Source organism: Phasianus colchicus, chromosome 19, assembly GCF_987193195.1.
Source record: "Phasianus colchicus chromosome 19, bPhaCol1.hap1.1, whole genome shotgun sequence".
Taxonomy (NCBI): domain Eukaryota; kingdom Metazoa; phylum Chordata; class Aves; order Galliformes; family Phasianidae; genus Phasianus; species Phasianus colchicus.
The window spans coordinates 10419184-10478666 of record NC_143454.1 but is presented as its reverse complement, the minus strand read 5'-3'; the positions used below and the strand labels follow the sequence as shown (position 1 = coordinate 10478666).

The 59483-nt window shown below is 52.6% G+C and overlaps 1 protein-coding gene across 11 annotated transcripts; it reads left to right on the top strand.

Annotated features, from left to right (window-relative positions):
• The first annotated feature begins 3684 nt into the window (after positions 1 to 3684).
• KCNT1 (potassium sodium-activated channel subfamily T member 1) lies at positions 3685 to 59006 on the top strand. Of its 11 annotated transcripts, none has more exons than XR_016458995.1 (33): positions 3685 to 3845; positions 14486 to 14665; positions 39013 to 39054; positions 41980 to 42059; positions 42636 to 42735; positions 43631 to 43687; positions 44127 to 44175; positions 44331 to 44390; positions 44698 to 44772; positions 44964 to 45047; positions 45258 to 45352; positions 45785 to 45965; positions 46107 to 46271; positions 46483 to 46619; positions 46783 to 46846; positions 46927 to 47035; positions 47278 to 47386; positions 47982 to 48131; positions 48227 to 48465; positions 49275 to 49491; positions 49604 to 49709; positions 49787 to 49959; positions 50121 to 50192; positions 50487 to 50621; positions 50903 to 51014; positions 51575 to 51676; positions 51748 to 51831; positions 52193 to 52321; positions 52546 to 52566; positions 53137 to 53440; positions 54704 to 56390; positions 56742 to 56826; positions 56941 to 56989. XR_016458995.1 is itself a non-coding variant. In XM_090121636.1 (33 exons), exons 1-33 carry the CDS (start codon positions 3700 to 3702, stop codon positions 57059 to 57061), a joined length of 3840 nt encoding a protein of 1279 aa, XP_089977762.1. In that variant the 5' UTR covers positions 3685 to 3699; the 3' UTR covers positions 57062 to 59006. The 11 variants fall into 11 exon arrangements, 10 of the variants coding, with proteins under 10 accessions (XP_089977762.1, XP_089977763.1, XP_089977761.1 ...); XM_090121636.1 differs by having other exon boundaries at positions 49281 to 49491; positions 54704 to 54766; positions 56941 to 59006; XM_090121637.1 differs by having other exon boundaries at positions 53161 to 53440; positions 54704 to 54766; positions 56941 to 59006.
• The last annotated feature ends 477 nt before the right edge of the window (positions 59007 to 59483 follow it).

The following is a 59483-nucleotide window of genomic DNA, read 5'->3' as shown; positions in this document are numbered from 1 at the left end:
TGCTGGAACACACCTGACAGCCTCGTGTTGTGCCCACACCCCACACCTGGGCACCCACCTGCATGGCCGTGGGCAGCAGCTCCCAGAGCAGCGTTCCTTCCCTTGGGCAGCAGCACCTATCTGGGGCTGCAGGGTTGGGTTACCTCTCCATACCCACGCACAGCTTCACCTCTCCTGCTGTGGGAAGGAAAGATGATCCCGAGGCTGATTGTGTTGCAGCTGCACCAAACACAAAGCCAAGTTCTAGCCTTTCCCTCTATTCTTTGTTGACACTCAGGAGGGGTTTGTGTGATGTCTGTGGGGTTTTGGGGGAATGACAGAGTGCAGCTGCACTGGAGGCACTTTAGTGAAATGCTGTTGTGTCACAGAGCTGTGCTATCTCTGCCCACCCATCACTTACAGTTGTGAAGGGCTGCAAGTGTTGGTGCTTTGGTGGTGGTGGCACCCAGGGGTCGTCCCCACAACACCCCCAGTGAGTAGTGTGAGGGCATGGGGGAAAAGAGTCCCACCTTCTCCTTGGGCAGCTTTTGTAATGGTGGCAGGAGGAGTGCCCCACTGTGAGCATTGGGATCACCCAGATCTCCTTTCTATGCTGCCCCCTGGGCTCCAGCTTTGGCCAGAGCAGGGTTGGGTCCCCACAGTCCTCACAGAGCTGTGCTTTGAAGCTTGCCAAGCTGTCTGCATGGGTAGTGTCACTGAAGTGTGTTCTCCAGAATAAAAAGCTGATGAGGAAATATTTTTCATGTATAATAATACAGCACTACAGCCCCAGATACCCATTCTGAGAAAAAAAAATTCCTCCTTTGAAGATGCTCTGTCTCCAGCTAAACTATTTAATAAGCAAATAAACACTGGTATTTGAAACCGCTTCCATTACAAATATTGGCTTTCCCAATTGTGCGTTTTTAAAACAATAATAAGCCCCACATGTGCATCAGCCTGCTGCAATTACACGCAGCATGATGCCTGCAGTGCTGGAGCCCTTCCTTCTGCTCAGCACCTTCCTTCTGCTCAGCACTGTGGTGGCAGGGCTTGATTCAAACAGCCACGTGTACACCTAAAATATATGCAGATTTCTGTTTTCCAACCAAAGCTGCTCCTTATGGCTCAACTGATGAGTTTTATCTGTGTTCAGGAGAAACCTCACTCCTCATGAGGTTCAATAGCCTCCAGAAAAGAGAATTCCATGTCCTTGAAGAGCTGAGCTCAGGTCTGGGCACCTCCCTGTGTGCAGAGAGCACCAGGGTCTGCACAGGGGCTCCTCTGGGTCTTAATAACAGCATCGGTGGTGATAAATAGAGGAAGACAATAGTTTTGGTCTTAGTCACCTAATAGCAATGTTTTTGCTGACAGTTATGATTCAGCTCCTGCAAGCAGTTCTTCATCCTGAATTCTCCGCAAAGCTGGGGAGGTGATGGGGGAGATGGTTTTATAGAGCTTAATAGTGCTTATTTCATTTGGGTTTTGATATTTAATGTTCCTCAGGATGTTAAATGAAGGTAGAAAACTTACAAACAAGCCAGCAAACCGGAGAGCTGACAAATAGCTCAGCCCCTCTGCGCCCCGGTAAGGGCATCTTTTTCCTATTTCATGGCTCACTTGACTCAGTTGACTACACTGAAAATGTGTTCTGTAGCCAAGCTCCCAGCATTCATTCTTTCTTTGCATACATCAGGCTTGGAATTACAGAGCTCTATCTTTCTCTATGTGTGTGTTTGATTATTGCTTCTTGAGTTCAATGACAGCTTTGACAACCATCTCCCGCTGTGTTTCTCGATACAGACAGCTCAAACCCTCTGTGTGTTCTCTCAGCACTACATTCAGCATCAGAAACACAGAACTAAATATCGGCTGAATGGAGAGAGCATTAATGGTTGCAAAACATCGAGCTGGAGAGCTCAGGCACAACCACGGTCCTTGCTCGGCTCCAGAGCATGGAGGTGTGCTGGACTTCGCTCCTTTGTTCCTCCCCAAATGACTCTCTCTCTCTCTGCCTCTGACTCATCCACGCCATCGCCTCCCACAGATGTATTTATTGCTCCTCCAGACACAAAGATCCAGAGCTGCCCCTCACCCTGGGCTGTGCCCCCTGTGCTCCCACAGTGAGACTGCACAAGCTCCACGATGATTCAAGGTTGCATTAAACTGCAGCTGCTGGGAAAGATGCACGGGGCATTGCTGGCTGGAGCCGGAATGGCTCTCCAAAGAGAAGTGAACATTCCTATAAACGTTAGCAAAGCACTGGAGAAGGGGAAGAGCAGCATCTCTGGGCAGTGCCAGAGCTGGGAGAGAGGGCACTCAGCTCTCATGGGGAGAAAATGCAGGATGGAAGACCTGCTGTGGGCTGGGACAGGGCAGGGAGCATGGGGGGGAGCAGCCGGCATTGCTTTGGCACAGACACTGTGTGGGACGTCGTGCCAGCTGTCATTGAGATGTCCACAAGACGTGGGGCAACCTTCAGGCTGAAGGCAATGAGTGCCCACCTGGTGCCATTGGCTCTCCAGCCCGATTTGCTCTATTTAACCCTATCTGTGCAGTGCAGCCGCACGTTCCCAGCTCAGGTCCCTGTGCACGAGGATTCTTTCCCCTTCTGGCTCTTTCTCTTTCATTTTTCACTTCTTTTTCCTACCCATCCCCGTCGTAATTTTAAGTAATTCCTCCCCCAGCCTGTGCTCACCCCGCGTGTCACCGCGCCGCCGCCTCCTCTCCTCGCAGAGCTGCGCATTAACATTTTGCACCCGCTAATGGGAGGCAATTAGTGAATGAAGAATAACTTCTCCTTCTTAAAAGCACGTTGGGTCAGGAAGCGTCACATGGATGGATGGCACAGGCGGCACGGATCGCTTTTCTCTCAAACGACTCCGAGTGTAGGAGAGCCCATATGGAGAGGGAGGAGGAGGAAGGGATGCTGCGAGAGAAACACAAAGTCTGCTCATGGGAAGCGGCGTAAACCCGGAGAGCATTTGGGGAGTGAGCGGAGCTGCGGCACCGCGGTGGCACCGCGCGGGGCATCGCGTCCGGGGCCGCTCCGTTACCCTTTTCTCGGGGGGCAGCGGCCGCTCCCAGCCCGGGCGGGGCCGCGTTACGGCAGCGGTGCCCCCCCGGGAGATCAGTACCGGCCTCGCAGCACGGCCCGGGCCCGGCGCCCGGCACAAATATTGACGCGGCCCTATCCAAAGTAAAACAAACAGAAACCCATCCCTCGCACCGGGGGAGGCGGCGGGGCGGCCGGCAGGTGGCAGCGCGGGGCAGCGGCCGGGCCAGGCTGTGCCGGGACCGCAGCGGGCACCGGCAGAGGGAGCAGCGCCGTGGCGGCACCCCGCCCCGCACCGAGCCGAGCCGTGCCGTGCCACAGCATCCCCCGGGCGGGCAGCACGGCGGGAGCCGAGCCGAGCCGAGCCGAGCCGTGTCGGTGTGCGTCGAGGGCACACCGCTCCCGCCCCCGTTCCGCCTCCCAACTTCCCGGCACCTGTTGCTGCCGCCGCCCCTCCCGGCATGCGGAGCGCCCGGCCGACCCGCGGGCTGCTGCGGGGCGCGCCGTGATGGGCGGCCGCCACCGGGAGCGGCACCGGCACCGGGAGCGCGCCGCCGCCCGTGCCCGCGCCAGCCGGGGGCAGCGCCCGGCCGGAGGCTCCGGCATCGCGGGGCGCCGATGCTCTGCTCCGCTTCGCCCCTCCGGGCGCCCGCGCCGCTGCGCTGATGCCGTTCTCGGGCGAGGAGCGGAGCCTGCAGGGGATCTACAAACCCGCGGCGCCGGCGGAGGGCAGGGTGGGCGGCGGGGCCGCCGTCTGCGCCGAGTGTTACACCAACCGCACCTTCGTCTACGACGATGGCAGCGCCCACAGGTACGGCATGGGGCTGGGGGGGGGGGGGGGGGCACCGGGCACCGCCGGAGGGGAAGGGAAGGGAAAGGAAAGAAAGGGACCCCTGGTGCACCGAAGAACCTCGTCTCTCCCCGCGGCACGAAGTTTCTGCGAGAAATTCGGCCCCCGAGCATCCAGGCGGGTGGCGGAGCGCTGCGTGACCGAGAGCTGAAGCGGACGTGAAGCCCGAGGACCGCGCAGTGCACACGCGGGACAAGCTCGAACGCTGCCAAGCGTGGCACGTCCCAGCCGGGGCTCTATGTTGGGTGGGTTCAGTGCCGAAGTTATGATGGTTGGGGCTGCGGGCAGAGCCGCTCCGTGGGGTCACAGCAGACGATGCCATCTTTGCGTGCCCAGCGCCCATTGAATGGGGGATGCGTTGCTGCTGGAGAACCCCGGCTTTTCCTTACAGCTCCGTAACGCGATCATTCCTCTGATTGCATTTATTGGCTTTCGTGCTCGTCAGATATTAGCAGAACAAATGAAGTGGGTGCATCAGTTCGCTGTTGGTGGATAAGGACTCGGATTTGTGGGTTTGTGCCCAGAGTTGGAACTGCGGTGTTGTTTTTTTTTTTCTTTTTATGTCGATATCTCACTGTGATTTAGGGACACTGTCTCTTGTTCCTAAGAGACTAGAGAGAAAGATAAGGAGCAATGTAGCCGATGAACTCTATCACTTTCAGAGCACTGCTGCTGGCCGGGTAACATGCAGTCGTTGAACGTTGGTTCCTGTGGTTGGAACTTCTGTCACCACCCCCTGCTGTCCTCTGCCAAAGGCACAATGTCCCACGTGAAGGAGGGACTGCAGTGCCTCAGGGACTGGGACAGCATCGCCCTTATGTGCAAATGCTGTCTGTCTGCCCGTACGTCTGTCTGTCCCCCTGTCTAGGGTTTGTGGGCGTTCCACAGTGGTGGTGAAGCTGTAGTGCACCCCTGGAACCACTTTGCTCATTGCACACTTGTCTGTGGTGTGTTTCAGACTCTGTCCTTGTTGATGAGGTTATGGAGCACAGCTGTGTGTGCGAACAGGTTTGGGCTGGGGATGCAGCTGGTGGGGGACTGGGGCTGTAACAATGCAGGAAAACAACAAGCTGAGACTGCAGCTATTGCTCCTTTTTATTTATTCTACTGCTCAGTGTAATTTATCCTCATCTAACACACGACAACACAACACTTGTCCAAAGGTCTTCTCCTCTGTCTTTTCCAATATGTACAGAAGAGCCTGGGTTTTAATTATGGTTACACAGCTCAGTGTGTTTGTAACTCCCTCCAGCCCTGTGGAGGCTGCAGTGCCATCACGTTCCATCTCTGTGTGCCTGCCCAGCACCCAGCACACTGCCCACAGTGCTACTCTGGCCCCTGGCTTCAACCTGGTGCAGCTGCAGCTCTGCTGTGTGCAGAAGGCACTGAAGGTTTGTGTTCAGGGGACTTTGGCAGCAATGCTGGCCCCTCTGAGATAAGTGATGTTTCTGTTGTCTCCTCACTCTGTAAATCTAGGGATGGTTTAAAATAGGTTCCATCTTCTCTGTCACCACAGGTGTGTGTGTAGATGTCTTTGTGCTTTCCCCCCATCCTTTATAAGTGGGTGAGCGTCCCCAAAGTTCCTTGCAGTCAGGAAGAAAGGGGTTAACAGCAAAAGCACTTAAAAGTATGTTTGGAGAGCAAATAAGCATTTCTGGCACTCAGAGGGTACGAAGAACCTAAATTTTACTTCCCTACATCATGGGAAATCTGGGTAAATGTTTACACAGGGAGCTGTCATTTAGGGAATAGAGGATTTCCTCTGGGCCAGAGCTGCTCTCCCCCTGCCTTGCCCATGTAAGGGCACGGGTGCAGAGCAGTGATGGATGGGGGCCATGTGGAAGGGCTCACACAAACACACCCCGTGCGAGTCAGGGGCCAGAGGGAGAGGAGCGGTGTGCAGGGGATGCAGCTGCTCCACCCGCTGCCTCCCACGGGTTATTTGAGAAGAAAGAGGTGAAATGGGATGGTGTGCACCATGACACCTGGAGAAGGAGTTTAGGAACATCGCGTCTTTGTCTTTGACGGATGTGGCTTTTCTCAGGTCGGTTTTTAATGCCTCTTCCAGGGATGGCAGAGTCTGCTTGTCCCAGTGCTGGGCTGGGAGTGGCTGGGTGGGCGTGGGGGAGGGCTGAGAGTGGGGCTGGGGGAACCTCGTGCTCCTGGTTCTGTGCATTGAGTCTGTCTGTGACCCGTCCCTGTGCTGTGGGAGTGCAGTCCTGGAGCCGACAGCTGCTTCTTTTTCCACTTTCAGAAATGAATGGGGAGATGCTTCTTGAATAGAAGCTCGCAGTGAGCCGGGCTCTGCAGCTAGTTAGTAACAGTTCTGCTGGGCCGGGTTATGGGCTCAGGCATTTATTGCCTTTCCAAAAGTCACTGATGTGGATTGCAACAGCCATGGGGCACCTCAGCCCCCCTGCTCCACAAGGAATTGCAACAGGGAGCCAAGGGCCACGCACCACGTATTCTTGATGTTTATGTAGCAGAGATAAGAAGGATTTCTGCTCTTGTTTTGCTCAGCTGATAAGGAAAGGGCAGCGTGTGGCTCTGAATGAGGCCTGACATTCAGGGCCGGGCATCCTGGGGATGCTGTGAAACTGCTGTGGGAGAGCACCTTGTGGCATACATGGGAATATGGATGGGTTCTTGGGATGGCCTTCCCCAGTGAGGGACCCCTGAGTGCTGTGTCCTCACTGCAGCACGCTGCTGGTGCTGGCACCCCTCACTGGAGGGCACCAAGGCAGGACACCGCCCTTGCTCAAGGCTTTTTCTGCTTTGCAAAAATATTTGCAGCCTCTCTCTGGATGCTCCCCATCCTCCATTGGCGACCTCGTCCCGACCTCCGCTCACGATTCCCAAGTGCTGCACTCCATTTAGTTTGGAGCCTCTTTGTGTTTCTCTTGCATCTACGCCAAACTGTGCTGGCTTGTGGAATATCTCATTCATTCTTCTCTTGAATAAAAGCAGACAGGGGGCTGCATGAGGCTGAGCACAGTGCCTGCACCTACCCCAGGCACCACCCCCCATGCAGATGTGGGGCTGGGGGCCAAGCACTCACAGATGGATGGTCTCATCTCCCCCATCTCATCTCACCTCCCTTCCATCTCTTCTCATTCCAGGCTAAAGTCTCCTCTTGATCTATGTCATCTCTATTGGTACACAGTGCTTCTCATCCCCACAGCCATCCCTCTGCCCTCTGGGGAAGGGAACCAGAACTGCTGTGCATTTCCCTGTGGTGTCACAGCTGGTCCCAATGTTCTGTTTGTTTTTCTGACCACCACTGGCAGTCAGCTGCTGGCTCTGTGCAGTTATCTGCGGTGTCTTTGGCTCTTTTCTGACTGCTAAATAAGCAGCCCTTCTGCTGCCTGTGCAGGACAGTGATATTTTTCTCTCCCTTCTGTATTAGCCGACATTTACTAATGCTAATTTTCACCTGGCATTTAATCATCAGATCACACGGATCCTCCATCACCTTTTCACAGTCACATTTTGGCCTGACCATGCTGCGTAATTTGGAGTCATCACCACTGCTTCTGAACTCACAGAGCAGCAGTGAGCCCTGTGGGGCCCCAGGAACAATGTTTGCCTCTGCGTTGCCCTTCTGTTTGCTCCCTGTCTGCTGCCGACAGCCACCCCCCCACCTCAGCCCATGGCTGTGTCTGGCAGGTGGGCTGACAGCCCGCCTCATGGGGCTCATTTCTGCAGTCTTTGTATCCCGACTGTGAAAAGACTCTTCCTCCTCCCACGCCTCCCTATTATTTTCTGCTCTAATAGAAGAGAGCGTGCTGCAGGGGTCTGGAGCGCCGAGAAGTTTCTTCTCCCTTTTTGTTCCTGATGCTTGTAGTAGGTTGGGGCTGTGCAGGAAGGAGAATTTACCCAGCAGATCGTTAGCAAGAATTAGCAGTGCCCTGATCTTACACGCTTTTTAATTTGTGTTGTGAGTCTCTAAAGTGTGGGACATTGTTTGAGTTTGGTTGAGCACACAACCGCTGGGGAGGGATGCTGTGCTGGGGACCCCAGAATAACCCTTGGCTGATGGGAATTGTGGTTCTCGTGGTTTCTCAGCTCCGAAATCCCAGCAGGATCAATGTGGCCTTGTGGCAGAGCAGCTCCTTCCTTCCTGCAGTATCCATCCTTCTTACTGGATCTCTTGAGCTTTGAGGAGGATTCTGCTTTTTTAGGGGAACTTGCACAGCCTTCCAGGGCACTTTGCAAAGTGCTGAGAACAAAGGGCCACGTCCTTGCTGGGAAGGGCCAAACTCAGTGAACCCAAGCTCAGAGCTCACACGAGGAAGATGCTGTTTAATGGTGTAATTAATCCATAAATAGCTCCAGGGATTGCTGGGTCAGTGGTTTCCCGGCAGGGTCAGCGGCCTCGGCCCTTAGGATGGCTGCATTTCAGATAATTCCCCCCCCAGGAGCCGTTCCTGGCCAGGAGGGGTTGGGCTGAATGGCAGCGCTGGGTCGAGGGCTCCGCTCCTCTTTAGGGGGATTCGGCCCCCGAAGCACAGAGGGGTGTTGGAGGGTCCTGGGCTCTGTGGGGGCCGTAGGGAAATGGGGCCGTGTGCTGCTCTGGGAGCGATCACCCAGCTCATTTGCGCTCTATTTGCATATTTGCACAACGAGCCAAACTGGCTGCGGATGAACTGCTGTGCCTCGTTGCCTGGCTGTGCTCTGCCAGGTTTGGCTGTTGTTGGCTTTGCCTTGGGGCTCTGGTTGGACTCAGCAGAGTTTTGGCTACCTGCTCCCAGAGGTCCTTCTCTGCCCTGGGCGCTGCTCCTGTCCTCATCTCCTCTTTGGAATTCCTCTCCACTCTCGTGTTTCTGACTTTGCCCAGCAGTGCCCCATGGCCAGCCCAGCAGGGACCTGTGGGTGCCACGCGTGGTGCACACAAAAAACAAAAATCCCCAGAATTTAGGGGTGCCTTGAAGCTGCAGGGCTAGAGAGCTGGAGCCTTGTTCCCTACACCAGGCACTGCAAACACTGCTTTTGGTTTTTCCTACTTAATATTGGCACTACTTAATATTGCCAAGCAAAAATGAGGACGTCTCAAAGAGCACTTTGAAAGAGGCTGAAGCGTCTTTGCCAGAGGCCAGCAGTCAGTGGATGGTTTTGAGTTGTAGCAGGTCTGCACGGCATCTTAGCTTAAGGATGGGCTCTGAGCCCTTGGCAGCTGCCTCCCCCTGCTCCTCACCTGCCCACCTGCTTCCTCCTGCCTCCTCTCGGCCCTTGGGTGCCCCACACTGTCACAGCTGAAGGATGGGACATGCAATGCCAGAAGCAAAACACCAAGATTTGCTGTGCAGGAGTGTCCCATTCGTCCCCAGCGCGTGCTGCCCTGTGGCAGTGATGGGAACGGGAGCAGAGTGATCAGGAGGGCTCCTGGGATCCATTGCTGCTGGATGCACAGCAGGAGATGAGAGATGCATCCATTCCTCGGTCTCGCTTCAGTGGTGTGGCAGCCAGGAGGGAGGGAGCACGGCCACTCAACTGCCAGCAGCAGTGCTGAGGGGGTGCAGGATCAGATCCTCCCCCCAAATATTGCTTAAGATTTGTAGCCTCTGGGGGCATCACCCTGAGCTGTTTATGTGCACCTTTGCTGGGAGCTCTTGCTCTCTGGGAAAAAAGGTGAAAAGCCTTCATGGTGGGTTTGGGCTTCAGGGAGCTTTGTCCCTCTGCACACAATATGTGCATGCATCAGACCAGAAGGGAATGGGGTATGTGGCTCTGAATTGCTAATATGGGGTTGTCTAATAGGAAAAATGACTCTGGACCTGGAAGGTACAATTTATACTTTTGTCTTCTAGAAAATAGCATTGCCAGCAGGGAGGATGCTCATGGAGTTGCGTACTGACTCACGCTTCCTGTTAGTTCACAAAGTGCAATACACAAAAAGCTGAATTTTCTGCAAGGCCCGTGGAGCTAAATTGCCTCCGCATGCTGAAAGCAAAGCAATAGAGGGATTTGTCAGAGGTCTGAGCAGCTCTACGTGAATGTTTTGGGCAACTGACAGGGTCTGTGAGATGCAAATGTGGATGCAAGAGTTTAATTGGGGCGATCGAGCACCTCATGCTTTGCGTGAACTTGTTTGTTCATCACTGCTGCCCACTGCATTGGTCTGTGGGACTGCCCCCATTAAATGCTGATTTTGAATGGTGTAGCACGAGGGAGAGAGCAGGCTGTGCTCACGCATCCTGCAGCATTTTTGTTTCTCATTGATTACTTTTAAGGTTGGCACTGTTCTCACCGCAGTGACTTATGGCTTGGTTCAGAGCCCCATGCTTTGAGGCGATGTTTGAGATGTTAAATGTAGGGGGGTGGAAAGCACTGCCAAGTTGCTGTCTGTTCCCTTCCCTGGCAGAAGGCTCCTGGCCCAGAGATGGTGCCCACGCACTCCTGGTGCATTCAGGCCATGCAGAGACCCCACAGCGATGTCACTCAGATGGAAGGAAAAAAGAGAGGGGGGTATGACAACTGTAACCCGGTAACCATGAGAGGTGTAGGAGGAGAAGCAAATAAATGATGATTATATGTATTTTATTAAATATAAAAAGTGAAAGGTCAGAATTTCCTGTGTGGCTGTGTTCACTGGTGGCAGCTGAGCTCACCTTCACAAGGAACTCCAAGCTGGGAGCTTGGTGACCCCCATGGCAGCTGTGGGACCTCGCTCTTCTTGAAGGGAGTGGGGGAAGGTGGGGGTGAGCCCCTTCTGTTGGGCTCCTAAAAGGAGGATTGAGGCCCAGTGAGTTCCTGCATGAAGATCTTTGGCTGCAGGGCCTAGGATGGTTGTTCTGAAGTGGGGGTGTTGCTGGGAGATTGGAGCTCCTGATGGTGGTCCCTGCAGGACATGGGTGCTGTGTGCTGGGCAACATGTGGGGCTATGAGATCTGCCTACAGCCCTGGGCTGTTTGCTGGTCGTTCATGGTCCAATACAGGAAGCTGCTCTGTAGTTTCTGTCCTGCATTGCATGCATGGAAGCATGAGAGGAACCTGAGTTGTGTTCTCCCTCATTGCTGACATGTAGAGTCAAAAGTAGCATGAAAATCCTAAAAAGCATTGCGACCAGCTGCCAGCCCTGGGGTGCTCTCTGAGGCTGAGCTTCTCCTGGTGGCTGTGCATCCCAGCAGTTTGTGGGGCAGGTGCGGGGCTCTTGCTGCTCTTCTGCATGTGCTTTCAGTCCCTGGGGAGCGTGCTGCTGGCAGAAGAGCTTTCCTGGGAATGTAGGAAGGGATGAAGGGGATGGCGAGCAGCCCATGCATAGAGCACTGATTGAGGAAAACCACAGCTGGCAGCAGGGAGACTCCTGGTGGAGTGTGTGTACAGATGTGTTTGCTGGAATGGTGCTGTGATCATGTTAGGCTACACGTAAATAATAGGGGGATCAGTGGGGAGGTCTTGTGTAGGTCACACTGTGTGATCCCAGTCTCTGTGTTCCCAGCAGTTGGGTGTCCCCTCATGGTGCTGATTGCTGCGGGGAGCGGCCAAAGGGGGGAGAGAGACAGGCAACAGTGATGGACACAGCAGTGCTGAGCTTTCCACGTGTGTCTGTAGTTGTAGATGGCTCTGGAGGATGGCTAGATAAAAATAAAACTGCTGTCCTGTATTTAGCTATAAGCCACGTTGGGATTCTTTTCTTTTTTTTTTTTTTTCTGGTAGTATTTGAAGGCTATGCAATAAGCAATCTTGTTCATGAATTTTTTATTTTGTACCACTACTGCTTGGAAGAACAGCCTGTGTTGCTGTGGCACTTCTGTAGCTCAGAATCCCCGTGTTTGGGCAGAGAGGACAGATCTCTAGCTGATGTGAGGAAATGAGTGCAGTGCAGATAGCACTTCTTCTTCTTGAGGTGTGGATGTGCAACATGTCTTACAGTCACTGAGTGAGAAAGGCATCTTCATCCAACAGGTGCACGCAGCATTTGTCTTGCTGAGCCTTCATCTGAAGCCAGAATAAATAAATGTGCCAAATTTTAAAAATTCTGAATGATTTTCATATGTGAGACTAAGAAAGAACGCATTCAAAATGTAGCTGTGACTGTGGATGTGAAAAAAACTCGGATTCAAATACGGAGCAGAAATGATGCTTCTGGGGTTTGTGATATCATTGGGTCTTTTTGAGTTTTCTTAGCACTAATAAAGGATATTGGCAAATATTTGCTTTGCTTTATGCATTTGATGCAGGATCTGAGACCAAGAGAAATGGATTACTTGGGCTTGAAAAGAATGTGGTGAGGGTTAGAGAAACAATCAAACACAAGCATGATGTAGTGACATGAAGATGAGTGCACCTTCAGCTCTTGGTGCGTGCAGAGTAGCTGAGCCCTGCCTGCCCAGACCTCAGTCCATGTTGGCATCCTGCAGTGTCCACTTGCTGCAGAGCTGCCCTGTCCATGTGGCAGCTGATGTGACCGTGCTGTGCAGCCCCATCTTTCTGCTTCTCCTCTGGGAAATGAAGTGACATGCTCCTTTAAACAGGCACTTAATGATCACAGGAGATTGCTGTCTGTGACAGTTCCCTTCAAATGCAACGATAATTGCCTTCAATTGGAGTTGAGCACTTGGTTCCCCATTTTCAATTATGAGGTATAACAGGAGAGTGGATGATTTGTTTTATTTATTGTTTTTTCTCTCCCTGGAAGCTCTGTTTTTAAGGTGCTGTCCTACAATAAATCTGGGCCTGGCCTGTGCTGGAGGAATCCTTTTGGCATATCTTATAGTTAAGCCCAAAGAGGGCAGACTTAATTGTGGCTTTGTGATTAGATTAATGTTAGATCCTCCTTTGCAATGTGAGCTGGAGATGGTTGGATGACTTCTGTGCTGAGATCAGTCGAACCAGAGGGAGTCCTTGAGTTGGCAGCAGCTTGGCCCAATTTCTCTGTCAGACCAAATTTTGGATAAATTTTTATCCTAGAATAACCTCTCTGAATCCTGAGGCCCTGCACAGATGCGTTAGTCAGCACTGAGTCTTGGCTACAGTGTGCATATGGTAGCTAAAAGGGCTTGGAAAGCTCTGGGGGTATAGAATTAAGTGGCGAAGAAACATCAGTGAAAATAATCTGAAGTGTTGGAAAGCTGCGCTGTCTTCTGGGGCTGTGTTCAGCAGAAATTTTGCATGCTGGTTGCTCTTCCAGAAACTCACCAACTGCAGCTCATCGGGGCACTGGAACCTGTTCAACTGGGAATTTATGTACAGGGCTTCCAGTTGTTAAAGGGAGAAGAGAATCCAAGGAGCCTGTGATCACATCTCTGAGCCTGCAGCAAAAAGTTAACTGTCTGCTTGTTGCTCATTTAGTATTAAACTACTGGAAGCTTTTTCTTCTTTCTTCCTTCTGTGCATAGCTTGTACATCAAGGTCTTGGAGAAGCTTTGGGTGAGACCCTCGGAAGTGCCCCTGGCAGCAGATGGATCCTTTCAGCTAATTATCTGCCTCACACTTCAAGCTTACAAGTGAGGAGCAAACAATCAGCTTGCTGCAGAGGTGCCACATTTCCTCTTTTAAGTTCTCCCTCTCTGTCCCACTTTCCACAAAGGGCATATGAAGCTGGGAGTTACTCTCGTGGCACAGATTAATTTGAAATTGAAGCCAGGACCCAAAGGATCAGGACCAGTGATTTTTGCCTTGTGTGCCTGTGTGCTGGCTTTACAGCACTGCCTTGTGAAATCAGCATAACTCTCATCAGCTGTAATTAGCAGCTGTAGCTGACATGGGGAGCAGTATATTAGCTATGTTCTTGTTGACAGATGTGGTTTGGAGAGCAAAGACAAGCTCTCAGCATTTGATAGCTTGAGAGCCGGCTGAGTTCCATCTCCTTTCTGCGTGGCCAGGCAGACTGTGTGTAGATGACCACACTCTTTGTTTGAGCCATCACTTTGGATCTCTCCCAGGCATTGTGATCCCCCGCACCTTCGATCAGAGGCATCAGCGACCAAAGGACGGGTGATAAATCCTCCCAGCCGTGATGCTTGGTGGCTGGATGGGTAACTGACTCATCAGCATTCACGGTTTCTCATTTAATATGGGACTGTCCAGATGATTTAAGTGTCAGCAGCCTGATGAGGAGGCAGTGCCTCTGCCTCCAGTAGTGTTGTGGAACCATCTCCCTGCCTCTCCACCACCCGTACTTTTCTTGGGGGGGGGGAGCAGAGGGGGAGGAGGGATGGATCTGGCTTTGCTTGTCAGCTGTAGCTCTTTCCTACGAGCGGTTTTATTTCCTCCTGGCGACTAGGGTTTTCCATTGGCTCTCCTTGCTCTCCGTTGTTTCTGTGCCGAGGAGCGAATGTCCTGTGTTCAGCGCTGCCCTGTGCAGCGAGCTGTGCCCTTCGCAGCGCTCCGCCCGCCCGCCTGAGGCCGGCAGAGCCCCGGGGCGCCCCGCGCCACCCATGCCCCCGGGGGGACCGCTTTGCCGGGGGGGCCCGGCCGCCTGCCCCGCAATGTAATTGCAGCCGCCGGGCCGCGAGCTGCTCTCGGCGCGGGGCCGCGGTTCGGGGCTGAGCGGGGCCGGCCCCGGAGGAGGTGCCGGGTCGGGGGCGGGCTGAAGGGGGTGGGCAGGGCACGGCACGGCACGGCATCCCCCTCATTGCCGCTGCCCCTTTCTCTCGCAGGCTCTCGTCGCCTGGCGGCTGCGGCGGCGGGGACGGCGAGGGGAGCCGCAAGAGCGGGGTCATTCTGGACATCGCCTCCCTGAAGATGACGGAGCTGGAGTCCGAGGTGCTGCCCTTGCCGCCCCGATACCGCTTCCGTGACTTACTGCTGGGAGATCAGTCCTTCCAGAGCGACGACAGGTTGGGGGGCAGCGCGAGGGGCACGGCAGGGAAGTGGGATGAGAGGGAAAGCACGCCCGCAAACACGCACCGGGCGGGGTGGGAAAGCACATATCTGGGGACAAAGGTAACCCGGGCTGGGGCCAAACGTACCCCAGGGGAGGGGGCACACAAAGCCCGGCCCTGGGGGTGCGCAGCTGTGCAGGGGGCGGCGGGAGCTCTCCGCGGTGCTGAACGCCTCGGGGAGCGGAGCTCTCCGCGGTGCTGACGGCCTGGGGCCACGCCGGGCCGACCGGGGCTGCCACGTGCGGGCATGGTGTGTGCGGGGAGCTGGAGGGCGTGCTGGTGCTGTTGGGCTTTGGGAGTTGTGGGTACAGCAGGCCGGCAGATGTGGGGATTTGTGGGAGTACCATTAAGGGGTGGCGATGGTGAAAAGAGAGTGCTTTCTGGGAGGTGTGTGGGGTAGAGATGGTGAGGTGAGGGGCTGGTGAATTTCCCTGGTCAGCCATGGTCAGAATTTGATGTGAGCGCATACCTTTATTTCAGAAGTAGGGCTCAGCCAGCCTGATTTCAGAAGATGTCTTTGCAGCACAGAATGCTGATACTAGTCAAGTGATTAAAGATCTGCTGTGGTTGTGGCACAACTCTCCCTTTCCCTGGATGGCAGGGATTTGTTATTAAGTTGATTGAGCTAAAGCAAAGGAATGAATGTCTTGAGTTGCAAGTGAATTCTGTAAGGGGAGCAGTTAAACAAAGGCAACGAGAACAATTGTGCCTTCAAATCCATTTGTAACAACAACAACAAAAAAGGAGCTACTTATGAGTACTTATGGGGAGCCAGTAAGATTGTCATCATTTTGTACCAATGCATGATGTAAACAAGGAGAGCTGTAAATCTCATTGAAAAAAAAAAAAAAACCTTTCTATTGCTGCTGAGTTAGCTTTTGGTATGCACATTTGGTAAAACTGTCACGATAGTTTTGAGCATCTGTGTTGAAAGGTGGTTTCTTCTTTTTGCGTGTGTACAAGTGTCAGACAAAATATGTGAATTTGGGTTTGAGAATGTGGGATTTACAAATATTTTAAATCAGAATTCTTGTCCTTCATGGCTGCATAAGAATTGATTTATTTTTTTTTTTCATGAGTCTGTGATCCTCAGATTTTAAAAGCCTAGATTTCCTAACCAGACATTTAAACATTAATCCGGGTTTCTGGCTTCAAATTAGAAGTTGAATGGAATTTTCTGTTGTAGAAAATGTCTGGATTTCAGAATGGTTACAATATGGATCATTTGGATAAGTTTTAATTTCGGATTATTTGATAGCTTTAGTATTTACTAATTCATATAGAACTGAAATGCAGATTACAATGGCAGATTGTTTTGTTGTGGGTTTTTTTCTGCATTTCATTGGTATAACCCATAATCTTCATTTTCATCTGGATTTGAGTGTTTCTGATTCACAGTCTCCTGATTTTTTTTATTTTTATTTTTTTGTGTGGTGATAGTTTGTGGTGCTTTGTTTTGGCGATTTCATTAGCATTCCTTCTTAAGATATTTTTCTCTGGCTTTATGGGCTGTTATTTTAGCTGTTTTAACTTCTCCCTATGTTTAGAAAATACGGACAACTTCCCAACATGTTTGGGAATGCAGATCTATGAATGCACCTCTGCTGTTCACATGTAGTCTGCTTGGCCCTGCTGTGAGTGTGCCACTGCTGTGGGCTTTTGGCTGTGTTACCGTGGGGCCTGTTTCAGACCAAGCCCTTAATGGCACTGGATAATTACTGACGAGGCAAATTCCACAGTAGTTGTGACTAGTAAATTAGGCTGTTCCAAACTGAATAAGCAGCTGATTTAGGCTAGCAGAAGAAAAGCAGATGGCTTTTTTCCTATGCTGTGCTTATAAATACTAAGCAGCTTAGAGCTGTGCTTTGAAGTGCTCTGTTACAGTACTGAGAAGAATGTGGTAGCTCACTGCTGAGGAAAAATTCCCTGCATGAGCAGTGTGGGGAATTGTGAATGGTGAAATAGAACCCTTTGGATTTACAGATGCAACACTAAAGGAAAACACCCACAGCACTAACTATCTCATTTCTTTATAAAAGCAATGCTAAAATCATTGGTCTCTCAAATATCAGCTTTTGAAAAATAGCCCCTTCAATAGCAGTATGGTGATGAAAGGGATGAGGTTTCTGGGGTCAGCAGAAGGTTGAAAGGATGGGATGCTTCTGAGGAATTAGAACCACTTCTGCTAGAGATTTATTAATCCATTCTCATCAGAGAGGATGCTGAGAAGACACCAGTCCCAGCCTGAGGTAAAAGAATGAGGTAATGCTGGAGCTTGAGCTGATGAGAGCTTGCTGGAATAAGTGGGTAATTAGAGATCTGTGGTGTGGCAGGAGGAGAGCTCACGTCCAGATAACCCAGAGAACTGGAGAAACTGATCTGTGAATAGGCAGTGGAACACACGGCTCCTCTTTTACTTCTGTATTTAGGTTGTGAGAGGTGAAGGTAGTCAATCTAAGTAAGGTTGACTCTGTGGCAGGTAGAATGATATGAAAATTAAAATAGTACTTAAAATGTTGTGTGTGGGATGTTAATAAATCAGCCAGGAAGCAAATACAAAAAGGCCGGCTGGAAGAAAAATGGGGGAGGAAAATGGATTTGTGCACCAGAGAGTGAAAAGCCTAATGACAAGCAAATCTAGAACTGACAAATGGAAATGTTCCTTCCAACATCTTCTTATTCATCTTTGGAACTCACTGCCTCGAGGCATCTGGAAGAGTTTGGGCTTAGCTGTATTTACATGTAGTGCAGCTGTATTTAAATGCTGTGCTGGGCATTTTTGCTGGGCAGGTCATTTAAATTACAGGAACGGGATTAACTGTCATTCAGTTCTGAATCTCCAGAGGACACAAAATGCTGACTTGAGGCAGATATCTGACTAATGGGGGCTGCAAGGTGACTTCTTTAGGAATGTTTCTCTTTGGGAACCTTGAAGTTGTGTTGCTATTGTAAGTCCTATCTGGTTTAGGAGTTTCTTTCCCTTGTTTTAGAAGGTTCCATCAATGTCAAAGACAAAGAGATTGGTTCTGTTGTGGCACTATTGCATTTCTTATCTCACTGATGTTTGACTGTCATGAATGTATTTATGGTGTTGAGCCTGCATCAAAAAGAAGGTACAGCACTGGGGGAACAAATACTGCTTTCCCAGGCTACCCTGTCACATACTTGGAATGTGACTCCTTCAGTTATAGGAATCCTTTGTGCTTTCGTAATTGAGTGTAGGAGCACGGCCAAGGGGTGTTAATAAAAAGGAGAAGCAGCTGAATGGTGCACCCCGTTGGTGCCACAGGTTTCGACTTCTTCTGCAAGGAGGGCTTCTGTTCTAAAGTGAGACTGGTCTATGTGATTAAAGGCAGCTGAAAAAGCACATCTGCCGAATTGATAAATATTGTTTTATACTCCAAACTGTGACATCCCTTTGATCTTCGCAGTCCTGACTACGGCATTTTTTGATCTCCTGTGTTCTCTTTTCTTGGGCAGTGCTGACAACTGGTTTGGGATGTGCATAAAAAAAGCCCATAAATAAAATTAAACTGCATCTCAGAGCAGCACCATTAGGAACTTATTTGTTGCCTAATATACGTGGTCTGAATACTTTCCAGAAATTCACCATCACAAGCCACAGTCCTATTTACAGCAGCAAGAATTAATGGACATCACTTTGATTAAGTGCGTTTTCTGAAGCTAATTATCAGCAAATAATCATTTGATGGGTGAAAATGCTTGGAAAAACTGCTCGTGCAGAAGAACTCAGCAACATGCATTGCATGACCAGGAAAAGAGAGGGTTTTAATAACTAGGGTGATATTTCTGCTTATGAGTTAGACTGATGTTGGAAGTTTCTTTGTCTGTTAACTGACATCTGTTCTTCGTCTCTTAAATTTGTCACTAGATGGTGGCTGTAAATCACAGGTTAGATTACACTTGGCACAAGAAAACATTAGTGCTGACATATCAGACTTACAGGATTTTCTCCTTGTAGTTTATTGCTGGTATACCCAAAGTGACATCCTCACCAGATGCATCATTAATTAATGAGAGTGCACACCGTTCTGTCTTTCTTTCAGATTGCTTGAATATGTCTACAGCTGAATCTCCCCTTCCTCGCCATTTGATTTAATGAGTAATTTCTCTCCTTTTATTTGTATGACGCAGATGGTAATTGAAAAATCCCTGTTTGTACCCAGAAATGAAAAACATTCATTTCTGCGGTGGTGAAGTAATGGTCAAAAAGTGACTGCAGTGTCAGTTCAGGCTGTACCATCTCTATCTGGACCTGGACTTAGGAGATCTGGCTCTGATGCTCCTCTGTGCCAGAAAATTCCACTGGCTAATGCTACCCATTTCCCAACAGTTTCATCATGACTTGGGAAAGAAGGCTGAGGGTGCTTGTTGTCTAATGCCCAACTCCATCAATATGTCTGTGTTAAGACCCAATTTTCCACCAGCTCTGTGTGCAAGTCTCACAAGGGGTGACTCAGTCTCACTTGTGATACCAGAGCCTTGCTCCAAATTAAGTAATAAATAACACTGGGGAAGATGGTGACATCCAGACCAGAAACATATAAGTGACCATGTGACCACTTGAGTTGAATTGCAGCTTCTCTGCTTTTACCACCCGACAGAGCAAAACCAAAACATTTGTTGATTGTATTAAGCTATTTTTCTGAGTCAACACATCATTGGGAAGTTTGGGTCTGATGCTACCCAAGCAAATATCTGCTCCTGGAGGCCACGCTAGCCTAAATCATAATGCTGCTCCCAGTCCAGCCCAATGCTCACTGCACTGCATGGCTCTGGCTCCTGAGCAACTTCCAGCACTGCTTGGGAATGTGGGAAATGACAAGGCTGGCAGCAGGGTGAGGTGGGCAGGGGACAAACCCTACTTTAGCTGTGTCAAAGTGCACACCTTGGCTTTGCTGTCCCATCAAGACTGTGGGCAAGACTGAGTCCAGTCCCCAGGCAGCATCCAAACCATTGGAGGTCTGAGCTGTTGTGTTCTGGGCCAATTCCAGCAGGCAATGGCATCCAGGTCACTGGTCATCTGCAGGACAGGACCTTGGGCAGCAAAAAGCCCTTGGGACAGGGCATGGCATGCTTAAATCTGCCACCGTTTGTTGTCTTGTGCTAGAAGTGCGACCAAGGTGCACAGTTTTCCTCCAGTTTGTAGGTTTTCTTTTAATGATGCACAGCATTCTTAATTGCAGTTTGCTTTTTCAGTTGTTCTGAAAGGCTGTAGTGATGATTACTAACAGGGTGTATTAATCAATGTGCTGTTGGGCATTTCTTAAAATTGAAGTTTCCTCGTACTCATTGATGTGCTTTAAAGTGTTCATCTGAAGGCAGGGATGGCTGGACATGAGCAGAAAAATCAGTAGAGTTATGAAAGTAATAGAGTGAGAGAAGAAATACACTTCTCTTATAATTAGATCAATTATTTTATAAGCAAAATGTCGTTACTCTTTTCAGGGATATTGCTTTTGCTGTCAGCAATGGGCTCTTGCTGGCAATAAACACGAGCGCACAGAGCAGGAGGGTGGAAGGCGTCCCTGGGGTGATGCAGTACGTACAGCAGTGCCATGGTGGGATGGAAGAGCAACATTGATTTTCAGTTATTTAGCACAACTTAACGCTGCAGGCTCAGATTTCCATCCCTCCCTGGTGTATTTTCTTGGTTTATTTACTTTCACTTTGGTTTCTGTTCAATTCATTGGGAGGATGGGCTTGAAAAGGAAAGCGTCATGTTTTAAGTTACCTGGGAGTATCTTGGATCTGTTTTGCACGAGGGAAGCATCAAGAATATGAGACCATGTCCACAAATATGGGAAACAAATGATGGTGTTTGCCATCACAGCAAAGCCCCGTGTCTGCAGAGGTGAAGGGGAAGGGCTGCCTTTGGTGTTGCTGAGGTGGGAGGTCAGGCTGAGCCCAGGGCTGTCGCAGCTGCCACAGTGATGGTGTGATAAACAGCTTGGCAGCTGGAGCTGTAATCACAGAGAACACTTTGCATTTTTTTCTGCTGTGTTTTCCCACCACTTTAGTCACAGTTGCATCTCTGTTCCCGAGGGAAATAACTCGTTGCCATTCTGAAGGTGGTGCTCGCTCCTTTCCCTCGGCACCCTCTGCTCAGTGTCAGCATGCAGAGCCCTGGAGCTCAGGCTCTGCCATCTTGGGTTGTGATGCCCGACCCGTGGCTCTCCCATAGACCCCTGTGTGGACATGATAAAATTGATCAGACATGGATCAATGGAGAAATTGGCTAGAAAATCCCTGTGTAAGACAGAGCATTTCAGAGACTTCATTTTGGGTTAGGCTGTGCAGCACGTGGGTTTAGAGAGAAATAATTTGGTTTGAAGCATTTGTTTACTATTTTTAGCTCTGCTTATCAAAAGCAAAGTGAGCACATTGCCTGCTGAGACCCCGCAGCTAGCACAGATTTCCTTGCCATGCCGCATTTGCCTCTGCTCCATTGGCACCAGCTTGGTTCTGTAGGAAGCTTGCTGGTATTAATTTGCAAAGAAAATGCTTCATGTTCATGAGCTGTGCTGGCAGCTCTGTTAACAGGTCAAGCAGGCACTGTGCAAATGTTTGCCCTACATGAAAGGTTGGCCATGCAGGTGCAGGGCAGCACCAGCCCAGGAGCCACCAAGGCTGTGGAGGTTTCTTCTCTGATTGCTCTATGACTTTGCTGGATTACTGCAATAGCAGATCTTTTATTCTGCCTTCCGTTATTTGAGACAATAAATAATTGGTAATGAAGAAGCTGGTGGTGATGGAGTTGAAATAAAGGGATTAAGTGCTGCTTTGGCAGGTAGACTGTGGACCTGAGTGCTTTACCAGTAGATCAAATTTAAAAAACAAGCAAGCAAACAAACAAAAAGCAAACAACAACAACAAAAATAACAGCACAATTCCCAGATCTGTCAGACTCAGAAAAACTGTCTCTTTGAGCAGGAAGTCTGTGATATTGGATCAAGGAAGGTTTTGCACCAGCTGCGTTAGCTTTCAGTTCTTTTCTGTTCTAAAGGCTCCTTAGGACGGCGATGGTGCTCTCTGCCAGGACACCCACAGCTTCTGGAGGAGCTGCAGGAGCTCCTTGTGCTCACAGCGGGGCCACTACTGCACGCTCATTGCCTCTGCCTCCATCGGGAGATGGACAGCTCGGTTTTCTTTGGTCCCTTTCTCCAAGGTTTGATCTGGGACTTCGGGTTTTACTGACTCTCAGATGGGACATTAAAGTGGTATTTTATGAATGAAGATTCAGGATTGTGCCATCTTGCGGTTCAGTTGCTTGGTGTTTCTTTCCAAACCCAGTATTTGGGGAACACAAGTTTCTGCAGGCAGGGTTTTTGCCGCATAGATATCTCCTGATGGTAGACATGCTTTCCCATGTGTTTTTCTATGCTCCTCCCGTTGAATTGACTCCCATTGCGGACAGACTGAGCAGCCCCCTGGCTTCGCTCCGTTCCCTTCTTGCTGCTCACAGCGGCCGTGAGTTCGGCCAGGTGCGCGCTTTGCTGCGGGACCGAAGGACTTCGGGGCAGCGCACAGAGAGCTGCCGGAGCGCGGGGGGCGCGCACGGATGGGTTCTGCTGCTGCTCCCTCCCGATGCTGTGGCAGAGCCCTCTGGAGGACGGCGCAAACGCGGCTCCCGTTGGACCCACCTCCCCAGGCCCCGCTAGCGCTGGGATCGCATTGATCCCGCAGGACCCGTCGCCGTCGATTCTCCTCGATTCTCCCCGTAGCTTTGTGTGCAGCCGGCGGAGCAGCGCTGCATCCGCTGTCGGGAGCTGATGGTGTTCTGAACGTGGCAGTGTGAAAGCCCGCCGTGCTGTGGGCAGGAGCGGCATCGCTGAGAAATGCACCTTCCTATCAGGGAGCAGAAAATACCAAGCACGGAATGCTTACGAGAAAGGCAGGCGTGCCAGAGACGGGCAGCTTTCTGGTCCAGGCTCGTGGGGAGCGTTGTGTGACAGCAGCCAGCACACACGCAATGTGCTGTGGTGTGTGCCTGTGCAAAAATCTTACACAGCAGATGCTAAATATATATGTGTCTTTTTGAAAGCTGAAGTGCTTTCTGCACTGTCTAAAACTTTTCCCTTTGGAGAAGCTGTGGATGTGACTGCAATTGGGAGCAGGGACAGCTGCACAGACCTGAAGGAGCTCATTCTCCCAGCGCCTGTGTGTCGGTGTGTATCATTACAGCTGGGCTGATTGCTCCATATGGGAGCATTGCTTGAAAAGATTCAAATTCCATAAAATGGCTGGTCATTGTCTGTGAGAAGAGAGTTTAATTGAAATGATTACAACGCACGCTGGTGCGCTGGTTTAACTTGGTATTTATAATGCACAGTCACACCATTTGTTCAAGGCAAGAGGAAAGGGCTTTGGGAGTTGCTTGCATTTCTCAGCGAGAACTTACAGCTGGTCTCAGGGAAGGCATTCCTTCAGCAAAGCTATTTAGTCACCACTTTAAGCTTGGGCTGTGAAGACGAGTGTGCTTCATTGCAGTGTGATGCGGTTCCACCCACGCTGCTGATGGCAGAGGACTCCTCTGGCACTTCAGTTCCCAATTCGGGTGACTTTGGATTGGTTTTCTCAGTCTGGCACAGGGACACATGCTGCCTGACGTGCTCACACGTATGTGCACGGCTGTGCTCGCCCACCAGCTGGCATGCGAGGAGAGAAGGGTGAACTCTCCTGTCCCTTCTTGTCTCAAACTCATCGCTGCCCATATGTGTGCCTTCGGTTCCAGCTGGGTACATTGGCACCAGGAGGCATTCCCTTGAGGAGGAAGAATGTACAGTGTCCTTTGGGCTGGGCTGGTCCTCACGCTGCTGCTGTGAGCTGGAGGGCTCTGCTGTGGGAAGCAGTAAGCTGCAGAGCACTGGGAGCATGATGTGGTGAGGAATGGGGCACAGAGAACCACGAGGTCCAGGCGTTCCCTGTAGAGCTGCACCTGGCAGCTGTTCCTCTTTGCCAGTCTCCAAAGTGCTTTTACAGCTCAATATTTTCACTTGGCTTGGGCTGTTCTCACAGGGTCTGCCCAGTGCTGGTGGAGAGGTTTATTTCCAGCAGCCGTTGTGCTAACACTGAGAAGGAAAACAACTTCCAGCCTAGTGCAATTTGTAAATATTTATTCTTTTTTTTTCAGATACACCAAACACAGAGATACCCAATGCTGCAAAGACTCCCCTCTATCTCATTACTGCTGTGTGTAGGGAGCTCTGTGCAATTTGTGCTGATGCTTCTCGCTGCCAACAGCTCACAAGGAACCTGCCTTCTCCTCTGAGTGCCCTGATGCCAGTCCCTGCTTTTGGCTGTGTGTGCAAATAGGGAGCCCCGTGGTCAGAGCACATCGTAGCAGAGCATGGTGTGCACTATTGATTGGCAGCAGGATGTCCTCAGTGCAGTTAAAATAAGAAACGCACTCGGAGATCAGTGGTGTGGTGCAACCCTTGTTCCTGTCCTTCCCACGCAGCCTGGTGAGGCAGAGAACTGTGGAGTTCATGGCTCATTTCTGCAGCACGCTGTGAATCTGTCTGTATGTATGGGGAGTTGCCATTTTCCCTTTCTTATATAATGTATCATAAAATGAATGGTGGGAGAAGAGGGAAATGTCTGGCAAATGGTACATAGAACGATCCAGAGAGCCTGGGGGCAGAGAGGGCCCTTATTACCATGAGACACAGTTGGTGGAGCTGATGGAGTCCCAGGGCCTGAGTTTCTCCTTTGATGATCCATCTAAAAAAAAAAAAAACAACCCCCAAAAAAACTTCAAAGAAGATTTCCAGTTGCTAAAGTTCTCCACATTTTTAGCAGAAACTTAAGGCCATTTAGTCAGCAAACACTGTTTTGCAATTTAAAAGATAGTTTAATTAGAATTTTAATGGTTTAATTACAAAGTGGCTGGGAAATAAAGGTCACGCAGGAGCAGCTCAGAGCTTTATAGCTGGTGTTAGAGATGTCCTCTATGTGGGATATGGCCGTGGGGGCAGCTGTGGTGCCGTGGGATGCGTGTGGGGCAATGAATGCACACAGCACAGAGTTCAGTACAATGGGAGGCCACCAAGTGTGGCTAATGGCAGGTGCTGTGCCTGTGCTCCCAGAGCTGTCTGTGCATCCCTGTGGTGCACTGAGGCTTTATCACTGCTCCCATTAAATGCCAGGGCTGGTAGCCGCCCTGCTACATGCTCACCTGGGAAGTGGCCCAGCTGGCTTTGTGCTCTCTGCAGAGTTTTCATGCTTTGCTAGCAGACATATATTTAGATTTTACCCCGGGGCTTTTAATTTCCTCGCTGACTTGAGCAGCACTGACAGGTACACCGATACGTGCCCTTTTTCCTCTGGCAGTTTTAACCTGGCCTCAGCTCTGCTAGGAAAACATGAGAAGAGACCACAAGTCGCTGTTGGGCTTCAGGGCCCCATTGCTCCACTCCTGAGCATGTAAAGCACACCATGGAGAGAGGAGCCCGGAGTCGGCAGCTCTGCAGGGATATTTATTCAGCATCCCTTCGTGTCTGCTCTATTTCTTCAGCCGACAGCCTCTGCTGGTTCTGCAGCTTTCATGCTCGGCGCTGACGAGCCACACTTAGGGAGGTAAAAATGGGTTTGCAAAGGCTGTGATGACAGTTCTGGGATTCGGCGCACGCAGCGCTCATGGCCCCACGTTACATAAATGCGGCTCTGCGGGCACCACGGCCCCCAGGGGGGACAGGGCTGAGGGATGGGGCAGGGGACAAAGGGCAGGGGACATCCCTCACCCTGTCATGGAGCTGCGCAGCCGTGCGGTGCTGGAGGTGCCGTGTTCTACATGCGAACGTTTTGGGATTGGCAGTGCTGGAAATGTTAATGCAGGGAAGTGGGGAAGGAAAGGGAAATCGGGGGCTCTTTTACCACCAGACTCATTGTCTCCCTCGGTGCTTGCAGCCTGCCTGAATGCTCTCTGCGTTTTCTTACTTTACATAATTTTCCCATTTGTCTCCAGCAGCCCGGCTCTTCAAAGGCTCCCTTCTATTTCCAGCTCTCCTGCTGCTGCTATAAATGCTCTCCTCCATGTTTTCTGAATGCTCCTTCTTCCCTGAAGCCGCAGTGCTCCAGTTTATTACAGCACTCTCTCATGCTCAGCAGACGCTGCACTGCCAGGTAGTGGCTATGTGAAGCTGCTCTGGGGGCTCTGCAGTTGCCAAAGGACCAAAGAGGGAATGAATTGCATCTAGCAGCTCTACCCATGCCATACAAACCCTTTGGTGCCCACTGCCTGGGATGGGAGCAGGTGACCGAAGCTTTTGGTGGCTGCAGAAGGATGCATGACACCTGGTGTTCTGCTCCAGGCTCACAACCATTGGGTTTCTTTGCACCCTGAGCCCGATGAAGCAGAATCTGGCCCCATGGGTCGGGCTGGGGGTGACTTCCTTCTCAAAAGATGTGGCCATGGAGCATTCCTGCAGTGAATGTTGTGCTCCAGTGTGGGTTCTTGAACCCACTTGCTTGCTGCTTTTGGCTGTAGTCACTGAGCTGTGCTGCCATTCTGGCAGCTGCTGTGATGACAGAAATCCCTGCGGTTTGTGAACTTTTCCTGAAATGCTTTTAATGACAGCTTAATAACAACACTTAGCACTTGTACAGAGCGTCTCAGCCCTTAAATGCTTTGCTGAGAAGGGTAAGGACCATTATCCCCCATACTCACAGGGAGGGGGAATAGCTGGATTTTATTTGTGAGAATAATTGTAACGAGTGGAATTAATCAACTTTTTATATGAATGGTATTGCTTTTTTTTTTTAAAAAAAGGTCAGGAAAGTATTTCAGAGCGTGTGGTCGTATAGGTCCATCCAACCACTTCTCAGGGAGCATCTCAAGGTCCTGTTGTGCATAGAAATTAAACCTGACAAGCAGTGCATGGAGAGACCAGAAACCAGAAAAGGTGAATGCAAGGCAGTGCACACACTGATAGTGTGCTGGCACTGCTTTTGCCCTGATCCCACTGTTGCTTACCTTTCTGCTTGCTCCCAGCCTTGGCACTCACAGCCCGCTGCTGTGCTATTGGCACTGGGATAAATGCTGGTTTCTTGGGTTCCAGGAGTCCATGATCTGAGTGATGCCATAGAAGGGCACTGTGAGTTGGGTTTTCTTCCCTCATCTCTGGCCTGCTGGGCTCTCTTCTGTTCAGAGCACAGCCTTGCAGGGGCTTGGCTTCCTGCTCTGTGATTTCTTCAAACCCAGGAAAATGGAGTTTGTTTGGGCTGGGACCTCTCGGTGTGACGGCAGTACAAATGCAGAGCTATAATTCCTCAGTGCACTGCGAATGCGGGGGAAGAGCCGCAGAAGTGCTTTGTGCTGTCGCTGCCCTGCTGTGCACAGCCTGGTGCTGCTGGTCTGTTCATGGGGATGCCAAGTCATGGTTTCACCTCAAATAAGCCAAAGGCCTGGGGAACCCCGCAGTGCCTCTGCACTCTGCTGCTCTGTGTTGAGGGGACTGCAGCAGAGGGGCAGTGGGAGCATGGGGTGCAGAGCTGGGTGTGCTGAATGCTGCTCGTGTGCTGCAACCAGCTCCTGCCTCCTCCCCAGCCCTGCAGGGAGGTGTAGTGGTTTGGCTCTGAGTGCTGGTGCCCACTGAGCACTCCTCACCCAGAAAGCTCTCCATCCCTGTGTGCTGGGAGGGCTCCCTCACCTCAAAGATGGCAACAAGATGGAGAGAGGTTCTTAAATTGATCGATATGAGTTCTATTTTCTAAGCCTGGTTATTAGTAAGCGTGGACATCCTTGATATCCAGAGAGGGTTCCTGAGCATCTCTTGTACATTCCAGTATCTTTGCAGTTCTGATGTAATCAATGTGTTGATGTTGCATTTCCGCCTATAAGAGCTGAAGCTCTTTGGCTTTACCCTTACTTGTAAGTGCAACTCCACCTACTGCTGGATAGTTGGAAATCTGCACAGGGGGATCTGCCTTTGGGCTGGTGTGGTGCTGGGGAGCTGCTGGGGGCTCTCAGGAAGGTGCTGGGCTTCCTGCCTGCAGGAGGAGGAGCACCGGAACCCTGCGGGATGGAAGGGATGCATCCTGCACAGGGAGAGAAAAGGAAGCATCAACACTTGTCTTTTTTTTTTTTTTTTTTTTTTTCCATTTTTTTCTTTTTGACGAATTTGTTGCTTTAACTGAACCAAATGTCAAAGGAAAAACTATTCCAGCAAGGAAGCAAAAAACTCAGTCTTCTGCAGTTTTAATTTTCCTTTGGAACATTAGAGAAATTTGGTGAACAGAATAAAACAAAATCTCAAAGCTTCCTGGAAAAGGCTGATGTTTGCAGCAGGCTGTTGAAGAGAAGGGCTGGTGGCAGAGCAAAGCAGTGCTGCTCCCATGCAGCCCCCAGCTAGTTCGCACTAACTCTGGCAACCTTGGGATATCACAGGGTTTGGAAAGCTGTTTGCAAACTGTGTTGTGGGAATGTGGGGCATCCCCTGGGGACTAATGAGCAGATCTGACCCATGTTTGCTTCTTGAGAATCTCTTCAGCCAACGGCTCAGCCATGTGAAATGGGTGGTGTCTGTCCATATATTGGTAGTGCTCTGAAGTTTTCCCAAGTGATGATGCCATGCTGTTAGATTTGTTGGGTCCTTGAAATGCACTTATTGCTGTGTCTGTTGAGGAGTTTGTGGCAGTGGTAGGATTGCACGGAGCCTCGCTTTCCCTTGGCTTGGGACATAGAGGGATGGTGTGTGCAGGTGGCTCTACAGCCCTTGGGATTGCTGGAGGTACAATGAGAGCCAGGCAGATCTCTCAGCCCCTTGGGCGTCTCAGTAGTCTCTGGTGAGATGTTGGTGCAGTCCTGAGCATGGAGACTTTGGGCAAAATGTGCATTCCTTTTCTTACCTTATGTGGCTGCCAAAAGTACCTCCACACAGTTGATGCTGCTCACGACATTCAGGGCTTTGAGAAGTGTTCAGTCAGCGTTTCTTACAGAAAGCTCTGTGTGCAGCTGCTTCTGGGTCCAATCTCAGCATTGTAGGTTGATTCGCTGGAAGAATTTGAAAAAAAAACAACCGTTCTTGCTTCGTCAACTGCTTATAGTGGGGTATAATGTGCTTTATTATTAATAAGTTGGATCAGCACGTAAATGGAGTTTTGGCAGTCAGGATTGAAAGCTAGCTAGATGAAAGGAAAATATTTCATGATGCAGGTACTGTGGATCCTGTTAAGACTAATGAAAAATCTGCTTTGTTCTAAATGATATTTTCAGAAAGATTGTTACGACAGCAATGGCTGCTGAGCAATCCCGAGCCATTTCTCTCCCCTCCAGTACAATGGTTTCTGCATAATGCAGGCACTGAAATGAGAAATCAGCAGTTTGTAATGGGTTCTCAAACTAAAATTAAGCATCGATTTCCTGGCTCGCAGCCAGATGTTTGACACTCATTTAGCAGGCAAATATTTCTGGGCCAGAGCAATTCTTATTTGGACTCTGAAGTCATGGAAGTTGTGTTTTGTTGGCCTTCGTTCTCTGCATTCCCAAAGAGAATGTGCTGCATGCATGAGGGTTTGCTGCTCTCATTTGCCTTCTTGCACTGTGAGTGAAGCACGGACTGTCAGCACAGCGCTTCAGGTTACACTTTGCAGCCATTGCTCTTTCTAGGAACACGCGACTTCCCAGCAAGAGCCTTCTGGACACGCTCATTATGTGTGGAGTGATGCATTTTGGCTGTTGCATTGGTTGAGTTCTGGGTAAGCATATGACAGCCATAAGCTGACATCACCAGCACTGGGGATCTGTAATTAGTCTGAAAAGCGTTTTGCTGAGTAACAGCCCTTTGCTCTGAGTTGCAGCAGAGCTGCTTTGCCCACCCAGTGCAATCAGCCCCTTGCCCTTTTACAGTCAGCAATCTGCTCTGCCAACAACCGGCATCTTAGAGCTTCATTTCACTTTTTCTCCTCGTGACAGCCTGGATTCTGGCTTCAGCACCAGGTGACCTCTTTTCTCCCTTGGAAGGGAAATGCCTGGTAAAAGCAGCAGCCCTGCACTGGTTTCTTGTGACCTGCCTTGGTTTGGTCCCCTCTCTTCTGTCTTTGTGCCTTTGTGCTCAAGTGCTCCTGTAAGAGGTAACTTCATGTAGAGGCTCCCGCAGGTGGGAACTGATTTTCTTGAAGGGTTATTTTATGCTTTTTTTTTTTTTTTTTTTTTTTTTTGTCATGTGCTGTACAACAAAAGTACAGCGGGAGAGTTTCCCTTTTCTAGTAAAACTCCCCAAGCGTTTCCCTAATACCTCTTCTGCTCCGTGCTGCTGCTTGATGGCATTACTGCTGAGACCATGATTTATGCGTAAGCCACTTTGTGCATCAAACATCTCCCCCGAAGTTAATATTCTTCTGGAATTAGCAATACAACGAGTTAGAATTTCTGAATCGTTTCCCACAGGAGAGAGCTGACTGCCCCAGCCACGGTGATTCTTGTCCATCAAGGCTCCTAGGCATGGAGCTGGTCCATGGGGCTGGTGGCAGCGATTACAGCTGGGCATGGGAACGATGCCCCGGGGTGTGCAGATCCAGAGCAATAACTGGAGACGAGGTTGAAGCAAACCATGGAGCAGAGAGGAATGGCTCTGTTAGGAAACAAATGTATTGATCTGATGAATCATTTTGAGGCAAAAGAAGAAATTAAATGTGCTCAAAAAGCTGGCACACTGGTAAATGGGCTGCGGGTTTTTATCCATCTAACATTTCATGGGCTGCAGTAAAGTATGTCTTATGGTGAAATCCCATTAAGAAATTACACTCTGAGTAGGGAAACATGGATTTAGTTAACAGGGAACAGAGACTCATTTTCTTTTCCTAGATCAGCAGTGGGGTGGTTTGAGGGCATTCTGTAGGGTGGTTTTGAGGTGCTCCATCAGGCGGTGTTGGGGTGCTGTGGGGTGGCTTTGAGATGCAGTTGGCGGGGTGGTTTTGGGGTGTTGTTGGGGTGGTTTGGGGGGGCTCCGTGGGGCAACGCCGGCTGCCTCTGTCCGTGGTGCTGAGCCGCCGTTCCAGCGACCCTCGGGTCTCCACGTGCTCTGGCACCACCGCATCCCGCAGCACTGATCCTTGTTGGGTGCTGCCATCGGGGGCGAGCAGAGCAGCCACGGGCTGACAGCAACCCCAGAAAGACGATGGGGTGCATGTCCCCATCTTTCAGTCCTACCTGCACACTGAGGGACTCGTTATCTCCTGCTTGGGGCTTCCTTGGCCATGAGTGAATTCCCTGTCTGTTTGACACCTTGACAAATCGATGCCAAGAGTGTTGAAGGAATAGCAGTTTTGTGGCCACCTGAAGTAACAAGGCTGGGTGGTGTGAGGACAGGCTGTTTTGGCACAGCCAGGTGGGCAGGGATAGAGCACCAGGTGGTGGTGGCAGCTCAGAGTGAGGCAGTGATGAGTTCCCCTCTGCTCAGTTTGCAGCATGTGCATTCAGGAGGAGGCCTTGTTCTGCTGCTTTGTGTCCATGAGCCAAGCGTGCTGAGTCTTTTCCCTGGCATTCAGTCCGCACGCTGCTCTTTACACAGAGCGATAAGATGAAATAGCTTCCTCCCCCTCGTGTCACTACAGAAAAACAGGGATGGGGAAAAAATAATCCCTCATCCCCTGCCCTGCCTGTGGTGATAAGCATAATGCAAGCGTTTGTTTTTTAAAGGAGGCAGCCAAGACAATTACATTATTTATTGAACAAAGCCGTTTTGGAGATTTCTGCACAGCGAAGGTTTTCTTAGTCATTTTGCACCAAATCCGTTGCAGCAGCAAGGCCAGAGAGTTTGCCTTGACTCCCCTCACTACCAAAATAAATGTGCAGGGCAGGATTGTTCCACTGAGCAGCCGTGAGTGGGGAGAAAGGAGAAGAAAGGAGATGGTACGTGCCGACAGCTCTAAACTGAATGCAGTGAGGATTGCTATGTACGGGAGAGTTCGGGGGAGAAAGAGGAGGAAGTCACAGAGGCAGCCCAGGCTCGCAGGATGGCGAGAGCCAAGCTGAAGAATTCCCCTTCAGAGAGCAACTCACATGTGAAGACTGTCCCACCAGCAACGACAGAAGATGTCCGTGGGGTGAGCCCCTTGCTGCCAGCGCGGAGGATGGGCTCCTTGGGGAGCGATGTCGGACAGAGGTACTGCGGGGCTGCAGTGGTGCGTGGGCTTGGGAAGCAGGGGGGCATGCTTTGTCTTTTAAATAAGAGGGAAAGGATTCGTGCCACCAGGGGTGGAGGGGTGGTGGGTGAAATCCTTCTGACAGCTGTGTGTGGAAAAGCCACGCCAGCTCCAAAGTTCCATTATGAAACAGATAGCTGGAGCAGAAGAAAATCATGTCCTTTGAATTTTTTATAAGTATTCCTTGTTGTTTTTTATTATTTTTATTTTTATTTTTATTTTTATTTTTTTGGTTTGCCAGAAGCATCTCTGAATGGCAGCCCTGAGACTGTAGGGCTGCTACATGATGCTGCTAACTTGTGCTGCACCTTCTCTGTGCAGTACGACACCAAAGCTTATTTACACCACTAGCACCACAGTAAGCACTGCACATAAGAACCATGTTTGCAATGATGCTTGATCCCCCTTCTGAGGAATGATTTATTTACAGCAGCAAAAAGGAAAAAAAAGAAAAAAAAAGGCTGCCCTAGGAAATGCTGCATCCTCTTTCTGCAAGCACACAGCTGATATGCACAGCAGAAAAATGTGCTGTTTTTTAGGAGGATGGAAATGGTTTCACACTGCACCATGCTTCTGAAGAAGCTAGACCTCCTTCATTAAAAAGAGGAGGCATGTGTCAGGAGTTCAGCTCTGGTTTTATTTTCTTTCTGTCATCTCTTCAGCATTTCAGCCCATCCATGTTCTCTTCCCTCTCAGCAAAATCTGCCTCACCTGTGACTGTGTGCTGTGTATCTCCTAGGATGCGATTTGGTGCTGTTTCTAGCTCTGGTTTCCAGTGCGAATTAGCACAGTAGGAAAGCTTCTTCTCATGGTGAATTTTACTTGTCTGGCTCCAGGCTGGCAGGAATTCACCACATCTCAGCATTGGGACCTTCATGCAGCTCCTGGGTGGGCCAGGGGGGTGCAGGCAGCAGGCACAGCTGAGCGGTGTGGTGCCCACTGGGGAGGCAAGGAGGTGTGCGGAGGGCTTGTGCTTTTGTCTCCAGGTCCAGGAGGCAGAGTCCCAGTGTGCCTGCAGAGCTCAGGTCTCCATGTGATGGGTGATGGCACCATGGTTGGTCTTCCAGCAGGCAGACTTTTGGATCTTGTGAATCATTGCCTTCTGATTTCATGAGCTGGGGCTTACGGGTGTGGAAGGCTGCGTATGTATGGGAAGCTGCAAATGGGCTTTGGGCAGGTACACTGCAACTTCATCCCTGAGCCTTGTGAGGTGTCATCGTGCTTTGCCGCGCAATCTGCATCTTCTCTACTCCCTGGGCAGATTGGTTTGCTCTGGTTTTATGACTTGTTTTCAGAAGGATTGACCCATTCTGGGGACTGAGCTGTGCTGTTAGCAGAGTCCTGGGGAGAGATCGCTTTCTTCCCTCCACCTCCCAGGCACTGCTGGTGTTCCCTCAGCACGCCCAGAGGTGCTGGGTCTGAGGAGAGGCTCATACTTGTGGCCAGGGGGCTCCTCCAAACCCATCCCGACCTGCTGGAGTGAAGCATGCAAGAGGGGCTTGGTGGGCTCAGCCCAGGAGCAGGAGCTCTGTCTCTCTTGGTAGGGATTGTGTGGCACAAGGAGCGGTGCTGGAAGGCAGGGATGGATCCAGGGCTGAGGGGAACAATGTCCAAAAGCCACAGAGCTGCAGTTGTTAGTGGACCTGGGCCAGAAGGCTGAGAGCACGAAGCACAGCGGGTGCCTCCGGGCTGCAGATAATACACAATTGAACCCAGTTCCCAGGGTTTCATTGGAATTTCATGGGTTTTGCTGCAATCTTGCTGTAAGGAGCTGGTGGCTTGGACACTGCTGATGGGAGGTGAAGTTCCTGGCAGCACTCTGCACTGCTCGCAGAGCCCCACGAGCTGCCTGCAGAGCCTGAATCCTGCGAGTGCTGTGCTCCCCTCGGTGATGGAGTTGCTGATAACAACGGTTGGTGTGCTTGTACTTCATTGCCTATGCACGAGACAAAGGAGGGAAGATTGCTTTGAAATTATGGATAGTGTGTCAGAGATGCTCTGTCTCCTACCAAGCCAGACAAGCAGTATTACCACGTTAGCAGTGATGGTTGTTACTGGGACTTTGGGGTGAGATGCGAGGTGGTGGTGGGAGCAGATGCTGTGTTACAGGATGTTCCCAGTGATGCAAATCAGTTCTCCAGGCGGCTGAAGCCAGTGAAGTTTATTCTCACCTACTTTATTTGCCTTTTGCTCTGTCTCTTAGTCACTGCAGCATCTCAGGGCTTTTAGTGACTCTTGGTTTCAGCAGGAGAACAGCTCTGCTGTGGTTTGGAAGTGGCCGAGCAGCCCTGCAGCTCTGCACAGCAGGAGGCTGCGTGGTGCTTGCAGCTGCCGTGCATCCCACTCTGAAGGGAGCATGATATGGGGAACTCACTCCCACAAGAGGGAGAGATGGTGCTGGGGGAAGACTCTGGGAGGAGAAGGTGTTGAGGTGAAACAAATCACAGAAAAGTCGATTTTTGAGCTGAGCTCTCCTGGAGCACTGCAGTGATGCAGGCTGAGGGCTGTGTTTGGGAGGAAGCTGCTGGCAGTGTGGTCATGAAAATATCTATGCTCGGATCTCACTTTGGGGGCTGTTGATCTCTCTGCAGCACCGGACGTGCGGACATTCTGTTGTGTTCTTATTTAAAAAAACAACATTTTTACAAGATAATTGTGTCCTGTTTATGCAGCTTTGCTAGGAAGCAGGGGAACTTCTGGCCGCTCTGCGTCCGGAGGCAAACTGATATTCTTAAGGGATGGCAAACACCCCCGTAATGGATCTGTGTTTGAAGACCTGCCCAAAAACCTAAAGGCTGGGGGAGATGGGGCAAAGCTGGCAGCACTGTCTGTCCTCCCCAGAGCCCGGGATTGCTCCCTGCAAACTGGAGGGGCACAGCCAGCCCTGAGCAGTGGGAAGCAACCATGTGCCATGGAGCTGTGGTCTGACCCAGGGTGAGCTGCTCTCCCACTGCTTTGGGAATTGCAGGAGCAGGAATTAGGGCTGCAGGTCTGGAAGTGCTACCACATGAAATTTCATGGTGCTGAGATAGTTTGATGGAGAACATTGGAGTTGTGGGCTGGTTTAGGGACACCTGGAGGAGCCTCTTTCAGACAGAATGAACTTTAAGGTTGGGTGAGATTGGGTCAGGTTGACTGGGACTGGTCCTGCTAAACTTTGGGAATCTCCCAGGATGGAGCTTTCCCAGCCTCTCCACATGCCTATTGTAGTGCTTCATCACTCAGGGTGAATATTTCTTCTTTGTATCAGGCTTCCCCTTGCTGCATCTTGTGACTGCTCCCTCTGTCCTTTTCCTCTGGGGAGGAGTGGGCTCCCTCTTGCCTTGCACTCAGAGGCTAAAGGCAGCAATCACTTTGTTCCCTCACTTCCCTGTCCTCAGACTCCATGATGCCACCTTCAACTCCTCCTTGTCTAGCAGCTGGAGATGGTTCTGGCACCAATACGTGGGGCTTTGCTCCATCCATGGCACACCGAAGGCTGAAAGCTGCATGGCAATGGGTGAGAAACAGCAGCACGCTGGTGGGCCCAGTGCTTGTTGAATGGAGAGCACTTCAGAGAGCACCAAAACCACCCAAATGTGTTTGAAAATTTAATTTCTGACTAATCAATGGCTGTTTCCCCAAGGGGCCACCAGCCATTAACAAGCTCATCCTGTTGGATGCGTGCTTACAGCCTGATGCTCAGACCCAGTCTGCTCTGAGCCCTGGTGTTACTGGGGCTGTTGTTGGGGTTGCTGTGTTTGGGTTTCTAAGTGTTGGTCTCCATAGCAAGTCCTGGGTGCACATCCTACCTGCAGCTGAACACTGAATTCACTGGGATGGGGGTCAATGAGCCAAGAGCAATGTTTTTGCACATTTCCTTCATGCAGTGCAGAGCTGCGGTGCTGCAGGCTGTGCTGCTGCCAGCTGTAATGAAGATAGCCTGAAAAGGTGCCCAGCTCACTCCCCAGGGCTTTGCTTAGGAGTTAGGGAGAGATTGGACCTATTGAGGTGCAGTGGGGACTTTTGGCTGTGCTGGGGGTGGGGGTGGGACACCCCATGTCACCCTGTCCTCCAGTTCCCTCCTGCAGGATTTGGTTGGGTTTTGGTCTCGTGCTTTGCTCCCCATCCTGCAGACCCCCCCACGCTCAGCAGGGAGCTGCCCCCTCCCACGCCATGTCCTACATCGGTGCTGAGCTGTAGGTGCCAAGCATCGGGAGCCCACGCTCCAAACGTGCGCTTGTGTTTCAGCCCTGCTTATTTTTGGTCTTTCATCCTCATCAGAGCCCGGTGGTGTGTGGGGCTTCAGCATCCCTCCCATGGAAGGGGCTGATATGTGAGCTGAGCATTCCTGCAAGGTAAGGGCAGGCAGCACACGTGGCTCAATGGGCTGCATTTGGGGCACCACACGGTTTCCAAACCGAACCCCTTCCCTTGGGTCCCCATCCCTAGGTTCTGAGTGCACTGTGGGCCGTGGGGCTGCCCCATCCCATCCTGCACACCTTGGTGGCCAGACGCTGCCCATGCTGCTCGCTTCTCCCTTCCTCTTCGTTGCTCTTTCCCCCCCTCTTTGCTTTCCTTTTTCGTCTCCTCCCATCTGTCCTTCTCACATCAGGCTATTTTTGTGGATGAGTTTCTCACTGTCAATATGGTAGGAACCGTGGTGTACCTCTTGTCTTCGTGGATGTGTGCCGCTCTGGGGACCCTTCCCCAGCAGCTGCCCCTCCTGGTTGGCTCTGCCCCTCTGCTGTGTCCCATGCCCTCCCCGAGCACAGACCCACTGGGACTGAGGGCTCCTTCAGCCCCAGGTGACCCAACCTGGCAGGCAGTGGTTGAGCACCCTGAAGTGCAGTGCTGGTGGGAGAGCACTTGTGCCCTGGTGGCTCCAGGACCCCCTCCTCGAGGCAGGGATCCTTTGCTTCAACTGACTGGGAAATGGACAGCCAGAAGTGAATTTTAATCCTCTTCATTGTTCAAAACACTTCCCAGAAAATGACAGAACAGCAGAGAGTGGCAGCAGGGTGCCATGGCTGGGGTTGGTTGGAGTGCACAGCCCAAGCTGGGTGCTGCAGAGGGGGCTGTGCAGTGCAGCGTAGGTGGGCAGGTATGTACTCTTGTACATAAGCAAGCCTCATTAGTTGCCTTTTGTTCTAATAATAAACCTGCCATTGTGTCTTCCCCTTAGAAGAAAGTCCTACCCTTTGTCAGGGGCTGCATCTTGCAGATGTCAGAGCTGCCTGAAGCTGTGAAGTTTCTTTTCTTTGCTGTGCCACTCCTTGCTCTGTGCCTTTGCTGCTCTGCACTGCAGGATGCCACCAGCCTGGCTGCTCCCTTTGTCACATCCTGGGGTGGCCACAGCCCCTTGCTGCCCTCACCCACAGGGCACATCCCTTCCTCCTGCCCCACTCTGTGCCTGTGGAAGTGATGCTGTGGCTGTAAGTCTGTCTGCCTATCCTTCCCCCTGGAGGACATGTGCCCTTCTGTAGTGAACGGAACTCACCAACTCTTAAAAACTTGTTGATGTCTGGAAAACAATCCTTTCCCAGTTAGGAATTGGAGTGGATTTTATTTTTCTTCACAAATTATAGTGCTTCACCCGTGGCACCAGGCAGAATGGGGGCTGCCCATCACCCAGGGCCCTCATTGCAGGGCCTTTGTGGGGCTGCAGCCCCACAGCCCATGCTGAGACCACAGCTGCAGGGTGAGCAGAGTGTGAGGGAGCGTGTGGTGCAGTGCCCCACAGCAGCTGGTGTGCGGGGCTGTGTCTGCAGGAACTCTGCTCACTCTGTCCTCTCATCACTGGCTGCCAGCTGCTGTGCATAAGGAGAAAACCAAATCACCTGCTGTTTCTTGCCCATAATGTGTCTGTGAGGCACGGATGGATGCTGTGGAAAGCCGAGGTGGAGCCTCAGGCAGTGCCTGCTGTTGGGGTTAATCCCATTTTCTGCAGAGATTGGGGCTGGCTGGCACAGAGCTTGTTGGACTGGTACTGCCCACCCCAAAGTGCAGGTTTTGCAGATTAAATCAGAAAGTTTGCAAGTTGTCATTCAGTTTGTGACCCAGCACCTCTCTCACCTTTGCTCAGCTGAATTTTGGGGGATTTTGGAGAGACATGAGTGCATTGGGCATCACCACGTGCCAAACAGTTGGACGGGGCCCTGGGGAACGTGGTCTGGTACCTGATGTGGTCGTTGGCAACCCTGCCTGCAGCAGTGGGTTGGAACTGGATGATCTTTGAGGTCCCCTCCAACCCAACCATCTATGATGCTAAGAAAGCTCCCTGCTGCTGGCATGGCAACACAGCACAAATCCCACCTGCACCAACCCCCTGCCGCCCCGGGGCCCATTGCTGCCCTCTGGCATTGCTCCTTGTGCCATGGGGACGTTGGGTGTCCCCACAGGCGTTTCAGCACAGGGTGTGTATCACGTAAGTAATGAAAGAGGAGCAGCAAACAGAATGGTATCACAGGGAGGCTGCTCTGATCTCTGTGTAGATGGGGGATGAGCTGGCTTTCTGTTGGACACGCGTTTCAATTGAAATGGGAATTTATTGCTGTTACATCATTTGAAGTATACCAGAGTGCTTTACTGCATATTTCAGACTCCTCTGTTCCCGTGCTGGTGCTGGGACCAGGGAACACCAGAAGATTCCAGCATGAAGCCAGGCAGTGCTGGGATGGCCTGGGGCTGCCCCAGGGACTTCTTTCTGCCTTCATTTGTGTGCCGTCCCCCATAACATTGATGCCCCACATACCCTCATCCTTCCTTCTGTTTATTTCATTTGCCTTTTTATGGTCATTAGCTGTGAATGCAGAATGAGCTCTCCAAAGTGCACATGGTTCCTAGAAGCACCCAGGCAGCACCTCGCAGAATGTAATTTCTTTGCAGAAACTGTGAAATTGAATTCGAGGCGGAGCAGTTTGTGAGACTCATCAAAGAAAACCCCAAAAAAAGCATAGAGAATAATCCCCCCCAGACAGCATAAAAAAATGTGTTTGTGTGGAGCTGGGCCCTTGGGGCATCTCTGGGTGCCCAAGGAGGGGACATCACCGTGGCAGTGTGCATTCCTAGGGCTCAGTGCCAGCCCTGCTGGTCCCCCCACAGCTGCCCGCGCTGTGCCGCACCGCCCTCACCTCCTGTGATGCTCTCACCCATAGGCCCCACGCCGAGGATTTCAGCATGGATTCCTCCTTCTCTCAGTAAGTGCCATGCATGCGTGCATGCGGTGCCGGGAGCGCGAGCAGCCCTGGGTGCCAAGAGCAGTGCCAGGGCAGCACCAGGGCACGGTGCTACTCTTGGCACCAGGGCTGGCGGGTCGTGCCTGCAAATTAGAGTGGTTCCCAGCATGGGGAGCCATGCTCAGCTCCATGGGGATGGAGCCAGGTCCTTGCAGCAAATTGGTGATTGCCCATCAGTGCTGAGCTCCATGCGCAGGCTCTAATTAAACAATCCAGATTCATCAGCAGAAGCAATTATTGGAGCCGATTCTTGAGTGTCAATCTCCAATGTTGCAAAATAAAGAAGGGAAACTGAATGCAGCATGTTGTTCTATTGCTTCTCCTTGTTCTGGTTTTTCACCTTACTTTAATTATTGAGAGCAGTGGTGTGGTGCAGACTGGTTGCAGCTGAAGGATGGGCACCCCATGTGCTGTTGATGGGACACAGGGGCAGCCCACACCGTTCTTCTCACTCTGGCAGGTGCTCAGTTCTATGGATGTGCCACAACGTGTGCGCAGACCCACACTCACTCCCCTTCCTGTCCCAGCATCATGCGGTGGTGTCCGTCTGTCCTCAGCCCCGTCTGGCAGCACCATGGCCATCCCCAGAACCCATCCTGGGGCAGTGCTGGCAGTGGGCTGCAGAGCTGTCTCCATTTGTTCCAAACCTCTCTGACTGTCTCACTTGCATCCCGCTTCCCACTGGGGGAGATGTAATGAGACATTTCCCAGGATGAGAATGCTGTTTCCTGGCCAACTGCAGCGGGAGCTCAGGGATTGGAGGTGCAGGGAGCTGCCAATGGTTTTTCCTCTCTTTCCAAAGCTACGTTTATTTGAAGATACGTTTCTCATGGTAAAATATTTCAGTCGGTTTGAAATAGAACAAAAGCATCCCTGACACGTGAGCTCCTCTGGGAGCAGCGGGCAGCGGCCAGCCTTGGGGCAGGTGGTGCTGGGGCCGTGCCCGGGTGCTGCTTTGGGGCCATCTCAGCTTCCCGACAGCTGCCAGCCCAGGGCCAGAGCTGTGCCTGTCTGCGCCATGGGGGCGAGGAGCTCGGGGTACGTCCCAGTCTGCTGAGGGTCAGTGGGGGGCATGGGCTGCTAGGGTGGGAGAGTGGGTTGGGGCAGCTGCCGTGCTCTACTTTGTCTGTGTTGGGGCTGCAGAGCGGGACTGAGCTCGGGTAGGTCTCTGCACTTTTTGGAACAAATTATTATGTCTTTTCTGGGGGCAGAGCTCGTCATCTTAGAACAAATTGCCTCTAATCTTAGGTTAATAAAGCACAATAAATAGCAGAGTAAAGCAAATGGAATTCCTCAGGCATTATGGCAGGAATCACGTTTCCAAGAAAAAGTTTGGAACTAAATTCGTACCTCGATACGTATCACGGCAGCTGGGCTGCCACTGCCCCCCAGGGCACAGACCTGGTGCTGAAGGCACAAACTGCCCAAGGGAGCCCTGCCTGGGGCTGGGGGCAGTGGGGCTCCGGGGCAGCAGGAATGCAGCCAGGGCTCACTGTGGGCATGCTGAGTTTCAGTTTCAGTTAAATGCTTGACAAGGGTGTGCTGGAGATGGGCTGAACGCCTATCTCAGCTGGGAAGGGTCTGTTGTGTGTTCTGATGGTTGCTGGTGATAAATGAGCATTCCCATGCCGTGGGACGTGGCTGAAGCTCTGCACAGAAGTGCTGCTCCTGCTCCTGCCCTGTCCCTCTGCAAGGACAAGCAGCTGTTTCCCACCAAGCCCTATTCCACTTGATTTCCACGTGTTTCTTCTCCCTGTTGCCATTCTAACTGCTGAATGTATGGTCTACTTGGCCCCAGAGGAGAGCTCTGTCACCAGCATTCCCTTTTATCCATCAGTGTTTTTTCTATAGCCCTGAGATGGTGCCATGCTGACAGATTCATGCTGCTGCTGTCCCCAGCACCAGGGGGATGAGGAGGGGTTCCTGGGTTCCCAGCCCAGGCTTGGCTCTGCCTGCAGCCACCCTGTGGCAGGAGGGATGCACTTGCTAACTAAAACCTTTATGTCCCATACAAAATGTTATCTCAGCTATCATGCCCGAGGCGGTCGTTTCCTTTCTGTGCATTTTCCTTTGGTACAGCAGAGGCTTTGCAAAGTGAAAACCCAGCTTTGCAACCTGACAAGCAGCTCCCAGAGGGTTCCACACCGGCTGCCAAGCACCAGCACTGCAGGGTGGGGGCTGGGGGGGGGTCCCCTGAGCCCCCCCTGAGCTTTGTTTATGGCTCCTCTGTGCGAGAGCAGCAGCTGCTGCCCCATCAATCACAGCTCGGAGTGTGTCTGGGTGCAGGCAGTGCCACGTGGCTGGGGGGGAAAAGCCTGTGGGGGGGATGTGGTGTGCGATTGGGTCACTGTGCACCTGGTCCTGGCTGAGGAGGAAGTCTCGATGATTGTGTCAGCAGTAAGAGAGCAGCACTGAAAGGACTTACCAACTACAGCAGAACAGGGGAAAGGGCTGAATCCTTTCACTTGACTCTGCTATTAGCGGTCAGAGCAGATGAGATGTCTTATGGGAGCATAAATCAGTGAGCGAGCCCTGCTGGGCTGCAGGCAGCAGTGTGGTTTGTAGCCCCACTCCTGTGAACTGTGGGCTGATTCCAGCTTTGGGTGTGTGAGATGATGGGGACGCATCCTGCTTGGGTCTGGGCTGAGCGGGATGGTGGTGTTTGGCTCAGGGGTGAGGCTCAGGGCTGGCAGCTCCTGGCTGCTTCCGGAATGGCCAACGCGGTATCTTAGCAACGTGGGGGAATTTTCCTCTTTTTAGATCCCATCTGGTTTTTAGCAGCTTGGCTGCTCAGCATCGCTGTGGGCTGGGCTGGGCTGGGCCATGGGGCACTGCTGGCCTGCCAACGTCCTGCACTCACCGTCCCCACGGACGCTTTCCCCGCAGGGTGCAGGTGGAGTTCTACGTCAATGAGAACACCTTCAAGGAGCGCCTGAAGCTCTTCTTCATCAAAAACCAGCGATCGAGTGAGTGCTCTCTGCCCGCGCAGTGTTGGGGGCATGGAGCCATTGCCATCTGCTGGCAGTTGTCCCCAGCTCTCCCCAGGAAGTGCCATCCCTGTGCCCTGTCCCCATGCAGAGCTCTCAGCCCACTTTGCCTTTGGCCGTGCAGATCAGCCACCCGTTGCCCGGCGTTGCTGGGAGCTATTTTCTCATTAGCTGCCTGGGGGGAGCCCACTTGTTAATTCAGAAGTGTGTGTTCCCCTTCCCTCCCTGCATCCCGTTGACTTGTTAACCGGAGCGTGGCACGGCGGGGTGCCCTCAGGAAGTTTTTAATGGAAATGTGATTAATTCCTCTCTTGTAATCTGAGTAATAATGCAATGCTGGGGAGGAGGCAGCCCCCCCTGCTCAGCCCCCGCTGCTGGCTGCCAAGATAGAGCTTTACTGGTGCTGCTCGGGGTGGGGGGGCACAGAGCCCTGGGTGAAGTGTAGGTGCTCTGGGGCTGGCTGTGCAGGGGGTGCCCCATGCAGAACCCCACGGACGTGTCCCTTCTCCTCTGTACCCATGGGACCATGCCCGTGCTGCGTCACCTCCACTGCAGGTCTGAGGATCCGACTGTTCAACTTCTCCCTGAAGCTGCTCACCTGCCTGCTTTACATCGTGCGCGTGCTGCTCGACAACCCGGAGGAGGGCATAGGATGGTGAGTGCCACCCTGCCACGGTGCCACCGCAGCCCCCAGAGCCCAGGCAGCGTGGGGCACTCACACTGTGGGTACTCAAACACCTTCACAGCACAGTGGGAGGTTTTTGTCACTCCAGCTTCTCCTTCCCTACACCAACAGGTGGTTTAGCAATAACTATCACTGCTCACGGACTTTGTGCAATGGGGAATGGCAGTGGAAAAGTTCAGGGCTGTGGTCATCATTAAATGTATCTCTAATTTGTGAGAGAGGCGATGGGGACATCTGAAGGAGTGCCATCCTAAGGGCTGTGGGTGAGCTCCCAAAGGCTGCAGGGCCACATCCCACATGGGCTGCATGGCCAGGTGTGACCCCTGAGTTCAGCACAGCGCCCACTAAATGCTGTCTCAGTGTCCTTGAAGACACTTCTGCTAAATCCTATTGAAGTGTTTTTGGGAGGGAAACACACTTTGCCATTTAGATCCCTGGGGTGACAGATAATCACACACAGCAGCTTTGCTCTGGGTTTTGGTATAAACCTATTTTTATTGTGTCCTTGCTTTGTTTATGTCACGCACAGATTTTTTTTTTTTTTCAAAGAGTTAGGGCACTCTGTGAGAATTACCAGCTGAATTTTCTCTTTGTAAAGGTTCCAGATGCATTGCTCCAAAATGTTTCCCAACCAGCTGAGTGTGAGCTGCTGGTAGGGGGTTAAGGTCCTCCAGAAAGCACAGGGATGAGGGGACCAGCGAGTCCAAACCCATGGGACTTTGTGCTAGGGCCACTCCTAATGCCAGGACAGATGAGAGAGTGTCCCATGTGCTGGAGAGCCAAACCCACACCCCCCATCCATCCCTCTGTCCCTCTGCTGTCCTGCTGACTGCTCTTCCCCGGACTTTCTGTGTCTTTTGCCCAGCTGGGAATGCGAGAAGCAGAACTACACCCTCTTCAATCAGTCCACCAAGATCAACTGGTGAGCAGTGGGAGCTCTTAGTGTGGGGCCCAGCTCTGACCTGGTGGCGGGGAGGGGGTGATGGGCACAGAGCATTCAGTGGTGAACTGGAGCTGCTGGGTGGGATGGGAGCTGGGCTGGTATCCTGCCAGTGTTTATGGGGATGTGCATCCACTTGCCCCACTTGTGCATGGTTTGAGAACTACAGTCGTCCCATCACTGTCCCTTGAGATGTGGGATGAGCCAAAAAGAGACCTTCCCAGCCACAGCCTTTGTTCTGTGGGGCTCCCATCCACCTCTGTGAGCACTGAGGATGGTCAGAGCCAGTTTCAGGCTTTGCATGGGGCAATTCCAGAAGCAACTCTGCCATGGAGGGGACATCAGAGGTGGACTCAGGCTGGTGGTCAGCAGAAGGAAAAGAACTGCTGTCGTTTGGATCCTCATGGGATGTTCTTTGCAGGTCACACATCTTCTGGGTGGACAGAAAGCTGCCTCTGTGGGCTGTCCAGGTGAGCACTGGGCTGTGTGGGGCTGAGCAGCAGCACCTGGGGCAGCCACAAGCCTGCCTCAGACAGGTGCAGGGAATCCAATTGATGTTTCAGAGCACAAAAGCCACAGGTGCTGGTGCAGAGCCCTGAGTAGCTCTCCCCATTTGTGCCCACAGGTCAGCATCGCCCTGATCAGCTTTCTGGAGACCATGCTGCTCATCTATCTCAGCTACAAGGTGCGCTCCCCTGCCCCGTGCCCCAGGGGCAGAACAGAGGTCTGTGCCTATTGCTACCCTCAGTCCTTGCACTGGGTATTGCTGTCCCCAATTTCACCACCCCCCACTGATTGAGGTGCTTGGGGAGGAATGATTTGGGAAGTTTTGTTGCCAGCACCACATCTCAGCCCATCAGAAAAGCACAGCATCTCTCTGTCTGTGCTGCATCCTTCCCCGTGTAGCAGGGCTGGGGCACTGGGAGCATGTAATAGGCCTTTGGCACACTTTCAAGCATTTTAATTAATTATTCTTACTGTTAATTTTTCAGGGGAACATCTGGGAGCAGATTTTCCGCATTTCTTTCATCCTTGAGATGATCAATACAGTGCCCTTCATTATCACAGTACGTGTTCCCCAATTGCATTTTAAAGCAGCTTTAAATTTAATACTGTGCTGCAGTTTTGGTGGTGAAATAAGGAAAACCACCAGATATATTGCTAAGTAGTACCTAGAGCTGATTTTGTTTTTGGTAAAGAACCCTGATTTTTCTAAGTCCTTTACCAGTCAACTCGTGGGTAACCCTTCCTTTTGTAGATATTTTGGCCTCCTCTGCGGAATTTGTTCATCCCTGTCTTTCTGAACTGCTGGCTCGCCAAGTATGCCTTGGAGAACATGATAGTAAGTGACCAGATGCATCCCTAAGGGCATCCCATCTCCTCTGCTCCAGCAACAAATTGTGCCTGAGCCCTGGCAGAGAGCACTGTCCCACCCCCAGGGAGCAGATTGCCAGCAGCACGTCAGGCACTGGGATGGAACCTGCAGGGCTGAAGCTTGACTGGGCTGTGGGTTGGGCACAGCCTCCCTCACCACACCTTTGTCCTCCCCCAGAATGACCTGCACCGTGCCATCCAGAGGACCCAGTCTGCCATGTTCAACCAGGTGCTCATCCTCATCTGCACCCTCCTGTGTCTCGTCTTCACTGGGTGAGTGTTGCACCTCGTGCCACCCAATCACCTCCCTGCACTGTGCATCCCAACAGCTGGTTTTAGAGCTCCGTGGGACCCTGTTAATTAACCAGGCCCTTCACCCTTTGCTTTGAAACCAGCATCTTCCATACTGCAGCCCTGGTTCTGGCTTTGCACTGAGCTCTGAATCAATTTTCCTCACTGGTCTGAATTTGGAGTAAATAATACTAATTAAATCACCAGGAAGACAGGAAATTAAGCTTTTGGGCCCGTGAGCCTTTGACAACAAAGGCAATCTTCTCAGATGAGTGGTGAATGCAATTTCTGGACTCTGAAGGGCTCCTCACCCCAATGCCTCCTGCCTGCTGCAGCTATAGATGCGTTTCTTTGACACTTGGCACGATGGCTTTGGAGCCATGACAGCTCATGGCCCCTTGCTTCTCCCTGCAGCACCTGCGGCATCCAGCATTTGGAGAGAGCTGGAGAGAAGCTCTCCCTCTTCAAATCCTTCTACTTTTGCATCGTCACCTTTTCCACTGTGGGCTATGGGGATGTGACACCCAAGATCTGGCCTTCCCAGCTCCTTGTCGTCATCATGATCTGCGTCGCGCTGGTTGTGCTGCCGCTGCAGGTGAGATCATGGCCATGGAAGGGTGCAGAGCCTGCACTGGGCACGGTGTTGTCCCCCTGTCCCTGGCACTGTCAGCCACCCAGTGGGGGCACTGAGGGCATTCCATGGTGCTGGGACACCAGCTGTGCCCTCTGCTTGCAGTTTGAGGAACTCGTCTACTTGTGGATGGAGCGGCAGAAGTCAGGGGGCAACTACAGCCGGCACCGCGCCCAGACGGAGAAGCACGTCGTGCTGTGTGTCAGCTCACTCAAGATTGACCTCCTCATGGACTTCCTCAATGAGTTCTACGCCCACCCACGCCTGCAGGTGAGGGCTGGCTGCATGCCCATGTGTGCTCCTTCCTCAACGCTTGTCCTTCAATGCTTGTCTTTGCTGGGCATGGCTGGGTCACATTACCTGCTTGATCCACCCCATTTTTATGTCCAGGATGTGGCAAGAACCTCGATGGATTTCTCTACCCATAAGGATGCCCATGGGGCTGCCTGCCTGCCGAGTGACACGAGCCTCTCTCTTCCAGGACTACTACGTGGTGATCCTCTGCCCCACAGAGATGGACATCCAGGTGCGGCGGGTGCTGCAGATCCCTCTGTGGTCACAGCGGGTGATCTACCTGCAGGGCTCTGCGCTGAAGGACCAGGACCTCATGAGAGCCAAGTGAGCTTTGGGGTGGGAGTGGCAGGCGGCCATGGGAAGGATCTTCCTGCAGCCACCCCATTGTGCTGCATGTGTCCCCACTGCTGTCACTGAATGGGTGACAATGGCCATCCTGTCCCCTCTGTGGGCTGAGTGCTGCATGGACTCTGCTCTCTGCTTGCAGGATGGACAATGGGGAAGCCTGCTTCATTCTCAGCAGTCGGAATGAGGTGGACCGCACGGCGGCGGTGAGCAGCTCGTCCCAGGCATGGAAGCGTTGGAGGAAATGAGCTCTCAGAAGATTGTGCATGCTTTCCTCTTTTATTAGGACCACCAAACCATCCTGAGAGCCTGGGCCGTGAAAGATTTTGCCCCAAACTGCCCTCTCTATGTGCAGATCCTAAAGCCGGAGAACAAGTTTCATGTCAAGTTTGCTGGTGAGTCCCCAGGGCTGGCCCCCTCCCCAAGGTCTGGTGCTCCCTGCAAGACTCCTGCATCCTCAGACCCAGCAAGGGGTGCTTTTGGCCCTGTGAGGTTGGAATGAGTCTCTGTCTCATCTCTAGGGCCAGTACTGCTGGTGATCTGTGTTGAGTGCTGCTTGGGTTGGCCACCCCAAAACACCCCTGGCAACGTGAGCAGAGGCGTGAGGCACCCCAGCAGCAGCTTTGTTTCCTTGCAGATCACGTCGTCTGTGAGGAGGAGTGCAAGTACGCCATGCTGGCGCTCAACTGTGTCTGCCCCGCCACCTCCACGCTCATCACGCTGCTGGTGCACACCTCCCGTGGGCAGTGAGTGCTGGGGGGGCACAGCCAATCCCCTGGGGATTCTGCCCCGTGGAAAGCCCATCCCCTATTACAGCCCTGGGTTCTCTCCTGCCAAGCAGGGCTGGGTGGTGCTGGGGCACTGCAGCATCCCTGGGTGGGTTTGCTGGAGGGCAGCAGTACAACTCCTCATTTGTATCAGACAGATCCTGCTGGCAGGAAGCAGAATGCACAGACTGCAGAGCCAGAGCCTGCGGGGTGTTCTGTGGGTTTACATAGAGCACAGCGGGAAGCAGCTCAGTGTGGTGCTGACATGGGCCCTTTACATCTTGATGGAGCCAGAAATTACTGAATTTTGGGTGACATGACATCAGAGGGTTACAGAACTCTATTCCGGAGCGTGTCTCACCACATGCTTTCAGCTGTTTGCCAACACTGGCTCTCAACCCTGCCTCTGCAGCTCCATCGGGAGCCTTCATTAAATACAAATGCAATTAGAATCAGAAATCAGAAGGAGCTCAGCCCCCACCTGCTGCACCGACAGCTCTTCTCGCAGCACCCTGAGGGTTCCTTGGGGCCCTGCTGGCTGCAGCTCCATCCCTGCACACTGCTGTCATTGCAGGGAAGGCCAGGAGTCCCCGGAGCAGTGGCAGAGGATGTACGGGCGCTGCTCGGGCAATGAGGTCTACCACATCCGCATGGGTGACAGCAAGTTCTTCATGGAGTACGAGGGGAAAAGCTTCACCTACGCCGCCTTCCACGCACACAAGAAGTAAGGGCAGGGGTGCAGGGCTGGGGCCAGCACTCGGAGTGCCTCGTGCAGGGAGGAGGTTTTGCTCCAATGCCTGCATGGTGATCCCATCACAGGTACGGCGTCTGCCTGATCGGCATCCGCAGGGAAGAGAACAAGAGCATCCTGCTGAACCCCGGCCCACGGCACATCATGGCTGCGTCTGACACCTGCTTCTACATCAACATCACCAAGGAGGAGAACTCTGCCTTTATCTTCAAGCAGGAGGAGAAGCAGAAGAAGAAGGGCTTTGCAGGCAGAGGCACCTATGATGGCCCTTCCCGCCTGCCCGTGCACAGCATCATTGCCAGCATGGGTGAGTCCACAGATCGCACCCACATCCCTGCTCCTGGCATCCTAGCTGCTCCCAGAAAGCCCAGACGCCATCATTAGAGCTTGTGATGTCCGTTATCATTTATGATATTTGTCTGCAGAAATCCCTCAAGCCATGCCTGGAAGGATAAATGCTGTTGGCTGCATCTTAAATCATTTTTATGATTCCCAACCTGATGAATGGCATGATTTGCTCTGCAGCGAGCGGTGCATTTTCTCAAATGAAAAATGCCATGAGTCATTACTTCCAGCTTGCATCTGGGGAGACCAAGTTCTGGGGTTGTTTGGAGAGGCTGCGCTGCGATGGCAGATTGTATTTTAGGCAAATAATTTATGCATATATACTCATGAACAGCCATTTGCATGATTATCCCACAGCAAGCCACAGAACACTTTGCTGAGTAGAGCTCATGAATGTTCTTGTTACGTGGCTTGCTCACAGAGGGACTTTTTGCAAAAAGTGGAACAAGAAGTGAAATGGTGTGAGAAGGTTCAGCAGGTGCAGATCCACAGCTGCAGGAATGTGCCCAGCTCCCGTGCTTTGCTCACTGGGGAACTCATGTCTTTCATAGCCAAAAATAATGGGTGAAGATTCAGATGAGAGCTTCAGCTTGGGTTTCCAAGTGGGAGCAAAGACTCGATGGCCTCAGTCAACACTCTGTAAATATGTTTGGATTTTAGAAGGTGCTGGTGGTGGATGGGGTCCCAGCGGGGCTCAGTGGTGCCATACTCTGCCAGCCTTGCTCCCTTCTCCTCCTTATAGAGCGCTGTGCTTCCCCCCACTGCGTCCAGGTACAGTGGCCATGGACCTGCAGAACACTGAGTGCCGCCCCACCAACAGCAGCAAACTGGCGCTGCCAGCAGAGAACGGCTCGGGCAACCGCCGGCCCAGCATCGCACCTGTGCTCGAGCTGGCTGACACCTCATCCCTGCTGCCCTGCGACCTGCTCAGCGACCAGTCGGAGGATGAGATGACACAGTCAGATGAGGAGGGCTCAGCAGTGGTGGAGTGAGTCGCACGCGTTCGGTCGCTGCAGAGGCACAGCTCTTTGCAGGTGATGGGGCCGTTGCAGATGGCTCTCTCCACGTCATTACAGTGCTGGGATTTCCCTCTGCTGCAGGTACGTGAAGGGCTACCCACCCAACTCCCCATACATCGGCAGCTCACCAACCCTATGCCACCTCCTGCCTGAGAAAGCCCCCTTCTGCTGCCTGCGGCTGGACAAGGTGAGCAGTGCGCTGCCCAGGGCTGTGCCAGGGGGGGCTGGGCACTGCCACGGGTCCCAGCTGCCTCCCTCCCACAGGGCTGCAAGCACAACAGCTTTGAAGACGCCAAGGCCTATGGCTTTAAGAACAAGTTGATCATCGTGTCGGCAGAGACCGCTGGCAATGGGCTGTATAACTTCATCGTCCCGCTGCGTGCCTACTATCGGTCTCGCAAAGAGTTGAACCCAATTGTGCTGCTTCTGGACAACAAGCAAGTACTTCTCTGCAGTAGTTTCTCTCGCACCAAGCCCTTCCCTGTGTTAGCATGGGCATTGCATACAGCATGGGGCAGGAGCACGACTGTCTTGGGCTGCACATCACCTTGTTTGGTGGGTTTCTGAACCCTGTTGCTTTCTGTTGCTCTTCTTGCAGACCAGAGCACCACTTTCTGGAAGCCATCTGTTGTTTCCCCATGGTTTACTACATGGAAGGCACCATTGACAAGTAGGTGTTCTGGTCTGTGGCTGTTGTTAATTATAGGATTATCTTAGACATGTTGCATTCACCCCAATCTCCAACCCCATACCTTCCCATTCCATGGGGAGACAAGGGCTGGCCGTGGCAGCCCCCACTGTTGGCTTCTCACCTTGTTGAGCCCATCTGGGAGACGGGTGTTGGTGCTGGGCTGGTGGCTAGGAGCAGCTGGGCTGGCTGCAGCGCTGTGCATCGCAGTGTGCTGCTTCCCCATGTCGTTTCCAAGGGCTGACCCCTGCGCTCTTCTCTTTGGGAACTGCCCAGCCTGGACAGCCTGCTGCAGTGTGGCATCATCTATGCTGACAACCTGGTGGTTGTGGACAAGGAGAGCACCATGAGTGCTGAGGAGGACTACATGGCGGATGCAAAGACGATTGTCAACGTCCAGACCATGTTCAGGTGAAGAGGGCCAGCAGTCATATCCCATCATCATCTCACTCATCCTGTCCCCATCTCTCCTATTCCCTCCCATCCTATTCCATCCCATCCCTCCTCTGGGTGCTGCCTCAGCAGGAAGTGAGCCCAAGAGCCCATAGGTGCTGTGTGCTGCTAGGATGACACCCAGGTTCCACTAATTCTGGGGTGGGCACGGGGGAGCCTTTTGTGTTCCTCAAGCTTTAAATGCAGGGATCTCTCCCTTCCAAGGTGGCTGCTGAACAACATGTCTCTTCCCACTGCAGGCTCTTTCCCAGCCTCAGCATCATCACAGAGCTGACCCATCCCTCCAACATGAGGTTCATGCAGTTCAGAGCAAAGGACAGCTATTCCTTAGCTCTTTCCAAGCTAGAGAAGGTAAGTGAAAGCTTTGCTTTTTGGGAATTCAGCGCTGGGAGTCACTAATCCCAAGTTTGTTGCAGTCTTGTGCTCCTCCACACGCTGTACTGTGCATCCATCCAACATAACCTGCAGCAAACAAATGTGTGGGTGGGTGATTTTGGGGCTGTCTGCCTCTTCCTACATGTTTGTGTGTTTCTTGGCGGCTGGAGGTTGTGCTGCTTTGCCTGCTGCTGTGTTGGGAGCGGGGCAGCAGTGAGAGAACGTGTGCAGGGATGCTCTGAGGAGAGAACTGTTGGGCTCAGCGCTGTGCCTGCAGCGGTGTCACTGTGCTGAGGTCTCCTGAAAAGCGCAAACATCCCCAGGGCAGTGAGGCATGTGGAAGCACCACATCCAGCCCGTAGCAAAATAAAGCCATGATGTCTCATACGTTTCCATGGAGAAAAAAAAAATACTTCTTTCACCACAAAACCCTCTTTCCCTGCCTTCCTCCTGGCACTCCCACCAGAGATGCTCTGCTGCTGTCCTCCCGCTCAGGTGAGCCTTCAAGACCACGTGGATTGTCTTTCCTCTTCCAGAAAGAGCGTGAGAATGGCTCCAACCTGGCCTTCATGTTCCGCCTGCCCTTCGCTGCAGGGAGGGTCTTCAGCATCAGCATGCTGGACACGCTGCTCTACCAGGTGGGGGAGGCACTGGGGGCACGGCTGCCTGCTGGCACATACCAGGGTTGACATTTCCTCCCCTCCTGCAGTCGTTTGTGAAGGACTACATGATCACCATCACCCGGCTGCTGCTGGGCCTGGACACCACGCCGGGCTCTGGCTACCTCTGCGCGGTAGGTGCTGCTGCAGGGCATGTGCATGGGGGCTGCGGGATGTGAGGCTCCTCTGACAGAGGCAAAATGGAACAGAATGGGGGAGAACATTGCTCTTTGTATCATACATGGGCAACCTCAGCGCTGCCAAGAGCCCTAATGTTATAAAATCACTGAGTCTTTTTGATTGGAAAAGACCCTTAAGGTCATCAAGTCCAAGTCTTGGCCAATGCTGCCACGTCCACCACTCAGCCGTATCCCTCGGTGCTACACCCACGTGTCCTGCTCCTGGTCTGTTTGTGGTGCTGGCCTTGCTCTGGGGTTAGCATTGATACATTTGGGCACTGTTCTGGTTCTGAAGGCAGTTGTTGTTCATCCCCAGATGAAGATCACAGAGGACGACCTGTGGATCCGGACCTACGGGCGCCTCTTCCAGAAGCTCTGCTCCTCCAGTGCTGAGATCCCCATCGGCATTTATCGGACGGAGTCGCACATGTTCGCCACCTCCGAGGCAAGGGGCAGCACATGTGGGAAGGGCAGCAGCATTCCCCTCCTGACCCACACCCGGGGGGCTCCTGTCTTTGTGTGAGCACAGTGCAGATGCTCAGCCACAACGAGCAGTGCTGGCAGGCGATGCAGCACTGAGTGGTTGTTGAATTACCGGGGGATGCTGCACAGCAGGGATGCTCATTTCCTGGCTGACGCTTTTTCCCCCTTTTCTTCCTCCAAATGCAGCCCCATGACATCAGAGCACAGGTGAGTACTGCTTGCACCCAGACCCGGGATTATCGGTTCTGCTGCCAGCCCCTGCAGTGCACATGTGGGTGGTGTCAGGGATGGTTTTCCTCAGGCGAGATGTCCCCCACAGCACCAGCAAACAGCCAAAAGGTGTAATTACTGGGAGAGGGAGCAGGATCCGGGCTCTGCTGTGAATATCTTCGGTTTTCAGCTTTGTGGAGGTAGCTGCAGGGTGCTGAAAGCTGACATTTAGCTCGATGCAATCCCCATTCATCCTTAGAGGTGCTTTTATCCTTTATTAATAAATCAGTGCTTACCAGCGGTCCCTATAGCAGAGGTGCAGCAGGTCTGCTGCGATGCCTCAGTGAGGAAGGTGAGGGCAGGAAGGAATAGAGCTGATGGAGATGTGGTGCCTGCTGCACCCCATGGCTACTGGCATTCCGGAGCCCCCATCCCAGGGCTGCTGCCCAGGTGCTTTAGCAGCACGGTGGCGCTGTGCTGGCAGTGCACGGCTGAGAGATGGGACCCCGTCCCAGAGCAACTCCCGTTAGGTGGCCCCGCGGTCCCCGTCACCGGCCGGGCTTCCAGTCACAGATCTCCATCAACGTGGAGGACTGCGAGGATACGAAGGATGTGAAGGAGCACTGGGGCATCAAGACGGGCCACCACAGGAACTCGTGCTCCAGTGACCAGTCCGAGCACCCGCTGCTGCGGCGCAAGAGCATGCAGTGGGCACGTCGGCTGAGCAGGAAGGGCAACAAGCACTCCGGCAAGACAGCCGAGTGGATCAGCCAGCAGCGGCTCAGCCTGTACCGCCGCTCCGAGCGGCAGGAGCTGTCCGAGCTCGTCAAGAACCGCATGAAGCACCTGGGCTTGCCAACCACCGGGTATGGTAAGTGATGTGCGGTCGTGCTTCCCTGCGGCGAGGCGGCCCCGTGGGCTCCGCAGGTAAATCCCCATCCATTGCCCCCGAGCCCTGCAGGTGCTGCTGGACCCATCTGTGGATGCTGCACAGCGGCGCAGTGCACATTGCTCCCAGGGTGGCTGCAGTGGGGTCTGTGCCTACAGGAGTTGTGCCTGTGGTGCGTGGGCAGCCTTGAGCGCACAGAACCACAGAATCGTAGAGCGATAGAATGGTTGGGTTGGAAGGGACCTCTGAAATCATCTAGTTCCAACCTCCTGCCATGGGCAGGGTTGCCAACCACTAAAGCAGGCTGCCCAAGGCCCCAGGTTGGCTCTGTTTTGGGTCAACTCATCCAAATCCTGACATTGTGCCCTGCAATTCTGCAGGGCTGGTGCTGCAGCTCCGCGCTGTCACCGCGCTGTATCTCAGGAGCATCTGGCGGGGCTGGGCTGGCTTGGTGGTGTTTGATGGCTGCGTGTGTCACTGTGCTTCCTGCTGACCCCAAATCTTTCTGGTGGGGACTGCAGCCCCGTGCTGGTGCCGGAGTCTGTGTGCCCGCACCTGCCCTGTGGTTACGGTGAAGTCCTTCGCACATGGCTTTCTTGGTTCGTTTTGTCTTTCTGCCCTGTGAGCCATCCCGTGCTGCCTCCTGTCTATTCCATGCCAGACCCCTTCCATCGCCGCAGCCGGGCCCCGAGCACCGAGCCCAGCTGGGGTTTGCTGCCCGCAGATGGGAGAGTGGGGGAAATACGGATAAACGCGGGGAAACAGAGGGCACACAGGAGTGCTGGGGGCACGTGGCAGCCGCTCCATGGAGGGGAAGGTGGGGACAGCATTGCTGGTTCAGCTGCACACCTGGCACTGCTGTCTGCGGGCGATGCACTGAGATGGAGCTCTTTGTCCCTGCTCCCCTTCTCCCAGAAGTTTCCTTGCCTCATTCTGGGGGATGCTGCTCTCTTCGCTCTGTATCACTCTGCTGATGGCAGTCGGTGCCGCCATGCTGGTGCAGCTGGACTGCTCAGTGCAGCTCTGGGGCTCCGGCTGGGATGTGCGCGGGCACCGGGGCACGGCTGGCATCGGTGTGCTTGGTGGTTGGAAGGACACTGACTCTGCCTGCTCTCCTTGCCTTTATCTTTTGCTCCTTTATTGCCAAAGTGCAGCAGCTCGTCTCTAATATTTGCCGAATCATGGCTTGCTGACCTCTCTCTCTCTCTCTGTTTATGTCTGTGCCTTTCCCTGTATGTTCTGTAGAGGATGTAGCAAATTTAACAGCCAGTGATGTGATGAATCGGGTAAACCTGGGATATTTGCAAGGTAATGCTCACTCCCTGGGAGTCACGCGTGCCTCACGGCGTGCAGCGTACAACAAGATCATGCCAGCTGAGCCCAATCCACACCCTTGCCAGTTTTCACCTTAGATACTCAATCCTTTCACACTCCTTTGTTGGGTGGAGCTGGAAAACAAAAGGCACTGCACTGCAGCTGCAGGGGCTCCCTGATGGCAGGAGAGAAAATGCAGGGACCCTTTGGAACTGGTGCGAGGAAATCACATCCCTCAGCTGTTACTGATAGTGACCTCCTTGCATTGCTCTGTAGGTTGAATTTGGCGTGCAAAGCCCAGAGCAGTTCAAGGAGGGGGTTTCTGTCTGCTGCTGCTGAGCAAAGCAGTGCGGGAAGGCATCGTTTGCAGCTTTGTCCCGGGTTGGTTTGGGGTGCAGACCCCTGTGTCCCTGCAGTCACCCCCAGACGCTGGGGAGAGGCTCAGGGTGAAGGGACTCAGCACCCAGTGCTCAGCGCGCAGCTTCATGCAGAGGGGCTCGGGAGAGCCCAGGGGCAGCTGTGGCCTTGCTGGGCTGTGGTTCAGGCTTTGCCAGCCCATGCTTAAGGTGAAAAGTTGGCATTTTCCTACAAACCGTGTCCACCCTCAGAGCCCCAGCCCAGCTGTGGCTCATGGAAGCCCCACGCAATATATTGCCAGCAACTCCCAGGGCTGCGCAGAGCTCAGGGATGGTGTTCCCCCCCCTCTTGGTTGTGTTCTGGCACAGCTGTGAGCCACCCCACCAGTGCCCTTCTGCAGTGAGAGCACCACAGTGTGGGTGCAGGAGCTCTGGATCCCCTCCCCCAAAAATTACTGGGGGGTGCCAGTGGGGACAAGATGATGGCAATACACGTGGTGGGTTCAGCAGTGCTGCATGGGGGTCAGGAAAAGGTGCTTCCATGGTGAAGGAGAACCTGTGTGCCCCAGGAACCCCCCCTCCGTTACGGCACATCCCATGCACCCCTGGCTCTGTGTGCACCCCAGCACTGCCACCCCCATCCCCGCTGCACTGTAGGGCTGAGCACTGGGACGGCTGAGAGCTGTCAGCCCTGTGGTCTGGGGAGAAACCAGGGGGTAAGCAGCAAAAAGCTGATGGGCAGGAAAGAGGAGGGGTCTGTGTGCAGACCCTCCCTGAGTTTCCCCATCATCCCATTGCAGGGGGGGGGGGCATGAACTGCTGGCGTCCCAGTGCACAACCCTGCAGCAAGCCTGTGTCCGTCTGTCCCCTGCTGTCTGTCCCCTGTCCTGTCCATCACATGCCCTCGCTGTGCTCCCGCTGCTGCTTGTTCCCAGCACCTGCTTCCCCCCATGATCTTGTTTGGCAGCGAAGGGCCCCGAGTGTCCCGGTGCTCAGTTTGGCGTCACCGCAGCTCCACGATTCAGAGCTGTTCCTGAGCGGTGCTGGGGGCTCTGGGATGCCGCAGTGCTGTCCTGCGGGCAGAAGGGCATGGTGCCTCGGCCACGTGCTGCTTGGTGCTCATAGGTGCAACAAGGGAAGAAGGTGGCAAAGCGTGGTCACAGCCCTGGGGGGGTTTGGCTGCCCTGACCTGGTGCTCGGGGTCGTTGTGCTGTACTTAATGCAGCAAGACTAACGTGTTTCATTTTTTGTGCTCAAACAAGGTAAGACATCTATTTTCTTATTTCTTTTTGGGGGTTGATTTTTGAAGTGAAAAGTCTGTGAGTCTCCAGCCTGTGCTGTGGCTGGGAGCAGCTGTGGGGCTGTGGGAGGAGGTGGGGTGCTCTCAGTGGCATGGCCATGCTAAAGGACCTGGTGCTGTCCTCAGGGACCAGCTGTGACCCTACTGAGCCTGATGCTTGGAGCTGCTGCAGTGGGGCTGACAGAGCATTCTCTGGGGTCCCATTGGGGTGTCCATTGGAGTGCCCATTGGGGCATCCATCAGGGTGTCCATCGGGTGTCCATCATGGCGCTCCCCCAGCCTTGCCCATCATCCCCCTTCTCTCCTCCGGCAGATGAGATGAATGACCACCAGAACACTTTGTCCTATGTCCTGATCAACCCACCCCCAGACACACGGCTGGAGCTGAACGACATCGTGTACGTGTCACCCCCCCCTCCCCACACACACTACCCAATCCCACCCCAAACCCAGGATTCCCACACTTGGTGCAGGAACACGGCACACTCCACGCCCCGCTCTGTGCCCCGCAGGTACCTGATCCGCTCCGACCCGCTGGCACACGTGGCCAACGACGGGCACAGCCGCAAGAGCAGCTGCAGCAACAAGCTGGGCCCCTGCAACCCCGAGACACGGGATGAGACCCAGCTCTGAGCACAACCCATGTGCTGCGGGGACAAAAGCGATGGGACAGGCGGGCAGGCGGCCGGCCAGAGGAACCACGTGGGAGTTTTTAACTTTTTATACCAATACCGCAACTAGTGAGAAAGTCTTTGCTGGTGCTGGTGGTGAGACTGGAGCTACAACTCGGCCCGTTTGGGCAGGAGGCCGTGTTCAGAATTGTCCCCAAATGATGCAGGCTGTTCGCGTTGGATGGGGACATTGCTGAGCCAAGGGCGGCTGCTTGTCCCGCTCCTCTTTGCTGGGTGTCCGGGATGGATAGCCCAAATTTGGCTCTTTCACCCCAATGCTCTCCTTGCTTCTTGGCTTGTCCTGGGGGCTGCGTGGAGACAGTGAGGAAGAAGAGGACAGTGCAGCCCTTCCAGCACCCAAGCAACATCTGCAGACCCCAAAACACACCGAAAAGACAACAGTGTGACCCAAAGTCGTGCGGCACTGCTCTTGTTGCACACATCCTGGCTCTGGGGACGCTGGCACCCACTGGGGCTCAGCAGCAAAGGCACCAGGATGGGGACGTGTCCCGCTGGCTCCATGTGGTGCTGGCCTGGCCAAGGCCCCGTGCTGCAGATGATGTGCATTGGCAGCCCAACTCGACCCCTGGCTGCTTTCAGCACAATGGCAGTGGAGACCTTTCTATAGCAGAAACACGAGATGTATTTTCCATCTATTTTTGCACACTTTGCAATGTCGACGTGTAAAGGTTTTTTTTGTTGTTTTTTTTTTTTCTTTGACTGCCAAGTGAATAACCGAGTTGTTAACTTTATATACTTTTACATTCATATACTAAAACTTCAATGTGATTTTTTTTTTTTTTTTTTTTTAACAAGAAGCCTGTAAAGCACAACACAGCCAATGCCCTCCCAGCGCCGCTGCCAGGAAGGGGTTCTGCCATTCCCATCCACTGCCCCTTCCCCACGACACACAATAAATGTTGTTTACAAAAACCTGCTGAAAATTACGGCACCCCACGAAGGCGCTGAGCTCTGTGCTGCCTGAAAAGGGAGGAAAACCCACCCAGCCAAAGCTCTATGGGCTGACGATTGGACGGGGCCTGGGCTGGCCTTGCTTCTAATGCCCATGGTTTCTGCTGCTTTGCAGCCCAGCATTGCCATCTGGCACTCAGTGGGCAGTGCAGGTGGAAATACCCAGCCCCCACCCGAGCCCTGCGCTGCACTGCGCTGTGGGCACAACCAAACCATCACTGATGCTGTTTGATGTTATTTGTTTCGCTTTTAACGATGCTTTTTTTTTTTTTTTTTAAACTCACTGGCTGCAGCAGTTCTATGTTTTATTTATTTCTGCTTGTAAGTTGTTGTGCCAAAAAAATTAAGTAGTTCCCATAGGATAAACGGTGAGAGCAGCTGAAGCACAAAGGCAATGGGGTTGAGCCACGGCTGACCCCACAGCGCTCCGTCCCTCTGCTGTCAGTGCACACAACCAAGCCCAGAGCTGAAGGTTTTCCATCCCATTAACCTTTAAGGGAGGGGGAAACACAGCAGCACCACATCCCAACCCAATATGGGGGGCTGAGGTCACGGCTTTGGATTCTGTGACCCTTATGGGCCCCTTCAAGCTTGGGATGTTCCAGTTACCCCATGCTGACCATTCAGAAGGGAACATTTTCATCTCTCTCCCTGCAGTTGGCTGCTCTGTGTGCCTGAGGGCAGCCCCCCACCCCACAGCACCCCAGGCACTGCAAGAGCATCCCTCACCCTCACTGCATTCCAACACTACTTCTGTTTGTTTAATGTACAAAGATATGAATTTAAGAAGAAAAAAGCTACACATGTATAAATCATACACTTTTTTTTTTTTTTTCCAGACATTATTTCTATGGTGTAAATTTATAGCTGACATTCTAATGGGATGTTTAAAGAAAAGAAATATACTGTAGATATTTACCCGTGGTCAATGCAAGCCTAAGAACAAGTGTTAAATTTTTCTAAATCCTCAGACTCGGTTACAACACAAATGTAAAGATGAGAATATTTTATTTTTGTAATGGTTGTGGCACCACTGCTGCATCAACAGGAGCTGCTGCTGCTCACCCAGGGCTCAGAGCAGTGGGTGCTGCACTGAGGCCATGCAGGAGCAGAGGAGGAGGGAGGTGCTGCACTGACTGCTCCACCCCAACAGCTCCAGGTCCCTGTCATTTGTTTTTATTTTGTCCCCCAGTTTTTCCAATGAAATCCAATGGTTTCACCACCAGCAGTGAGTGGCACAGCTGTGGCTCACAGCTGGCTCAAAGCTCAGCACTTTGCCCATTGGGGAAGCAGCACTCCCCAGTCCCAGAGGGGATGCACACAGATGGCACTGCTGGCCCAGGGACGCTTCCTCTTCCCCCACAGCTCCCCCTTACGGGTGAGAACACAGCGCTGTGGCTCCCAGAGCAACA

Excerpts from the sequence above, each read along its gene's own strand:
- KCNT1 (XM_090121634.1), top strand. The coding sequence starts at position 3,700 with ATGCCGTTCTCGGGCGAGGAGCGGAGCCTGCAGGGGATCTACAAACCC. Across the intron at positions 42,736-43,630 it reads CCGGAGGAGGGCATAGGATG|CTGGGAATGCGAGAAGCAGA; the intron begins GTGAGTGCCACC and ends TCTTTTGCCCAG. Across the intron at positions 49,960-50,120 it reads GTGCTGCTTCTGGACAACAA|ACCAGAGCACCACTTTCTGG; the intron begins GCAAGTACTTCT and ends CTCTTCTTGCAG.